This window comes from Trichosurus vulpecula, chromosome 1 (genome assembly GCF_011100635.1).
Source record: "Trichosurus vulpecula isolate mTriVul1 chromosome 1, mTriVul1.pri, whole genome shotgun sequence".
NCBI lineage: Eukaryota > Metazoa > Chordata > Mammalia > Diprotodontia > Phalangeridae > Trichosurus > Trichosurus vulpecula.
Genome location: NC_050573.1, coordinates 84,124,256 through 84,195,125, shown reverse-complemented (window position 1 = coordinate 84,195,125; position 70,870 = coordinate 84,124,256). Strand labels below are relative to the sequence as shown.

Sequence of the window (70,870 nt, the reverse complement as noted above, 5' to 3'; positions counted from 1 at the left end):
TATTAACTACAGGTAAAGGTAGAAATACCTGGTTTACTAAATGGCAGTTATAAAATACTATAAGACAGGGTTTGCAAGGCTGATAAAGTAACATCACTAGTTTTACACAATTTTCCATCTTTTAGTTTTATCAAAATTCAGTTCTGGCTCACAATGGTCACTCAAGTTTTACAATGTAGGAAAATTTTAGTGGAATTTAGAAATACAATAATAACACAAGCAGAAAATTTTACATGACATTAATTGCATTTCCAAATCATTCCATATAAAAGATTGGGCTTACCAAGTGCAGTGGCTGCAAACACTTAGTCACACGTAAGGGTTCTGCAGCCTTAAGTCGGCAGCCCCAGGCCTTGCACAGACCGGTCCAGTAGGCCCATTCTTTTGCTACAGGGGAATAAGGGAGCTCCTCCCAATCAGGAATATCCAGTTTGCCTGCCTTACGGGCCGCTTTCTTCAGGAATGGCATATGACAGAGCGAATCCTGTTCTTAAGGCCAATTTTGTGCAATTAAGCTTAGTTAGGTTCGGATTCACACCTGTAATTAGACACACTCCCAATGGAATAGTGCTTTTAGGCAGGCAGGACCTATTTCCTAGGGCCATCTTATATAACAGCCCTCTGCTCCTGAGTCCCCCTGAGCATCCTGACCCCCTCCCTCTGGAGAGAAGCAGGGGAAAAGAAGGAAGGAGATGGGGGAGGGGGCGCATCAAGCAAAGAATGAGGATCTAGGGTAAAAGGAAGGAGGCTCTAACACTGGTCATTGTCACCTTAAGAAAGGCAAAAGGAAAATGAATGGATTCTTTCCTTACCTCCTGAAGATTCCTGATGTCCTGAAGATTAGGAGACTGAGGAAGAGGGAGGTCTTTAGATCTGGGGCTTCTGACAGAAAGATTACGGATCTGGAGGAGGAAGGTGACCTAGAGCTGTGGTTCAGCTGGGAGGGATGATGGCCTTCATACCTTTGCATCAGAGCTTCCCCATAACTGGAATATGTTCCCTTCTCACCTCTCCCTTATGGCCTCTGGGATAAAATAAACTTCGCAGTCCACCTTTCCAGACTTATTTCAATTAGTCAGGCAAGTGGCATTTATTAAGGATTTATTATGTTCCAGGCACTGTGCTAAGGGCTAGAGATTAAAAGAAAGGCCAAAAAAAAGTCTCTACTCTGAGGGAAATCACCATGGGACAGTATGCAAATGAACATGAATGAAGTATACATGAATGAAATATAAATTGAAGGTAAGCTCAGATGGACATACTGTGGAGGGGAACAGGGAGAATAAGGGAGGGTGGAAAAGGTAGATGGTGGGATGTGAGCTGAGTCTTGAAGCAGGCCAGTGAAGCCTGGAGGCAGAAGTAAGGAGGGAGAACATTTCAGAATTTTGGGACAGACAGCGAAAAGGGACAGACTTGGGAGATGGAATGTTGTGTTGGAGGAAAATCAAACACATTATCTCCCATTAATCCACTTCATATACTCTGCATCCCAGCCAAACTGAATTCTTGGCTCTTCTTAGAATTCACCGTTCTATCTTTTAACTCCCTTGATTCCCACAAGCCACCCCTCCCCCCATGCCTTCAAAGCAGTCTTCCTCAATTCTACCTTCATACAATTAGTATTTTCCTTTAGGTTCAGCTCATGGGCCACCTCCTCCATGAAGACTTCCTTCCCTCGTGCCATCAGGGGTGTTAGTGCTCTCACCCAAAGCCATTAAGCAGCAGAGGGTAAGTGGATCTGGGTCCCAGAGTCCCAGCATCTGGAGTGAGCTTCTTCTTGGATGGGGAACACTTCTTTTATATGACAGCTACCTTCCCCTCTCCTCATTTCAAGGTCAAAGACACCTACTACCTGGTTCCAGTAGTAGTACACCCTCCTCTGGGCCACCAGGCCTTCCCTTTCCCTCCAAACCTTTTTAGAGGCAAAGGCAGAGCTGCCACCTCTATTGACCCAATAATGCTCAAGGTCTGACTGTCCTCTGTGCAGCTCTCCCCACAATAGCCCCTGAAAGCACTGCCCAACCCTGCTAACTGTCTTTGCCCCAGGTGAAAGAATTCTTCAGGACATAGTTGTTTCTTCCCTCCTCAAATTACCTAATTATGTTCCTGTTCTGTCTCAGCCAGGAAAATACAAAATTCCTTGAGGGTAGAAGATGTTTAAATTTTGCTTTTGTATCTCCAGTACTTAGTGTAATGCCATGCTCTTGATTTGTGTCCAACTCTTCATGACCTCATTTGGGATTTTCTTGGCAAAGATACTGGAGTGGTTTGACATTTACTTCTCCACTTCATTTTATAGATGAAGGATTAGAGGAAGACAAGGTTAAGTGACTTGCCCAGGGTCACAGGGCTAGTAACTGTCTGAGGTGGGATTTGAGCTCAGGTCTTTCTGACTCCAGACTTGGATCTCTATTCACTTAGTTATCCCAGTGCCTTGTTCACAGTAAGCTTAATCCCAAGCCCTATTCGATTTCCAGGATGGTTGGGAGGCTGAATGGAGAAAAAGTCTGAAAAGTATTTTGAAATTATAAATCCATAGATACATTAATAAGTTGTGATTGCCTGCTATTTTTTGCTCCATGAAAAAACCCATTATGGACTCCCTATGCAGTCTCTTTATTTTCATCACCTCATATTCAACACAGAATTTGTCATGAGCACATGGGAGAATGCCATTCATCTAGCCCAACCTGTCATTTCAATTTTCACTCCCACCAAATCTTTGACCAGAGCTGAGAACAGGGCAGCTAATATTCCTTAGGAACTCACACATTTTTGAAGGGCTATGGATGGGGTGATATTTGCCGGGGGGTTGGGGAAGGGACAGGAGAAGGAAGGAGGAGATGGAAAGGGATGTTATTAAGGAAATACGAAAGTTTTCTTGGCAAAGATACTGGAGAGGTGTGCCATGTCCTTCTTCAGCTCATTTGACAGATAAGGTAACTGAAGAAAACAGGGTTAAGTGACTTGCCCAGGGTCATAAAGCCAATAAGTGTCTGAGGCCAGATTTGAACTCAGGAAGATAAGTTTTAGAGATCACTTAAATTTCCAGAACCCATCTGGAGTATTGTGTTCAGTTCCGGAGCCACAGTTCAAAGACACTGGCACATGGAGGCTCTGTGATGAATTATCTGTCTTTTTTTTTTCTCCCCCAAAGACCAGCCTAGATCAGTGGCAGAGTAAACAGAACTCTGACCTTGGGAGACCTGAGTTTAAATCCTGTCTCAGATACTCACTAGCTCTGTGTGGCCCTGGGCAATTCACTACACCTCTGTTTGCCTCAGTGTTCTCATCTCTAAAATGGGAATTGTTACAGCTCACTTCCCAGGGTTGTTGCTGGCATCAAGTGGGATAGTATTGGTAAGAGTGCTTTGCAAGCCTTTAAGTGCTAGATAATAATTTAGCTATTGTAGCAAAATTCAGAGAAGTCATCACCATGATGATGACCTTTTGGGCCACAGCAACACTTACCTATCAAAAGGGGATATTAATAGCACCTACTTCCAAGGCTATTTGTGTGGAATAAAGGAGATGATATTTATAAAATACAACAGGATGATTTCAGAAAAAAACTTGAAAGACTTTAATAAACAGCTACTTGTAAATGGAAATTTTTAAAGACATCAGCAGGCTGGAGTATGCTGGTCAGACAGGAGGCTAGACCTTATGCTCTTTGAGGACCCTCCAGTCACAAGAATTTTGCCACTCTCCATGACTTGGGGACCCCCATTCTGCCTTCCAGCTGCCTCTGACATTCTCATTTTCCCAAGAGGTAATCCCAGATCTCTTCCTGGTGCTGAGGTGGTACTGACTGAATAAGAAGATCCAGGGCCCCACCCTCAGTTTATAATGAGTGATCAGATATTCTGATGTGTCTAGGAGGTGAGACCAACCAATCCAAAGGTCTTCAGATGGATCAGAGTGACTCAGGAAGAGTTCTAATAAGCTGAAGAAACTCGATCACATCCTAAGGGTCATTTACAAAATATCGACATAGTGGAGAACAGAAGTTATTTGATAGATTTGGGAGCCAGAGCAATGCAAATAAGGAGAGAGCATTCCCTGAGAGCCAAGGACATAGCTCTGCAAAAAGCCTAGCTAAGAAGCTACCCCAGGCCCAGAGGATACTTCATAAGTGCCTCAGCAAGGGGAGAAAAGAATATCCACAACCAGGAACTGAGAGTTCCTCCTTTGGCATGTGTGCTCCCTAAGCTTGAGCCCCTTCCTCCTGGCTTCTGTCTGTACTCATGGAAGAGTGTATCACAGACTTTTGGGATGATATTGGGTACCAACTACTCTGACCTTACTAAATCCCCTTTTCTAAAAGCCATCTGAGTCTGGCTGACTGAATAGTTGTCAACTGATGATCCTGAAAGGAAACAGAGTACAGGGGACTCCTGAGCGCTGGCATTAGAAATACCACCCCACACATCCCCAACCTCTCTCCCTCTAAAGCCCCAAGAAGACACAGTAGCTGAGTTCTGGAGCCCAATTGCTCAGGGTGAGGGGAGGCTGGGAAAGTACCTCAGAGCCTGTGTCTACACTTTGCTCCCTTTGCTTCCTGCCTGTATTTCCATGTAACTGTTGGCAGGTAACAACTGCACCGGGAGGCTTCCTCTTTGTGCTCCCTTACTGCTAGAAGCAAATTCCAAGGTGGCAGCCAGCTAGCTATTAATAAAAGGCAACTGAGCAAGATGAGAGAAGAACACTGAGAAGCTGCTACACATCTGGACCATTGTTTAAAAATTCCAGCTGGCTGCAAAAGGGAGTTTCCAAAGATGTCATCATGATGACCTATTCTGGACAGTAAAGGCTTGGATAAGAAATGTGATGGAAATAACAGCGAGTCAGAAAAAGAACAGAATTGCAACATGTCAGCTAAAAAGGAAGTTAATCTTCTCAACAACATAACAGGCAAGTGATCATCAGCGTTTGCATAAAGACCTCCAGGGAGGAGCAGCCCACCCCCTCCTAAAGCAGCCTCTCCTAATGCCACCCAAGATCACATGGGCTTTTTTGTTGTTGCTTCCACATCCTGCTGTTGGGGTACACTGAGCTTTCAGTCCACTAAAATCCCAAGATCTTTTTCAAGTGAACTGACTTCTAGCCTCAGCTTCCCCATCAAGTACTTGTCAAATTGATTTTTGGAATTCAAGGGCAATATTTTACATTTGTCCCTCTTCTATGTCATCATTTTAGATTGCGTCAATCAGCATTTATTGTTGTTGTTTTTGAGGGGGGAGGACGGCAGGGCAGTTGGAGTTGAGTGACTTGCCCAAGGTTACACAGCTAGTAAGTGTCAAGAAGGGAAGAGTGGGGGGGGACAACACTGGATTATGACTTAGAGCACCTGGCTTCATATCAGACTGTACTTTTTAACCACTTGTGCCACCTGGGGGAGGTCAGCACAGCTCTCTGGGTGTCAGCTTCCTCATCTGTAACATGAGGTGACTGGACCAGATGAATGCCAAGAACCTTCCACTAGAACCTATGATCCTGTGAGTTAAGTGACTCCCTGAGAAGTGAAGGAGTTGGAGAAGGGAAGATGGTCTAGGGATTGTAGTTCAGAAGGATGGCTGAGGTGCAGGGACCAGGGAACAGGGGCTTTAGTAGCCGGTGATTGCTGGGCTCTTTCAGACAGCTGGGCAGTGAACTGAGTCAGGATCCAATTAATGAAATAAGTCAAGACTTGCAATTATGTAGGGGAAAAGAACTGAGTAATGTCTGATTAGAGCAATTTGTGCCAAGAGAAACTCCCTGGACCTATTCACCAAGTAGGGTTTTCTTTAAATACTAATATTCATTTTATTCTTAATATTTACCTTTGGTTATTAAAATTTACAGATCAGCTAGGTGGTTACAGTGGTTTGAGTGTCCAGCCTAGAGTCAGGAAGACTCATCTTCCTGAATTCCAATTCAGGCTTACACACTTACCAGCTGGGTGACCCTGGGCAGGTCTCTTAACCCTGTTTGCCTCAATTTCCTCATCTATAAAATGAGCTGGAGAAGAAAATGGCAAATCAATCCAGTATCTTTGCCAAGAAAACCCCAAATGGGATAACAGAGACAGACATGACTGAAATGACTGAACAACAATTAAATTCTACAGTTCACATACAAATAATACAACAAGAATTTTTACATATGCATAAAAATATTTTTCAGGAACACGATCCTCACCATTTATGAAAAATACAAATTGCAAAAAAAAAAAAGCCAACCAAATGAAAAACCCTTCTAAAACCTAGTAAATGTGGGAAGGGGAAGAGAGAACCATTGAAAACAAACTCTTCCCACTTAATTCTTCCCAAATCTCTAACATATCACATGATCCATGGTTTTCACAACACTTGTTAAACTCCAAAATTCAGAATTTTTTTCACTGATTTATAATAATTCCACTAAGTCAATATTGGTGAACTACAAATACACCAAGTAAGTTTCTAACAAGTCCCTGTGGGCGATTGTCTGCCTAAGCCTTATAGAACTTCCGTCTTTGGGAGGTTTCCAGCTCTGCTTCTATAATATCCTTAACTTATTTCCCTAAGAGTCTTCTTTGTCACAAGGCAAAAGGACATTGTCCAGGCTGATCGGACTCTCTTGATCCTGGGGACATTCCCCCAGTACCCACATAGTCTCAGGAACCTTTTTCAATTTATCCCTTATCAAAGAGTCTTAAATCACAGAATTTCAATGCAGGAGGTGACCTCAGAAGTTATCTGGTCCAAATTATTAATCTGATTATATTACATTGCAACTTTATCAGTTGCTTTCTTTTTAAAACTTGTTTTTTCAATTGGTAAGCATTCATTCTTTGTCCCACTCATCGCCTCATACTTGCAAAAGAAAAAGAACAGAAAGAAGGAAGAAAAGAGAAAAGGAAAGGAAGGAAGAAGGGAAGGAGAAAGAAGGAAAGAAAGAGGAAAAAAAGGAGTGAAGGAAGTGGGAAAGAAACTAAGAAATCCCATACCGCATAAGAACAATCAAACAAAATAAACGTCTACATTGGCCGCAACCAAAAATGCATTCTCATCGGGCACATTAGTCCATCACTCTTCATCATGAGCTAGGCAATGTTCTTCTTTAGCAGTCTTCTGGGATCATGGTTAAGCATTTAGTTGATGGAGTTCTTCAGTCTTTCAGTTTTTATAATATTGATGTTATCGCATAAATTGTTCTTCTGGTTCTGCTCACTTCACTCTGTATCTGTTGATACAAGCTTTCCCGTCTCTTTAAAATGGTCCTTTCCTTGTTACCTGCAGTACAATAGTATTCCATCACATTTAAACACTCACATACCACAGTTTCTTCAACCATTCCCTAATTGATTTAACTAAGAGAGTTATCTTAACAAAGAAATAAAAAAGTCTGTTCTGCCTGGTGTAAAGGGAAAGATCCTAGCTTGGGAAAGTTGGGCTTGTCCCAGCCCGGGCTCCAAGGGGCTGTGTGACCCCCCCACACAAACACACACCCCCAGGTAAGACATTTCACTTCAATGATCCTCAGTTTCCTCACTTAGGAAATGCAGATAACGATGGCACCTACTTCTCAGGGATGTTTTGAGGCTCAAATACGATCATTTTGTGAAGCTCTCTGCAGACCTTAGAGCCCTGTATACATGTTAACTATTTCTGGTGCTGGGATATGATCCAGAGAAGGATCTTTTGGCCGGGGACCTTCCTCATCCAATGCAAACCAGCTCATCAACTTAGAGTCTTAGAACCCTGCTTGGGACACTGAGAGGGTAAGTGATTTCCCCAGGGTCACACAGCCAGTATTATTCATCTTCACTGGTCCCCAGGTCTTCCTGCTGAGGCTGGCTGTCCAACTACTATACCTGGCAGCCTCTCATTATTGGTGGTGGTGGTATTAATTATTATTATTTCTTGATAGTAATAATAATAATGAAAGGGATGATAATACTTGGACTACCAGCCTCACAGGACTGTTGGCAGCAAAGTATTTGGTAAACCCTGGGAACTACTGTTTCTTTGCTTTTCTTTTTACAACAACAAGTTAGATTCTAACATAATACCCCCTCAGAGCAATTTCATCACAGAGTAGCTGCTCCCCTCGGCTCTAGGGGTTACCTGTATGTCTATATCCCTTAAGTTATAGGCTATTCTCCCTCCCCTCCAGCTGAGCCTTAAGAGTCAGCCAATAGACAAAATTAGCTCAAAGCAAAGGAATTAAGATAACATAATAAAAGCAGTAGCTACAAGCCCCATATACACACCATAAACCCATGGCACACTTTCCTACAAGGCACAGTGACAGTGGGAGGAGTGGGCAGGAATTTCCAGTACAATAATAGTAAGGCATAGATGTAGGAAACACATATAACCATTCATAAAAATAACAGCACCTATTTATAATAGAGCACTGTGAGATTTGCAAATCGCTTTACAAAAAGTTTGATTTCTTTTCATCCTCAAAACGTCCATGGGAGGTGGGTCTTATTACCATCACCATTTTACAGATGGGAAAATGTTGGCAGACAGAGGTTAGGGGGTTTGCCCAGGATCACACAGCTAATCAGTATCTGAGGCTGGATTTGAATTTAGGTCTTTCCGACTCATTCTTTCCCAGGAATGACCTACATCCCCTTTCTGATTTCTTCAGGTGAACACGATGCTTCCTACCATTCCTGTTTCTTCTTTTTCTTAAATGGGGGCCTTTGGATATATGAATTATCTGTGTCTGAGCCCTTTAATGCTATCCTTTGTCTTAAGCTTACTCACATCTAATTCAATTAAGCAAACATTTATTCAGCAACTGCTGTGTGCAGAATAATGTACTCAGTGGTTGAAGAGATACAAAAATGAAGTAAGAATTACCTACTTAGGGACAGCTAGGTGGCGCCATGAGTAGAGCACTGGCCCTGGAGTCAGGAGGACCTGAGTTCAAATCCATCCTCAGACACTGGACACACTTCCTAGCTGTGTGACCTTGGGCAAGTCACTTAACCCCAATTGCCCTGAGTTCCTCCCCTCAAAAAAGAAAAAGAATTAGCTACTTAATTAGTGATTAATAATGAAACGAGAAAAGCTCCTCGTGGAACTTAATCGTCTGGTGACACACAAATACCATGATTGACAAAACTTGATTAGTTTAAGTAAAAGGATCCATGAGAAGAGCCATACATGGATTCTCTCTACTGACACAGAGCACAGAACCTTCACTACCTAGTAAACAGTTTCATGAGTTGTTGGGGCCCCCAAAATTCTTCAACTGTTACCAAAGTGATTAGGATGCTCTCTGAACTTAGCTAGGCTTGTTCTTGGGCAAAAGGCACCAATTGGTCACCAGGCCTGTACCCCAAGCTTATTCAACCTGGTAGGGAAAATTAGACCTCATTCTCTGCTGGCTAAGCCTCAGATGCCTGCTCCTCTAACCCAGCCGGGTGGCACAGTAGATAGAGAGATGGACTTGGAGTCAGGAAGACCTGAGTTCAGACCTTGCCTCAGATACTCTTGGGTGACCTTTGGCAAGTCATTTATCCTTTCTCCGACCCAGTTTCCTCATTTATAAAATGGAAAGACAAGAATAGCACCATTTCACAGGATGATTGTGCGGAATAGATGAGATAATATTTGTAAAGCACTTTGCAAAACTTTAGGTGCTAGCTATCAGTATCATTACAATGAGATCTCAGAAAATGACGGTGGAGAATACGTGACTAATAGCACTTAAATCTCCACTGATTCAGGTATCATATTTTGTTCCTTGTTCTCTGTTTCTATTACTTTCCTCAATTATTTATAATTCCTTCTTCTTTAACAACACTACAGAGGCTTGTGAGAAGAATAGATATGGGCTTCTTTCTCACCTCTTGAAACTTCCCTGGTTTTCCTGTCCCTTCTTCTGGGAAATGATTGAGAACCTGTAGCTTTGTTTAATTTTCCTTTGTTTTTAAAGGGGATGGAGACCAGTCCCTTACTTAGGGTCTCCTGTGGACTAAGGAGGAGGGATGGAGATAAAATCATATCACTACGTTTCCAAATCACTCTCCTTGTCCAGCAGTTTTGTCATTCTTAGGGAGCCATTCAAACCCTTTGGCTCCTCATTCAGTGACTGGAACCTCTGTATTCTTGTCCTACCAAAGCTAACTCAGCAATAACTGGACTTGTGAGTGCTTGACCTATTAATTTGCCATCATTGGTCAGTCCTTTCATTTGTTCAGTGACACAAAAAGTGACATGTCAAAATGACTCCGTTTGTTCTTGGCAAAATCTAACCTTGTGAAGACTGACATCTTCCAAACAGATGCTCAATTGCTTAGCATTATCAAAAAGCAACTGTTCGACTACATTTTTTTCTGGTGAAATGCCTTCCTTTTCTACTGAGTTATCTTGATTTCCACATTAGATTTCCACCCATGGTTCACTCTTCCATGCATAGGATCTAGAAATTTATTTCTTCCTTTGATAGGATGATGCAAATGAGAGTCCTGGACACATAATCCAAGGACCTCGGGTTAAGCCCTAGCTCTTCCACTGTGTGCCATCTTTTCTTCTCTGGGCCTCAGTTTCCTCTTTTGTTAAATGAAGAAGTTGGACTAGATGATCTTGCTGTTCCTTACCAATTTTAATGATTTATATTTAATCTTTGTCATAAGACTTTCTCACAACATGAAGGATCCAGTAATTGTTGAGATATTCTGTCATTCTCTTGACTTATGGCTCCCACCCAGGAAATATATGCATGGTAACCCCTAAAGATACTAAGCCTGACATAACCCATTGAAATCAGGCCATCCACATTACCATAGAATAAAATCTTATTTAAAAGAGATTTTAAAAATCATTGTGTAATACCCTTTGTGGATTACTTTGCCATCTCATCTGAGAGTTGGTTGGGTCCCCGTTGGGTGGCTGCTACCTCAGGCTCTAGGATTAACCTTGTGGGACTAAACTACAGACTCTGAAGCTCACAAGCCCCCACTGGTGTGCTTCCCACTTGTGATAAGCCAGTAAACTCAGTTGTCTTATAGCAGAGGTACTAACTCAAATGGCATGGCAAGAACAGTAGGTACAAAACATTCCCCAAATAAACCTTGAATACAATCTCCCACAAATATACAAAGTGTCCATGACAAGAGTGGGCCCCGACTTAAGCACAATGATAGCAAAGCACATTAAGAATACACAAAACGAGGGGCAGCTAGGTGGTACAGTGAGTAGGGCACCAGCCCAGGAGTCAGGAGGACCTGAGTTCAAATATGACCTCAGACACTTGACACATGTACTAGCTGTGTGATCTCAGGCAAGTCACTTAATCCCAATTGCCCTTCCAAAAAAAAGAATACACAAAACTCCAGATACTGTAGGGCCCATAAGACATTTTTTATTCCATAGCATCTTCATACAAACCTCTTGGATGTGGCATTTCTGTTGGATAGGTTGCTGAGCTGAGTTCTTAGGGTCTGCTCCTCTCCAAAATCTGACTCTCCTCTCTGCTGCCAACAGCCACGCTCCTTGAAGGTGCTTCCTCCTTTGGGTGGCGGTCTCTTTATATCCATGTTGATCTGAAGTGTTCTAGTAGCTCCTATTCAATGCTAGATGACTTAGAGGGGAGGAGAAGAAACACCTTTTTCACACCTGCAGGGGAGTCCTCCATAGACAGCTTCCTATTTACAAAAGTCTCCAACTCAAACTGCTAAAATCTTCCAAAACTTAGTTACTTAAAGCCCAAAGATATAGTTTGTTCCCAACCTGACTCAATCAGAGATCTGTTTGCACTTTAAAGGGAGCAGAGTGTAAAGAGACATCTTTTACCATTAGTTTAACATCTCATTAATGTGAGTGATTGTTCTGGGCCTTCTGTGACAAAATCTATTTAGTTGTGGTGGTATGAAACTACATTCCGGCCTCCAAATTCAGAGATGTGTATGCATTCCCAGAGCCTCAGTTTGGAATAGGTAGCCTCCTCTGAGGTCCCACAAATCCTGTCTTGGTCCTGCTACTTGAGAGGTGACCTCTCTCTCCCTGTCTCTCCCTCTCTCTCCCTCTGTCTTCCTCTCCCTCTCTCTCTCCCTCTCTCTTTGTGTATCTCTCTGTCTCTCTGTCTGTCTCTCACTCTGTCTCTCCCCCTCCCCCCTCTCTCTATCTCTCTCTCTCTCCCTCCCCGTCTCTCCCTCTCTTTCCCTCTCCCTCTCTCTCTTTGTGTGTCTCTCTGTCTCTCTCTCTCTCTCTCTGTCTCTCTCTCTCTCCCCCCCCTTCTCTTCCCCCTCCCACTCTGACTCTCCTGCTTTGACCATAAGTCAGTTGACCAGGAATCCTTTGTTCAATCACCCTTTTGGTAACCTGGTCCCCTAATTTCAAAGTTTTCCATCCAAGCCAAAACAAGTCTCTAGAATTTTTCAATCTCTGGCTGCTTGGCTCTGTAGTATAAAAGTAAGGAAAAAAATCCCCAAGGGTTCACCTCCTCTGGTTTATACCACTGTCTCACTAAAGGCCCTTCCCCATCTTTGCTCTCTTCAGACTCCCATTAACCAGCTCTACATATCACCACGGATTTTCCTTAGGGACGATCTTTTTATTTTTCCCAGGGGCTCAAAGAGGGGAAAGGAAGAGGAAGGGAAAATACCCCCACACTGTCTATAAATGTATCCATGAGTCTCCTCCTCCCTTTTCACTTACTGAGTGGGGAGGTAGAACAAAACCCCACCAGGGTTTGCCCTGGAGCTCAGGGTCTCTCCCATATGTACTGATGCCAGTTTTCAGGGCAGGGCAAGCCTGGCTGCTAGACCAAGGGGCTGGTTTGGGCATGAAGGTGTCACTCTCACCATTCAGCTTCCTCTTTATCTCTCCTCCACAGTTGGAACAGAGTTTGTACACTGGGGAACCCCCACAGAAGGTGGAAGGCAAGATAGACGACATCCTAAGAAAGCTGCAAGACCAGAAAGGAAAACTTGTTAAGGAACTAGCAGGGCCATTCCTCTATCTACTTGGAGCTCTAAATGGTAAGAAGGATTGCAGGAACAGAGAGTGGGTGGGGGTGGCAGGTAAAGTAGGCCCTGGGACATGAACACTCAGAAAACAATACCCTTTCAGCTCCTATATAAGAAGTGCTCCGGATTTTAGATTAGGTTTTTCTTAAAAAAAAAAAAACTTTTCAAGTCTGTTTATTTTTAACCTCATATTATCCCTATAAGGAGAAAGCAAACAGGTAACAACTTCCCTTTTTGTTGATAGAGAAACAAAGGCCCAGAAGGGGAAGTGACCTTCCCAAAGCCATACACCTACACTGCATTGGCAGAGCCCATTCCTGTGACTCCCAGCCAGCCATCTCTCCTTCATGTGGCGCTGACTCCCCTAGGAAAGCCCATCATCAGTGAGAAGAAAGTTGCTCTCTCCTCTTAAACCCTTCCTTCCTGTACTCCCCAGGGACAGGAAACATTAGTACCCTGTTCTGATTAGGGATGGGCCACAGTATTCCCCAATAGTTCTCAGCTCTTCCTCATTGATTCTTCGTGGTTCTTCAGTCAGTTAACACCTCTATGAAGATAACTATCAGATCTGTATATCTAGTCCTAATCTCTCCCCTGAGCTCCCATCGCCCATCACCAACTTCCTATTGGACGTCTTGAGCTGGATATGCCCTAGATACCGAAAACTCAATACGTCAAAATCTGAACTCTGCTTTCACCCTAAAACCCATCTCTTCTTCCTAATTTCCCTATTTCTCTCAAGGGCACCACTATCTTCTAGCCATCTAGGTTTGTAGCCTTGGTGTCACCCTTGAGTCTTTCCTCTCCTTCCCCCATATTAAATCTGGCATTATGTGTAGTAGATTCTTCCTCCACAATATATTGCATCTGTCCCCTGCTCACAACATCTCACAACCACTCCTTTCTTAGCACTGAGTCACTATCTTAGTTCAAGTCTCCATCACATCTCACCTGAACCATCTGAATAGAAATCTAATTGCCATCCCTGCCTCAGATGGCTTACCTTCCATTCCATCCTACACACAGCTTCCAAAGTGATCTTCCTAAAGTAAAGGTCTGATGTTATTCCTTACTCATGTTATTCCTTACTCAATAAATTCCATTGGCTTCCTATAGCTTCTACAATCAGATATAATGTCCTGTGTTTGACATTAAAAGGTCTTGACAGCCTGGCTGCGCCTTACCTTTCAAGCTGTATTACACATTACTCTCCTTTACAAACTACAATCCAGCCAAACTGGCCTTCTTACTGTTCTTCATACATATCACTCTGTCTCTCAACTCTTGTTTTCACGTTAGTTCTTCCCCACGCTTGGAAGTCACCCCCTCCACACCTTCACTTCTAAGAATCCTTTTTGTCCTCCAAGACCAAGTTCAAGGACCATCTTCTATATGAAACCTTTCTTGATCCTCACAGCTGGTAGAGTCTACCCCAAAAACATGACCATGTATTCTCATCCCAGTCCTTTCCATTCCTTATAGCTTGTACATACCTACAGATGTGCATGTTATCTTCCCACCCTCCACCAACCCCATCAGGGTGCAAATTCCTTTAGGGCAAGTATTGTTTTGTTTTTGTCTTCATATCCTTAGCACCTGGCAGAGTTCCTGGCACAGTCATTCATTAATTCCTGATTATTGATTGATACTCTGTCCTCTCCCCTACCACTGTCTTTTACTGCCTGGTTTGAGGTATTCTATAGGATTTCATGCAGCAGTCACATACCTAGGGTGACAGGATCCACTAAAAATTTATATTATTTAATCTCAAATGAGAGATAGCTAGGTGGCTCAGTGGATAGAGTGCTGGGCCTCAAGTCAAGAAGATCTGACTTCAAATCCAGTCTCAGACCTTCACTGGCTGTGTGATCCCAAGCAAGTCACTTAGTCTCTGTTTGCCTTAATCCACTGGAGAACAAAATGTCAAACCACTCCAATCTCTTTGCCCATGTGGTGCCATGAAGAGTTGGAGATGATTAAACAACAAAAATCTTAAATGGGTCCTCACTGCTGCAAGGCAATCTTTTTATTCTTCCATAACTGGCTCTTTCATTTCCCACAGTGTTTATTCCAAACCATCTCTTTTCTCTTCTAGCCTTCCATGCTACCTTCTACCACCTCTGTCTCTGCATTGAATATTTCTTTATGCTTCACTAAGGAGTTAGAAACAATTTTCCATTTTTCTCTTCTCCTCTATCCTACATCTCAAGACCACTTGTTATCATTTGCCATTTTCCCCTACTTTGCTCTTTTCTCTGATGAAAAACAAGCCCTTCTCCTCCACAGGGCCATCCCCTATACTTGTGGATGGTATCCTTTACTGTCTTCGGTAAAATGCATCCATAATCATCCCCTCTATCCTTCTAATTTTCAATCTCTCTTTATCTATCCAGATTCCTTCCCTTCTGCCCACAAGCACACTCAGATCTTCCCCATATCTTGAAATCCCCTTCATCCCCATCCAGCTATAGGCTTTCAAGCTATATAGCTTGAAAAAGCTGTCTCCATACATTGCCTTCATTTTCTCAATCCCATGCACTCTGGCTTCCACTCTCATCACTCACCTGAAAGCGTTCTGCCCAAAGTTATCAATACTCTCTTAATTGCCCAGTCCAATGACATTTTCTCAGATCTTATCCTTCTAGACCTCTGTACCATTATAACAATAATGACCACCATCTTCTCCTACATACACTATCCTCTCTGAGTTTTCATAAAATTGCTCTGTCTTGTTTCTTCCTATGCATATCTAGCCACTCTTCAGTCTCTTTTACTAGATCGTCATCATGTGCCAAACCTTATCCATGGACATACTCCACAGCTCTGTCTTTGGCACTCTTCTCTCTATATACTCACACTCAGTGATCTCATCACCTCCTATGGGTTCATCTCCATTCTGATGACTCCCATATCCCTATAGCCAACCCTGGCCTGGAATTTCCCACTGGATAGTCAAATAGTATATAAGTGCTTACTCTGTGTCAGTTAGCGTGCTAAGCCTGGAGGACACAAAAAGAGGCAAGAAACAGTCCCTGCCCTCCATGAGCTCGCAATCTAATCCAGAAGACGAGAAGCAAACAAATATGTACAAACATGGTATACTTAACAAAGAGAAAGCATTCTAATTTAGAAGGGTTTAAAAAGGTATATTATAGAAGATGGAGATTTTAGTTCAAAATTCAAGTAAGCCAAGGAAGGCAGTAGGTAGGAAGGAGGCCATTCCAAGTATGAAAAAAAAACAGAGAAAACACCCAGAGCCAAGAGATGGAGTCTTGTTTGTGAAGCAAGGAAGCCAATGTCAATGACCAAAGAGTACTAAGAGGCAGGAAATAGGGTGTAAGAAGACTGGAAAGCCAGGGGAGAAGACTGGTTATGAAGGGCTTTAAATGCCAAAAAGGATTTTATATTTGATCTTGGTGGTGATAGGAAGCCACTGGAGTTTGTTGAGCAGTGAGATTACAGCCGAATGGAGTTCACTGCTGGATGGGGGCTGGATGAGACTGGGGAGACATATGAGGCAGGCAGACCCACCAGCAACTATTGCAGGAGTGCAAGAGTGAGGGCATGAGGGTCTGTATGAGAGTGCTGGCAGTATCAGAGGAGAGGACAGCAGATATTTGACAGGTATTGTAAAGGTGATATCGTGTGTATACCAGAAATTCTTGATAACCCAAACATAGAATTCAAGGTCTTTCTCTCCAAACCCATCCCTCTTCCTGACTGCTATTTTTTTCAGGGATACCACCAATGTTCTAGAATCCAGGTTCAAACCCTGAAAACCATCCTCTTCTCTTCCCTCACCCTCATCTACCTTATCTAAGCAGTTGTCAAGTCTTGTTAATTCTCCCTCCCTACTGTCCATCCCCTTCTCACTGCTCCCAAAGCTACCACCCTTGTGCAGGCCCAGATCATGATGACAGTATCCTAACTGTTTTTGCTACATCAAGTCTCTCCCCTAATACATCCTCCCCATGAATGACAAAGGAATTTTCTTAAAAAGCAGATCTATGTCATTCCCCTGCAAAAAAAAAAGTTCCATGGCTCCATTCTCACCATCATCATCATCATCATCATTGTCATCTTCATCATCATCATCATCATTATTTGTATAGCATTTATATAGAGCTTACTATGTGCCAGGCACTTTACAAATATTATCTCATTTGATCCTCACAATAATCCTAGGAGGATGCTGCTTCTCCTTTGATTTCAAAGAAGACCACGACATCAGAAAGGTGATATCATGACTTGCAGTGAATTGGATTTAAGTGAGGCAGAGCTATACAAAGTCACCAGCCTCATTATCTCCTCCAGAGCCATCTGGTCCAGTGGCAACATACAGCTCAGGTCACTGGAGATGACCCTGGACGTAATGGGACACTTTTGGCCTTATTAAGCTAAGGTCTTTTCCAGGTCTCAGTTTGACTGAGGCAATGACCACTCAGTGATTAAGGCTAGGTAAGAAATGAGGCAAAAATGGCTTCTATTACCTTGTGAAAAAAAATAAATCTGGGAGGGAAAGAAACTCAGGGTTTCTGGCCTAAACAGAAACAATTACTATTTACACTCACTCTAAGCCATCAGGCCCCAAGCAAGGACCACAGAAGGCTTTGACTGGCACCTATTGTTGGCCAATCAATGAGAGCCGGAGTGATATGGGTTTAAGAAATGTTCCTTAAGAAAAAATCTAGCCTGCAAACCCCAAGACATCTTTCAAGGTTTCAGCAATCAATATTTACAGTTCTTTGGGCAGAGCACCTGCAGGTAAGTATATGGTATGCTATGTAGACGTTGGCAGAGGGAGGGAGAGAGGGAAAGAAAGAGGGAAGGAAAAAGAAGAAAAGAAGAAACTCTGGGAGGTAGGTGCTATTGCTATCCACATTTTGCAATTAAGGAAACTAAGGCCAAAAAGGCAAGTGATTTACACAAGGCCACATGGTTAGTAAGTGCCTGAGGCTGGATTTGAACTCAGTTCTTCCTGATTCTAGGCCTAGTGTTCTATGCACTGCACCCCCTAGTGCCCTTTAAACTCTTCCTTTAAGCATTTTGAAGCCCTTTGACACCTGCCTTCAGTTGACCTTTCCAGGCTCATTATACATTATTGCTCTCATTTTCACACTCTACATTCTTGCTCTTCCTTATATACAGCATTTCTTTTCCTGTTTCAATTCCTTGGCAAAGCCTAGAAAGCGCCTACCTCCTCACCTCCTCTTCTTAGAATCCCTGGCTTCCTTCAGAGCTGCACTCCAGTGCCACCTCCTACATGAGGCCTTCCCTGTTTCCCCACACCTGTTTGTCTTCCTGCAAATGGCTTTGTATTTACTTCCTGTGTCCTCTGTGCATAGACTAACTTGCGTATGTGCTCTCAAGTACAGACTCACAAAATATAAGCTACTTGAGAGCAGAGACCATTCCCTTTTTGTCTGTCTCCAGCACCTGGCAGAGTCTAGCCCTTAGTGAGGCATTTAAGAAAGACTTGACTGATTGATTGATTTGTCCCCAGCCCTGAGTGATGTCCAACGTCAGCTCCTGATCCAGTTGCTAGAGAAAAGGGAAGAGATCCTGTCCCAGGAGGTAAAACTGGTAAGAAAAGCTCCTTCCTTCCCAGAAGTAAGCTGGGCAGCCCCAACTTCCCAGAAGCCTTGGAATGGGCAGTCTAGGGGATGAATAAGAAATGAGAGAGAGGGACCAATCTAGAAGGGGATGGCTTCAGTTCTGTGGATGACCTGCCCCTTCCTCTGCCCTGCTGCCCAGAACTCAGTGGGATGACTTCTGACCTCATTGGGTTTCTTGCCTGTTATGCAGCTGTTTCAAGGGTACAGTCTAGCAGTTCTCTCAGGAGCCTGGTTTCTCAGGGGCTTTCTCAGAACAACTAGAAAGTATCCCATGCTCTTCTCCAGAGACCCTGGGTTCAGTCTGATCTTATTTCCCATAGGTGGAGGAAATTCTGAAGGAGAACTTCAATCAGACCGAGGAAAGGCCTTTCTCCCTTCCTTCAAAGCTGCTGTCCTTTGTCCAGGGCCAGGATGAGAACTTGACCCTCACACGTGGCCTGTTGGAACAGTGTGGACTGTGGCTCTCAAGAGATGAACCCCAATTTACCTGGAACCCCAGTGCTCTGCAGTCACTTTGTGCATAGTATGGGAGTCTGGTGATACTGCAGGCTCTCACTGAAGCCTGCTGACCTAGCCCCCACTTTCCTCACCTATTTCATACCTCGTCACCCTATATCAGCCCCAGTCCTGGTGAATTAGGGGACAGATCTATTTCACATCATAGGATCACGACATTTGTGCATTGGGCCTTCCCCTGTTGCCGCACTAAAAAGGAATCCTCACTGTGATGTACTAAACAAGTGCTCATCCAGCCTCTACTTTAAGACTCCATTGCAGGGAAACCCACCACCTCTCAAGGCAACTCATTCCCCTTTTGGACAGCTTTCATTATTAGGAATTTTTTCCGAACATTAAGCCTTAGTGTGCCTGTTTTCAGCCTCTGTCCACTGCTCTTAGTTCTGCCCTCTGAGGTCAACAGAACCAGTCCATCCCCTTCTCTGCAGCCCTTTAAATACTTGTACACAGCTGGCAGGTCATTCCTGTGTCTTTTCACATCACAGTTCCTTCAACTGGTCCTCATGTGACATGGACTCACGGCCCTTTACCCTCATGGTTGCTCTCCTCTGGACGTTGTCCAGTTTACCAGTGCTCTTTAACTGTGGTGCTCAGACCAGATGAAATGTGATGAGGGCAGAGGTGGAGCTATGACCTGCCTCTTCCTGGAAGCCACACCTCTCTAGACCCAACCCAAGATGGCCTCAGCTTTTGAGATGTCTCCTCACAGTACTGACTCATTGAGCTTGTGGTCCATTCAAACCTCCAGGTCAGTTTTTTATACACAATGTTGTATAACCTTGTCTTAATATCTCATGAAGTCATATGGCCATGTCTAATTTTCAGGTTGTTTTCTTCAATATAGTTTTGAACCTCTTTTTGCATCTTTCTTTCCCTCACTTTTGCTTCTTTTCCCATTTTTCTTCTATTGCTCGTATTTCACTTTTAAAATTATCTTGTGGCTCTTTAAAAAAACTCTTTTAGAAATGCTTCTAAGACCTGTGTTGAAGTTGTATTTTTCTTTGAGGCTTTCTTGTAGATATTTTCAAGTTATTCTTTTCTGCATTTGTGTAGAGCTTCCATGTCTTCATGATAGTTCTTTATGGTAGGATTTGTTTTCCATTGGATTATAAGATTCTTGAGGACATGGCCTGTCTCTTTTTCAATCCCCGTTGCTTTGCACAGTGCTGTCACATAGCAGGTGCTTAATAAATGTTGATTACTTAATAAATGCCAGATGATTTGACTTGACTAGTAACTCCTACTTCTTTTAATTCCAAAATTAGCTTGTATCAGCTTTGCATCAATAATAATATGTGCATATTGTCTATCTTCTGAGAATGCAAACTCCAAGGGCAGGAATGGTTTCACTTCTATCTCTGTATCCCAATGCTTTGCACAGGGCCTGGAACATAGTAAGTACATAATAAATGTTGTCGATTGACCTCCCTGGGCCTCAGTTTCCTCATCTGTAAAATGAAGGCATGGACTAGATGACTTCTAGGTTTCCTCCCAGCTCCATATCTAGGCGTCTCACATTTCAATGGACATAATTTTGATTTTTCTTAGCAGCCTAGAGGACTTGGAGGAAATACTATCCAGACAGAGGAGCAGTAAGTAGTTCTGGTTTGTTTTTCAAATATGGAGGGATGAGTTAGACCAGAGAATTCTGCATTTTGTAGAATGCTATGTCATCACTGAGGACATGCATGATGCAAAAGGAGGGAGGCACATCACATATAGCAAGGTGGCAGCCTATGAAAAGAGCCAAAGAAAAAGAACCTTTATCACCTGGAATGGGTCCACTAGAGAAGATTAACAAAAGTACATGAACAAGAAATCTAGTGGGTAAAGGATACATATTCCCCAGATTATAAATCACTTAGTCTGTGTGTGTATGTGTTGACCAGACCTACAATTTCATTAGCATAAGGAGATCATGCTCATGAACTCTCTCCCAATGCAGATCAGCACCTCAGAGAGTTTGCAGGGACACTGAGGGGTGATATGACTTGCCTAGGGTCACATAGTGTAATGGTAATGTAAATGGGAAAATCTTTCCCATTCATTGATAGGCCTGCTTATGTGACCTGCTTATGTCACAGGAAGCCTAAGTCACATGTGGTAGGAGGAGCTTGCTGAATGAGTGGAACAGGAAGGGTGGAACAGGAAATACTCAGAGAAGTTAGAACGGTGGGAGAGAGACGACCAGGAAAGGAGTCAGCTAGGAATTGTGAGTGTTGGTTTATGGGAAGGCCCGAGCCAGGGAAAGGCTTTGGGATGGAGTAGCACCCTGCCATGATAATGTGTGCTAACTTCTTAGTTGCTATGATGGATCGGACTTACTGGTTTTGGTATTTGGTCTTCTGGTAACTGAATAACTGTTTTGCTTCTGCCTTCTGTGTGGAGAGTCTGTTAATATTTTGTGATTCAGAACCATGTCATAGTCACCGTAGGTGTTGTGAATATTGCCTTGGCAATATGCATAGCAAATACATGGGAGAGGCTGGCAATTCTTCCTGGCTTCAAGGACTGCTATGTATTCACTACGCCATGATGCATGCATATGAAAAAGTGTGTGTGTGTCTGTGTCTGTGTGTGTGTACATATATAAGTGTGTATGTACATATATACATACACATAAATATATGTATGTATACTTTCATATTAATTAAATATGTATTTTTGCATATGTATGTATATGCACCCATATAGGCATGTGTTTATGTGGATTAGCTGGTTGTTGTACTTTGTTCTTGAAGAGAACCAAAATGACATAATATAAGGCTAATCTGTAAGTGAAAGATCTTTCCTGCCCATTGAATAGGCCTCAGGTGGGACCAACAAAAGGAGGCCTGATTAGAGGCAGGCCCACACCCTTTCACTAACTGGATGTGAGGCCCCAGACCAGATACCTTTTTGCTAAATAGGCTCTGAGCCCCCAGGGACCTGAATATGGTATATAAGATCTGAGGTTGGCATTTTATTTTGGGACTCTCACTCACTGAAAGAGTGTCTTGTGATTTGACCAGACAAGACTCTGGGTAGCCGCCAGGAGCCCCCCAGCTTTGAAAAGCCAGATGTTGTTGCTTCTCTGTCTGGTAACTGTTTATGTATTGCTATGGACAGATAGAAGCCTGTCTGCTGATTTGTGTTATTTTGCTCTATTTATATAGTTTCTGTTTGTATTTGCTCTGAAGTTCAGGGTGCTGGCTTTTCCCCCTGAACTAAGTGAACGATATATGTATGTTTGATTAAAGTGAGATTGTAAGCCCCTTAAAGTTGCTTTCCTTAGAAAAGCAGATCAAAGAATCTGCGCTGGCAGCCCTCCTGTGTGCTGGTGTTGTTGGTCTTACAATTCCACAGTAGCCGCTAGCAACATTGTTGTTACACATCACTATGTTAGAGTCAAGGTACAATGTGTCTAACTGTGACTTATCAGACCAAAACAAGCTCAGAAGGATCTATCACAGGTCAGGCAAAATTATCTATGTGAATATTTGGGGTAGATTCTCTAAATCTGCACATCTCACAGTTATTTTGAGCTGCTTCAATTCTGCTTTGCTCACAGAGCACAGCACCTTCTTTGAAGCAAGCACACCATACTGGACAGTCCTGTGTGTCTCCTATGACACACAATTAGTTCCAGAGTTCTACAGTGAAACTTTGAGACTGTCCTTATATAGGTTTTTTTAACCACCATGTGAGTACTGGTCTTGTGTGAGTTCTCAGTAAAATAGTCTTTTAGACAAATGTACGTTTGGCATTTGAACAACATGGCCAGTCCACTGGAGTTGTGCTCTCTCTGGTAGAGTTTGAAAGTTTGGCAGTTTAGCTTGAGAAAGTATCTTGGTGTCTGGTATCTTACCTGCCAGGTGATCTTCAGAATCTTCCTAAGACAATTCAAATGGAAGTGATTCAGTTTCCTGGCATGGCACTGGTAGACTGTCCAGGTTTCTCAGGCATACAACAACGAGGTCACCACCACAGCTCTGTAGACCTTCAGTTTGGTAGGCAGTATAATACCTCTTCTTTCCCATGCTGTCCTTCAGAGCCTCCCAAATGCTGAGGTAGCTCTGGAAATGCATGCATCAAATGTGTACATCCCTGGAAAGTATACTGCCAAGTTAAGTGAATTTATCCCCATCATTCAAAACTTGTCCATTTGCTGTAACTGATGGTTCCAAGTATGGATGGTGCAGCACTGGCTGGTGGAGCACGTGTGTTTTCTTGGTGTTAATTGTTAGGCCAAAATTAGCACAAGCAGCAGGGAATCAATCCATTCTTTATTGCATCTCAAGCTTCACAGGCCATACTGAGTGCACGATCATCTGCAAACAAAACATCATGCACCAACTTTCCCTCCAATGTGTTTATGCATAGTGTGCATATACACATAAGTATCAAACAAGCCCTTTCAATAGACATTAAGCTGGGATGAATGATGGGATGAAAAATAGCTATTGTTTGGATTTCAACCTGCATTTAGATAGATAGCATTTCGTATAGTCCACTAGTATATAAATCTAGGCTACATATTTCGGATGGACCATGAATTGACTCTAGAGTTAAAGAGGATGAGGAGAGAGAATGCTTCTCTTAAATGCTCCTTTGGTAACCACAAAGTTCCCAGAAAAACAAAGGCTTGTCTTTTCAAGGCTAAATTTCTACTAGTATTACTAAGTGGCAGTGAGACATAGAATGCAATTGCCTCCAAAGAATTAAAAATTAGTACCACGCAGAAGGCAACAATGAAGAAGCACATGTGGGTGTAAGCAGCCTGCAATATATAAGGAACTTTCAAGAACAGGGGGAAAGGATGTTAGCAAAGAACTGTATAATAGGAAGAGAATCTGGGCTGGTCATGTGGAAAGAGCAAGGAATGCCATGTTGGACAATCTCTATTCCCTTTGCAGTGGAATAAGAAATGGAGAAAGGCCTCCAGCACTTAGGGTGGATCCTTGGGGAGGGCAGAAACATATCACACAGGATAGGCCAGTGTCCACAGATTCCAACTGCCTCCTTTGGGACAATTCCTAAATTGATGAGATCATAGATCTATAAAGTTGCAGCAATCTGTAGAACAACCCAACAGCCAAGCCTCCCAAAGGTCTACCTACCTCTTCTGCTCCTTATACTGTAGTGCCAGAGCAAAGAGAAGACTTAGGAGAAGGTTTCTAAAAATCGATCACGAGGAGGAAGAAGTGTGAAGTGCATGGTAACTGCATTTACTTAGACCCTCCCAGATAGACATCATCTGTGTCCAGATGTGGTAGTCTTTGAACCTTTGGCATTCATTTCCTTCCAAAGGCTTTTAAGCAAACTATTTACCCTTGGGATAGGGAAGTTCTTTGCCCATCTGTAAGCCAATAAACTCAATTTAACACCTACTGTATAAACTTATTTCTCTAGCCCCTACTGTGTTAAATACAGTATAAAGAGGGCTGAGGACTGATCCTTGAGGAAGAACATCGTGATGGGACTGGGAAAAGGATGAATAGCCTAGACACTAGAAACAAGACACTGGAGAAGTGTTTCAGAGTCAAAGTAAAGAAGAGGAGATTCTGCCCCCTGCTGGGTAGAGAACTGAAGCTTCTGATCCGAACTCTATTTTTGAACAGCCTGGAGTCAGGAAGGGGGTGATGAAACGGTGTGGCTCCCCCATAGCAAGACTGACATGGAGGGAACCAAGAACAGCTCTCTTCTCATAACAACTTCCAGCTGTTTTAGTTCAGAGGGATGGCTGATCCTTTATCTGAGCAGTTAATAGCTTCTTGGGGCATCCTAATAGTATGTCTTTTCTTTCCCGGTGATAGATGTTTAACTATACTGTGAGTGTTTCTTGGTAGGTCCCAGGGACTGGAGAAGAAGCTGAGAATCCTAATAGGAAATGAGACAGGAAGGCTACCTAAGCAATAAGGGGAGATTTTGATGAAGCAAATTTCAGGTGGGGGAGGAAAAAGTATTGTTAGAGCACCTACTATGTGTCAGGCACTATGCTAAGTGATTTATAAATAACTCTTTTGATCTTCACAATAATAACACTTTTTACTTGTGGAGGGTTCCTAGACACTCTCCCTACCTGACAGGCCCAATGCACTCTTTACCTCTCTCCCTACTTTCATACACAGCATCAAAACCTTCATTTAATCTGTAACTGAAAAGTAATTGTGCCTGATTTCCTGAATTTTACAGTCTCTTCACAGAATCAACCATTTCCCTTTAGTGCACCCACTTAGATCTTTACTGCGCTGGACGAATGAAGGAATGAACAAAAGAATGAATGAATGAATGAAGTATTTATTAAGCAGGATGTTTAGGCACTGGGGATACAAATGCAAAAATGAGACAGGCTGGGCCCTCCAGGAGTTTATATTTTATGTGTGGGAAGGCACAAGGTTGGTAAAGGGAACAGTAGGGCAGTCAATGGACACCCTTTTCAAAAGCAGTAGCTACAGATCTGACCACAGGTTCCCAGAGGAATAGGATCCACCAAGAGGTGGAAAGTTGGGGGAGAGAGGGCAGGGGAGTTGGGGAGAGGGCTTGGGGGAGTTCCTTGCCAGAGAGCAGGGTAGGAAATGGTCCTAGTGAAAAGGCACATTCAGGTCTAGGGGTTGCTCTCGATTTGGGAGAAACAGCCCCTTTCCTGTCTGACACTGACTGGCCCTGAACCCCTGGTATCCTGCTCACTTTATGTACTTACTCCTCTAGTCTTCATTCATCCAACAGACATCTATTCATCATCCAATAATAATAAAAGCTGCAACTCCCATTGCTCCCACCTTTAGGATCTACAGAGCACTTTGCTCACAACAACCCCATGGGATAGGGAATGCAAGAATTCTTCTCATTTTCCAGAGAACGGGGAACACGCTTAGTGCTGGAGGGGAGGGGTAGGGGCAAAAAGGAATGAGATGGAGCCCCTACCCTCCAAAAGCTTACAGCTCACTAGGTAAGGCACATCAAGCAGAGAAATCAAACACATCTAAATACTGTCAATCAGTGCATCAGAAGGGTCTGTCTATAAAGTGCTAGGAGATCAGACAGAAGGAAATCTAGCTTGCCCTCATGTTTGTGCCCCCGAGATTGGCTCATTCGGGGAGCCCTCTGTGGCCCAGGTCATCTGGGCTCTGCCTGATGCCCCAGCCTGAGGAGGACTAATGCTGATGAAGCATGGGAGCTCTCACTTTTTCTACAACCCCCTGTCTAAGAGGTAGGGGTTCCTGTCTCCATTCTACAAAAGAGGTGTCAGAGAGGGTAAGTGACAAAGATCATGCTGCTGGTTATGGCAGAGCTGGGATTAGAACCCAGGGCTGTCTCCTTCTTCTTAGTCTTTCTGCCATGTCCTACAGGCCACTTTGGAAGGGAGTAGGACAGAGGACAAGGATTGGGGTACCGGAGGTATTGAGCGGTTGGGACACGAGGTAGCATGTTGGCTTCTATGGTCTCTCCCTGTCCCTGCCTCTAGCCTTCTCTTCACTAAGGAGAGAGGAGATACCCTCAAGTCTCCTTTTTGGGACCCCCACCTCTTGGGGCCAAGTAGGAATCCCTCCATCAGTCAAAAAGACACATGTAGAAGAAAACTCTGCATTTGGGAAAGGGGTGAGGTAGGGAGAGGGAATACCCACTTCCTCTGGAGAGAGTTTGACACATACAGCCTGGGCCACAGGTTAGATGGATTAAGGCATGATGGGTTCCTGGCTTACATGATCTTGTGGGGCCAGGAAGTATCAATGAGAAAGTCTTAGACACGTCCCTAAGATGCCTGTGACCATCCTAAAGACATCACATCAAATAGACAAGTGTCCAGGGGCTCCACCCTTCCCCCAGGAACAGGCTCCCAGGCAGATATACCTGGGAAGCTTCCCCCCATGAAGGGTTTAAGGAATCCATCTCCATGCACAGGCTGTGAATACCTAGGTGAGGTCTGGGCAAGGGCAAGGGACCTTGCTTACTTGGCTAAACAATGGTCTTTAAACCGAGCTAGGAGACAGCTCAGGATGGCCCCCCACACCCCCATAGGCCAGCCCGGCTCCTAGGCTTGAAGGGGCTGTCCTCATAGACTGGTCTCTCCCGATCTTGGCGGTGGCCCCAGCAACAGAACAGCTGCCAAGGGGAGAAGCTGCCATGTCCATGGGAGTCCTGGTCCCGACACACTAGCCGCACTTGGTGCATGGTGATGTGGGAAACATCTCGAATGCAAGGCTCGGCATCCCACTGCATTTCTCCAAGGTCTGTAGTGGGAAAGTGGCAGGGAAGGTGGCATGTTAGATCCCTGGAAGGTCCTGGTCCTCAGCTTTCCTCCCTCCCCATCAGTCTCCCTGCCACTCTAAGCTGACCTGCTTTCTCCACACCTTCCTTCTTTAGAATCTAGTTCAGAAATCACCTCTTCATGAAGATTTCCTTATGTAGCTGCACCTTACCCCAAGCCTCTCAGCCATCCTTTCTACTCCCAGAATCCACCTCCATCTAGGACGTGTGTGTCCCATCTCCCCCTAACTGGGGACATGACCAATCAGAGAAGATCCTCTCAGGAACCAGTGCCTACACTGTCACACATGCTCCATAGCAAAAGCAGGCCATCCTGCTCCTCACTCTGTCCTTTCACACCCACAAGTCACCCTGACACATATCCTCCTTGCCTTAGCAATAAACCCCCCACTCCAAGAGCCCCAAGTACTCAACATCTCTAGCGTCCCTTGCCTACCATGTAGCAGTGAGTCCACCAGACCAGGGTTAACACAGTCAGGGTCCATGTGATGGATCAGAAACCCTGAAACCAAAGAGTTTGGATCATCAGGCCCCCCTCACCTCTGAATGTGACCAATGTCTGACGAAGGTCTCTGGGGCTAAGCCTTTTACCAAGAAGGAAGAGAAACTGCCACAAATGAAACACAATCCCACTGGAGAAGAAGGAGGGCTGTCTATACTCAGTAACCTTGCTGACAAACACAACTTAAAAAGAATCCCACCAAACGAGAAGGTTTGCAGGAATGGTGCAAGAAGGGTGGACCTGATGACAGTTTGGATTGCCTAGAGTATGTGCAGAAGATGGGAGAGAAGGCAGATCATCAAGGATGAGTACACAGAGATGGCAGGATTGGTGCCAGGGAAGATAAAGCTGGTGAAAAGTGCCAAGGACGTCAAAGGGGCTTTTTAAATCCAGGTTAGGAGCAAAAGACAGATGAAAGAAGGGACAGATCAAGTGCTCAAATGGACCAATGATAACAGGCAGTGAGAGAGGGAAGAACCACCCAACTCTCATTCTGCTTCAGAATTCTCCACCCAGGAAATGATTGGCAGACCAGGAAGGGCTAAAGAAAAAAAGTGAATTGGGAATTGAAACCTAAATGAAGAGATAGAGAACACCTGGCTGCCTTTGATGATGTCAGATCTCCAGGCCTGAGTAAATTCTACTGGCCCCAAAGAAGAGTGTGAGAAGATAACTCCATTCTTTTGCAAAAATGAGGGCCCAAGTGGAGTGGGATACTTCATATGACTTCAGATTTTTTTAACATGTTCTTTAGTTTTGTGGACCCTTTTTCCCTTTTTTTTGTTATACTTATGCCATCCCATAAGTGATGGTGCACTCTGGGAGGGGAGGAAGAACAAGGAATAGAATGGGAAAAAAAAAAAACTTTAAAGAAAAAAATCCTGTGGGTTAGCTTGAGAACAGAAGGCTCTGCTGAAATAGATTCTTAATAAGTTCCCAATCAAGCCCCAGCTACAGGAAACAGAACTGAGTCAGGACCCCTGGAGCTGGCCACCTGGAAGGATGACTATGACAAGCTACAGCTTACCTATGAACATGGCTGAAACTCGGCGAATGGGAACCTGGGGACTCCTCAGGTAGCCCTGGGCCTGGCTCAAGAAGTCAGAGGCTCTGCCAGGGTACCACTGCACCTGAGGACAAAGGGAGGTAAGGTCTGCATTGGGAGAAATGCCTCAGTGCAACATGAGGAAAGCCCATGGGCCCCACTGAGGGAATCGCCTGAGAAGTCCAGGACTTTCTTCATTCCAGGCAAATCTTGCCCTGTGAACAACATGAGTGACCACGGGAGAGGTCTGCTTCCTCCTTGTGGTTTTTAAGGGTCAGCAGCTCTACTGAAAGAGGCTATTCAACTGAGACACTAAATTTTCCCTCTGTGGGTAATCTAAGGACAATGCAATATATTTGCTGAAAGAGACTCCCCAGCAGGGGCTAGGGATTGTGAGCCTTGGATTTCATTGGTGTAGGGAACCTCCTGGCTGAAAGAAATCCCTCTACCCATGCAAGTCTGTACCTTCTCTGCCAAGGTTAAGTGACTTGCTCATGCTCACAGTCAGCATATGCTAGAGATCAGACTTCAGCCAAGGTCTTCTCAACTCTGAGACTGGCACTTTATCCACTATGCCATAATGGCTCCATCTCTGTGAGTCCCTAAGGATGGTCAGCTGGAAGGAGAGGGATAGTCACTGGCATAAAGGATTGCAAATTTCACCTACCCAGGGATCCAAAGGGGGGACATCAGATGACTTACTTGTTGTTTCTTCTAGTTTGCATCTGAAGCTGAGGAAGAAGGTAAGTACAAGTGTGGAGGTGATAAGGGAGGGAGGTAGAAGCTAGCTTTAGGGAGAAGCCCTTCAGGCAAGGCTCTGGTTTTCTAACATAGCCTCCACTGACCAGTCGTCTGCAAGTGCGGCTTAGAGCCTCCGGGCTATCATAGTGAACCATGGCTGAGATTTCCTCCAAGAGACTCCAGCGAAGGAATCGGTCACAACGAGCTAATGTCCACTCTGCACTCTGGGGGGAAAGGAACAAATGAGGGGTTAGGGTATAGTCGGGCCAGGGGACATACACTTCCTTCTCCATTACTGAGAGGACGTGAGAGAAGATCAGAAAGGGAAGGGTCAGGAGAGCCAAACCCAGGGTCCCAACCATTGGCAGGCAGGACCTGTTTCCCAGGGCCATCTTATATAACAGCACTCTGCTCCTGAATCCCCCAGAACATCCTGACCCCCTCCCTCTGGAGAGAGCCAAGTGAAAGAAAAAAGATGAGGGGGTTCAGGCTCTCTCCCTCTTGAAATCACTTGACAGTATTTAGTTAAAATGTAAATATTCCTTGGGCAAGTCACAACCCCAATTGCCCTGCCTTCCCCCTTCAAAAAAAAGGAAATGATAATAATAGAGTATAAATATTCTGTATTTGTGTATCTGCGTAATGGTGGGCTCTCCCAAGTAATTCAATTCAAATCAAATCAATGTATTAAGCACCTGCCCTGGGCAGTAAAAAGTGATCTCCCAAAGAGCTGGCACTGGTTTGTTTTGGTTTTTGTATTCCCCGGAGGAGGGGTGGGGAACCTAAGACCTTCTAGGAGCTTGGGTGGGGCCTTTTGACGGAGTCCAAGTTTTACAGAACAAATCCATTTATTAAGGGACTTTGTTCTGTGAAGTTTGAATTCAGCCAAAGGGCTGCACTTAGAGAGCCACATGAGGCCTCGAGGCCACAGGTTCCCCACACCTGCGCCAGACCGTAACAGACTAGGGATATTATGAACTCTGAAGAATAGGGGGAGGGTGTATGGATTTGGGGCACCCCAAAGATGGATGGGAAAACTTGGGGCTCACGTGGAATAAGGGGGTCCTGGATGGAGGGATCCCGGATAGGGAAGCAGAGGAATTAAAGGGGTTAGGGGGATCTGGACTTCAGAAGGTTCAGGCAGGGGGAGAGAAGGACTGGGTGACAGGGATTGGGGCACCCCGAACCTCAGCGGCATCCAGGCTCGGGTCTTGCAGGCGCAGCAACAGGGTCACTAGGCTGCCCAGCACCAGCTCGCGTACCGCCCTTGCGCGCCGCGGGGAGCAACGACCCACTAAGGTACCGAGGAGCCCGATAGCCGAGGCACGCACAGAATCCTGGTCCTGGAAGCAGGGAGAAGAGTGATCTGGAGGGAGGGCGGGGGTCTGCGGAAGGGGCGGGCATGGGGGGCGGGGCTTAAAGTTGTAGAGGGCGGTGCTCGTGGTTGTGTGGGCGGTGCTTAAGGGTAAGCGGGGGCAGAGGAGAGGAGTGGAAAAAGAAACCCCGGCACTGAGGGGGGAGGAGGCGTTACCGTCCACTGATCCCTCCCCGTTCCCTCCATTCGCTCACGTGGTCCAGCAGCGGCCTCAAGCGCGAGCCCAGGCTGGTGCATTGCGCGCTCACGCGCGCCCGGGCCACAGGCCTCAGCAGGAGCCTCCGGAGCGCGCCCAGGGCAGCCCCCACCAGCCGCGTGTCCGCCTCGCCGAGCGCGCACAGCAGAGCCCGGAGCAGCGTCCCCACGTACCGCGCCTGCGCGAAGCCAGGCCCGTCAGGGATGTCGCCTCGCCTCTGCCCCCCACCCCATTCCTCTTCTCGCCCCCCCTTCTCCACCCCCGTCCCAACCAAGCCCCGTGATGGCTTCTGCTTATAGCTCCCTCTCAATTCTGCGGCCATCGGAAAAGCCCGCATGGCTGCCCCCCCAGAGGTAACAGAGACCCGAACCCAAACTGCGGGTAATTCAAGCACTGCCTGTCTATTTGATGCTCCTGCCCTTGTATCTGAGCCCCTGCGCCCTTTGGCCCGGGTTGGTATTAAGATGGGAGGAGGTTCTGGCCTCCGACAAACCCCGAGGTAGGCTTGTCTTCCCAAAATTGAGAGTTCACTGGTCCATTGCTCCCGCCCCAGGACCAGGAATTCCCTGGGAGCCGGACCTAGTCTCTTTCCCCCGCTTAGCCCCTCCCACCCGGAGCCAGCCCCTCCCCAGAGCACCCAAAGTGCGGGCCAGCCCCACGGGCCAGCACCTCTTCAGAGCGCCCCGCGTGCGGGCCAGCCCCCCTAGGGAAGGGCACCCCAAGGGCGGGCCAGCCGCCCTGGCTCCCCACAAACGGGCCAGCACCTCTTCAGAGCGCCGCTCGTGCGGGACAGCCCCCCTAGGGAAGGGCACCCCAAGGGCGGGCCAGCCGCCCTGGCTCCCCACAAACGGGCCAGCACCTCTTCAGAGCACCCCGCGTGTGAGACAGCAACCCCCCAGGGAGGGGCACCCCAAGGGCAGGCCCCCCCGACTCCCCACAAACAGGCCCCAGAGCACCCCGCGTGCAAGTCAGCAACCCCCCCCCCACCCGGGGAGGGGCCCCCAAGGGCAGGCCAAGCCTCACCTTTCTGCGGTTCAGGGCCAGGTGACCCAGGCCCAGAAGGCCGAGCCAGCGCACAGTGGGCTCAGGGTCCACCTGCCAGGTGGTCAGACGTTGCACGATGGCTTCGTCTCTCAACAGCCTTGTCGTGGGCTGACTCTGAAGAAGCTGAGGGGTTGGGGTAGGGTGACTCAGGAAATGGGCACCTCTGGGTGGGAAGGCAGACCCTAGGGCTGAGGAGGGCCTTGCTTCCCCTCCCCCCCTCACTGTCGGCCTGGGGTCAGGAATGGCAAAGACCTTCCTCACCACCATTCTCACTAACTACATCTGCATTCCAGGGAGGATCCCAGCAGCCTGAGACTATTATCATCACTATTTTACTAAAAGGAAACTGAGGCCCTGAGAAGAAAAGTAATTTGCTCAAGGAACCAGAGCCAGGGCTAGAATTCAGCTCTTCTGCCATCCAAACCAGCACTCTGTCCGTGACCCAGTCCTGGAGGAACAGGGCAGGGGGGCACATGAGAGGCCTCCAGCTTTCTGTGGCCTTTACTCTTAACGCAGGAGCACTCACCCCAGTGAAGAATGCCATGGCAGTCAGGCGTCGGGCTTTATCTGTGCTTTGTAGCCGTGGAAGTAGGTCTGCAAAGAGCCCACGCAGGTGGTGGTCAGCATGAGCCACCAGGGCACTTAGGGGACACAGGAAGGGGAGAGGATAAGGAAGAGCTGAGGAAGGAACCCTGACCACATGTTCCCTATCTTCCTTCTGCCCCAGGACGTTACCCCCGATCCACTACAGTTTCCTCTTCCATCAACCAGGCCCCCAGTCAGTATTTAGTCCTGGTCAGCCTGGAGAACTAGAAAGATTTTGAGACCATCCTCCTGGGATCCCATCCCTTCATCTCTGTTTCCTCATGTTCCCCCCCCCAGGACCCCCGTAATGTCCAGCATTCCTGTGTATCCTTCCCCCAGAGCCTCTGTCCCCATGCTCAGACCTGGCCAGCAGGAGGACACCCTCCAGATGGGTCCCAGATCCTATGAGTCGCCTCCAGCCCCCACTCTGCTCCATGCAGGTCACCACCATTCGACCTCCATCCCCATTGAGAAGGGCCTTCAAAGCTTCCACAGCACAGCTGGAAGTAGAGGAAATGAGGACCAGGAGTGAAGTGGGGTCACCAATTGCCCCCCCTTTACTCCTACTGCCCCTTCCCCCACCTCCCATATCAGTCTCACCTAGCATGGTTGGGGGGAGGACCGAGGACCTTCACTTGAACCTGGGGGGAGTGGGCACACCAGGCCAGCTGGTGCAGCTGTGTAACCAGCGCAATGAGCACTTGTGGGTAGAAGCCCCTTGTGGCAGCCACACATCCTGACACTGCCAACATCTCTCCTAGTGCTCTTGTGGCCTGCAGAGACACACAAGACATTCCTAGATCTGCACTCCTCAAACATAACTGTGACATTCCTGGGACATGCTTTGATCCCATGGTAAGACACTTCTGACATGTGTGAGATATACCACAAACAACACTCTTCAGATGGGTCTGGGGCACACACATCACACATACTGAAGTACCCACACCCTTGAACCAGCCCTTGACCCCTTTCCCCAGGATTCTCCAGGAATCTGTTTTCCTTCCTTCCCACCAGACTCTTAGGTACCAGATCGTTATCCTCTGGACCTCACATGGGGATTCAGAACTCTGCCCCTTCTCCCTTCTCACCTCCATCTTGCCTTCCCTCCCTCGGCCACACTAGGACTTGACTCACAGCCAATGCCTGGGCTTTGGGCTTGACTGCCTGGGGACTCAGGCCTGGGCTGGAGCTGGGGCTGGGACCCTGGATCTGGGGTGGGCCCTTCACCTCCTGTAGCAGGTGCACCAGGACCAGCCCGTTCACCCTCTGGTTCCGGCTCAAGCCTCGCCACAACTCAGCTGCTGCACTGTGGACAAAGGAGGGAGGGGGAAAGTGGAAGGATCTGGGTGGATGGAGGTCCCAGGGTGAGGACTGGGGAGAGGAACCCAGAACCTCTGGGATGGGAGCTCTAGAGCTGAAGGAAAATCCAGACTATGGGAACTCCCATTGGAAGACATGTTGGTCCATGTGGGAAGCCATGGATCTGAAAAGAGATCCTGGGACTGAAGGAATCCTTGGATTTAGGGGATTCACCTTTCTTTGTGGACCTCTTTGTGCACCTCAGCACAGTACTACATAAGTGCTTAACAAATGCTTGTTGACTGACTGACCTTGAGTCCCTGGACTTGGGGGAGACCCCTAGAAGTAGGGGGATTTGGGGACTGAGATGAGAACCAGAGTGTGGGAGGTTCTAGAGGAGAAGTAGAGGAAACCTTGGACATGATAGAAGGTCATAGGACTGAGGTGGATCTTTGAATTTGGGGGAGACTGGGAATGGGGGAGCCCCTGGAATTAGGGAAGACTCCTGGAACAGAGGGGATCCAGGAATGAAAGAAAAGACTGGAACAGATGGGACATAGATCTTAGGGGAAAGACCCTCAGATTGAAGGGACTCAGTGATCGAGGGGGTACCAGGACTGTAGGAAGTCTAGGGGAGGCAAGAGGAAACCTTGGGAGTCAGGGGACCCAGGGACTGAGGATGGGGTGGAACATGGAGACTGAAGGGAAACTGGGGAATGAAAGGAGAACATAGCAACTGAGAGGCGACTCTCCCCTGACTCTCCCCTGACACCAGCCTTTCTCTGCCCAATCTGATAAACGGGTTCATGACCCAGGTATCTATGACCAAGCAGACAAGAAGCCCAGAGTCTTGGCCCCTAGCCCAGCCTGGCTTGTGGGTGTTGGAATGCAGAGCAGGTACTAATTAGGGTTGGGCACTAATTAGGAGCTGGGGAGTGGGTGCCAATTGGCATCACCAAAGCAGACACAACAGCCCTCAGGAGGAGGAAGGGGAGGGCAGCTAGGGATGCCAGGATACCTGGGTTCTTTCCTACCGAGGAGGCCCAGGGGGAGTGGGGATGCCCAATACCTGTCACAGGGCAGAGAGTGAGACAATAGGGTCTGGACCACTTCGTGTGTGTGTTCTGCAGCCAACGAGCAAAGTGCTCTCAGGGCCACCCTCCTTGCCCTGCCTTCCAAGAGCTGAGCCATCTGTCCATGCAGTCCCTGGACCACCTCCCGTACCTGGGAAAGGATGGGTGAGCTCACTCTCAGGGCTCCCTGAGATCCACTCCCTCCAGCCTCTCCCCGAGCACCCCCAGTGACAGTGAACTGCCCATTCCACTTTTGGAATGCTCATTGCTGTGCAGGTTTGGTTCATATGTGTTCAGATCTGTCTTCTTGTACTTCCCATTGCTCCTTGTTCTGACCTCCGAATGGAACAAAGTAGAACAAATGTAATTCCTCTTCCATGGGACAATTTTGGAGATATTTGAAGTGGTACGTGCCTTGCTTTTTGGCCTTACCTTTTAGAATTAGACTAGATGGCCCCTGTAAGCTGTGACATTCTGTTTTGGTATTCTAGTGTTCTGTGTTCTTGGATCCTGGGATTCTAAGAGTCATGTTCTGGGAGCCCAGGAGCTGAGTGAGGGCCATCCCAGGAGAGGATAAGGAAAATCAGGGGCACGGCTTTGAGAGGGGTCAGGGAAAAGGGAGCCAGGGGAGAGATGGGACTCAAGAAAAAGCTGTGTGAGGCTGAAGGGGCTGGGCTTACAAAGGGGTGCTGACCTTTTCTGGGAGCTGTCCACCCTGAGCCTCCAAGGCCGAGGAGAGACTGAAGGCCAAGGCCTGGGTCCCTGAGATACCAGCATCCTCAAGGCAGACCACAGTTTGAACAGCAAAATCTGCCAAGGAACCAGGGACCAGAGGGCTCTGAGGATGCTGGATGGGGGGAGGGGAAAACAGAGAGAAGTATAAGAACAAGAAGCCTTCATCCAAGAGCCTGTCCCTCCAATTTCTCCATCCTTTTTTCCTTAGCTTCATCTAAACTCTGGAGTCTTCAGTGTCTGTCCCTTAGCTGTCATCCCCCTCAATCTACCCCCATAGAGTTCTCCATTGCCTGCTCTTCTTCCCTCCCATCCCAACCTCCCTCTAACCCTACAGGGCCTCTAGCTTTCTTGAAGCCCCTTCTCAATACCACCAACCTCCCAAAGCCTCCAGCTTCTTCCACATACCTGCATCTCTCTCTCTCCTTCCAGCTGCTCACTGGCCCTGTGTGCCCTGGGCTCGAATCTGTCTATCCTCTTCCCCAGTTCACCCAGTACCTGTTCAGGCTCCCAGGGCTGGGGCTCAGGGTCCAAGCTAGAAGCCTTTGGAGAGCTCAGCACCCCAGTGGCAGTATCAGGTTCCAGACTCTCTGTCCTTGGTGCAATGACTAGTTCAGCGGGACTCTCAGACTCCTGGAGGGGCTGCCCTTGACTGGGTCTAGTGCCCTCTCGGCTGATCTGGATCCCCTCAGCCAATGCAGCCAGAGAAAGGGCTCCCAAGGGCTCTGAAGGACCCCTGTGGGCTCCCCCAGCCCATCCCTGCCTCCCTCTAGCCATCTCAAGCCCTGAGGCACCAGTCTTGGTGCACTGTCCTCCTTCCCCCCCAAGACAAGAACTGACAGGAACTCACAGGTGTGGCAAATCTGTCCACCCCAGGGCCTGCACCTGCTGAGATTCACCCTGACTCCTACCAAGGCAGGTGTGGCTGCAGGTGCAGGCGTGTCCAAGCGTGTGCTGGGGAGGAGTTAGCATACAGGCATGGATCGAGGAGCCTCCCTAGGTCCAGATAGGTAGTGATTTTCTCCCCTCCCTCTTAACTTCCAGGAGACAACATTAGTTGGGAATCCCTTACTTTTGACATGCCCATTGAGGGTCCCTTATCCAAGAGATTTAGGGATTACAGGAGCCTAAGATTTAGAATGAAGGGACCTTTGGGATCCACCCTCCTCATCTTATAGATGGGAAACCAAGGCCCTGATCCATGAAGGGAAGTCAGGAGGAGCAGTGGGAAATGTGGGACCCAATGTTACCTTTCCTATCACAGGGTCATTGGCCAAGAACTTAAGTCTGAGGTGAACAATGTGGCCCTCTCTGGGTTGCTTTTGAGCTGGGGGTGGACTCTTGAAGAGGAGCTAGTTCACTACCCTGGATGGAGCTGCTGAAAAGCAATCTAAGGTCTGCTTCTCGTTGGGCAACTGTTTAATTTCTGGCAGAACAAAGAAGTCTACAGGAGTTTAGTCAGAATCTGGGCAGTTTAGACAGAATTCAGGGCAATGATGCAGGGAGTCCCTCCCAGCACCATGTGTTCAGATCAGGAAGAGTGCTTGTTTGACCGTCCAGAGGCTAGCCCAGTCCTGGAAGCTAGCCTTGGAGGGAGGATGGGCAGGACAGTTTCCAAGGCTGCCTGAAGCCTGGTTGTTATTTATTGCTACTGTTATAGGCCAAAGGGGCTGGGTAGGATCTTTCTATTGGCTGGCCAGGCTGAATCCAGGGAACCTGGCATGCTTTTGAAACAGTTGTGTGGCACAAATGCAAATTTATTGGGTTACTGACCTTATTCCAAAGTTTTCTGTGAAGAAAACATTCAGTCATTTTCAGTCATGTTTGACTGAATTTGACCCCATTTGAGGTTTTCTTGGCAAAGACACTAGAATGGTTTACCATTTCCTTTTCCGGCTCATCTTACAGATGAGGAAACTGAAGCAAATAGGGTTAAGTGACTTGCCCAGGGTCACACAGCTAGTAAATGTCTGAAGCCAGATTTGAACTCAGATCTTCCTGACTCCATGCCCAGTGCTCTATCCACTATGTCCCATGGAAGTGAACAACAGGGCAAGTGGTTGCCATTGGGGGTGGGGCAGGGGTTGAGGCAATTGGGGTTAAGTGACTTGCCCAGCATCACACAGCTAATAAGTATTGAGTGTCTGAGGCCACATTTGAATTCAGGTCCTCCTGACTCTAGGGCTGATGCTCTATCCACTGCACTTCCTGGCTGCCCCTGCCATTTATTTTCCATTTCAGTACCTTCCTTCCTTCCCAGTTTCTCACCATCCCGCCAGGGCTGGGGCTCCAAGGAACTTTGCCAGGGAACAGCTGGAGTTCGGGAAGCAGCATTATAAAGATGTACCCTCTGGCTCTCAAAATGAGAGAGGCTGCTTTCTAAGGGAAGTATGACGTAGGACAAGAGGCTCTCCAAAAAAAGCATTGCTTTCAAAAAAAGGCAGAGATGGCTAGGACTTTGTCCAGGGTCACAGAGCCAGAGTCCAAAGCCGGGTCCTCTGACTCAAAATCCAGAGCCCTTCCTGGAATATGGCACCATGTGTATCCATGTACCTGTGTGGTATCTGTGGACCTTGCCCTGTGGGAATGGGGAGCTGAGGGCCCCTCCTGCTTAGTGTCACAGCGATACCCGCTACCCACTGGCTTTCCCTGGCGATAAATAAAATCACAGAATCTCAGAATAAGAAGGGACCTTAAAGAACTTCTAGTCCAGGGGTGGGGAACCTGCAGCTTTCAGGCCACAAGTGGCCTTCTAGATCCTTAAGTGCAGCCTTTTGACTGAACCCAAATTTTACAGGTTTGTTCTCTAAGATTTGGATTTAGTCAAAAGGCCACACTTACGGATCTAGAAGGCCACATGTGGCCTGAAGGCTTAAGGTTTCCCACCCCTCTTCTAGTCTTATCCATACCAAAACAGAAAGGAAAGGGAAAAGTGTGAAATACTCACTAGGTGCCAGACACTATGCTGAGCATATACAAACACAAGCAAGAAAGCTAACCCTGACCTCAGGGAGCTTACAGTCGAATAGGGGAAGACATCAGGAATCCCCTCTTCAGCATCCCTGCCAAACTCCCTTGGTCATCATCTAAAACCTCTGAGTGAAGACCTCCAGGGGTGGTAGAGCTCACTGCATTCCCAGAGCAGTTCTTCCTGCTTTGAGAGAGCTCGGATTGTTAGGGAACAGAAATCTGCCAGAAATCTGTTTCCTCCTAGTTCTTTCCCCGGGGACCAAGCAGAGCAAGTATATTCCTTCTTCGTAACAGTCCTTCAAATGCTTAAAGACAGATACCCTTTGTCCTCTTCCTCCTCCCACATACACACTCTGCAGTACTGTAAGTAGGGGAGATGGGGAGTTGGACCAGGCCTAGGAGTCTTAGGGATGTTTCCTCTGGACATCAGGTACTGGTCTCCCCCAAGTTAACACAGTGTCCTCACATTAGCCTTCACTCTGTCTCCCTCCCACCTTGGATGAGGATGTATGACGTGATATGGAGGTGAAGGGGCTAAGAGGATGATCCAGGAATAGCTACAGTCGTTTGTTGTTGTTCAGTCGTGTCTGACTCTCTGTGACCCCTTTTGGGGTTTTCTTGGCAGAGGCATCGGAGTGGTTTGCCATTTCCTTCTCCAGCTCATTTTACAGACAAGGAAACTGAGGCAAACAGGGTTATGTGACTTGCCCAGCTAGTAAGTGTTTGAGACCAGATTTGAACTCAGAAAGATGAGTCTTCCTGACTCCAGGCTCTATCCGCTTCACCACTATAGTGTCGTAGAAAGAGCCTGAGTCAACCAAAGGACCTGGGTTCTGATCCCACCACAGTTACTTACTACCTGTATGACCTTAGTTAAGTCCCTCAACCTTCTAGGACTATCTCTTCATCTATTAAAAAAAAAGACTAAGAATACTTGGGCTCCACACCTGGCCGGCTCGTTGTGAGGAAAGTAGTTTGTGAACCTTCAGAAGACACTGCATAAAGGTGAGCTGTCTGTGTTGTTTGGCTTTTAGGACCAAACAAGCTCTCATACCATGGAAACGGAGGCACAGGGAAGGGGCTGTGACAAACAGAAGATCTCAGGTGGGCCATGAATCTGGGAAGCCTGACACCGGGCCCTCTTAGAAGCCAGCAAGCTAGAAGCACGGAATGAAATAATCACAGGAGTGACCGTGGGAGAGAGACTTCCCCTCTCTGGGCCTCAGTGTCCTTCTCTGCAAAATGAGGGGGTTAGAGGAGATAATCTCTGTGGTTCCCTTCCAGCTCACCTAGGCTGGTTGGTCTAGGCTCTCATTTATGAGTAATCATCTGGAAGGAAGTAACGATCATAGGGGATGAAAAACAAGGAGTAGGAATGGGACAAAAATAGTCAACAAGAGTGACGATGGGGAGAGTAACAAAAAATTGGGAGAAATAGTAAGAAGAGGAATAATTTGAAGAATAAAAAATTGGGGGGGAGGGGAGCAGTAACAATGTCTGCCCCCAGAACCTGGGCTCTTTAAGGAATGCCTGCGCTTCATAGGAGGCTTCCCAGGATGTCTCAGGGCTTCCTAGCCTCAAGGCACCCTGGGGAGAGGCAGGGCAGTGGCAGCCCAGGCAGCATTTCCATCATGTGATTGTTTCATTTCCCGGTGCTTAACAGAGTGCCTGACATACTGACACTTAATAAATGCTTCTTGATTGATTGACCCAAACCCTCAGTTCCTTGACCAAGGATATTGAGGACAGTCTAAAATTAAATCGATAAGAAATTTATTCATTCCCTCCTATGTGCCCAGCCCTGAACTGAGGGTGGGAAGGGACAGTGGGGAAAGAATCCACCGCCCTTGATTGGAAGTCAGGACACCTAGCTTCTAGACCCACTTCTGCCTCAGACAAGTCTCTTTCCCTCTCTAGGCTCCAGCTTCAGCCTTTCTAAAAAGAAAGGTTTGGACTTGGTGATCAGACTCTGAGCTCCCTCTGCTCTGTCTCAGGTCCTCTGGGCTACAGAGCTAGAGGAAGGGCCCGGGGAAGGAGAGAAGGAAAAGATCAGGCCTGGGCAGGGATCAAGACCGTACTCTGTCTAGTAGAGCCAGTCCTACTGAATACTTAGGCTATGGGAAGCTGGAAGCACTCCCCGGAAGAGTCCCCCCCAGTCAACCCTGAGTCACCCAACCAGGCTGCCACACCCCCAGGCACTGAGTCACCTTGTGCCACTCATATCCACTTAGTTACCCAGACATTCACCAGTCAGGGACTGAACCAAGTTTGGGAATAATAATAGTGTTAATTTCTAACTTTAAAGTTTATTAAAGTTCTTTTTTAAAAAAACAGGCCTATGAGGGAAGTAGTAAATATACCATATCCATTTTACAGCTGAGAAGACTAAAGTCAAAAGGGCGGCAGTGTACTATAGTAATAAAGAATGCTGAATTTGCTGTTAGGAGAAAAATTCATTCAAATCTTCCCTCCAGCTCTCACTAGCTGTGTGACCTTGGATAAATCACTTAATCTCTGAACCTCTGTTGTCTCATCTATAAAATAAGGATATTAGTACCCATCTATACTATTTATCTCACTGGGCTTTAGTAAGGATCAAATGAGATAGTGTACGTAAACTTTGTGCTTTGTAACCTCAAAGCTCTATCTCTATCTGTTATTAATGTTGTCTGGGGCATGAATCTTCACAGGCTTCTCCAGGAACATTGCCCAGCTCCCCTCCCTTTTCTAGAGATTTCTGGAAAGAGCTCTGGGTCTATTTGCATATCTCAGCCTAGCTGCCCTGAAAGAAAATGAGAGTGGAAATATTAACAGAAAAGTAGCTAGACTGTTCCTGACCCCCCCACACCCCCATCCAACAGAACTCAGTGGGAGCTTCTGACCAATGTGAGCATCACATTGCCTGCGCACTGATGGAGAGATATGGAGGGAGATGGGGAGGAGATAAATGAGAGGGTGGTTCTCACACTGCCTGAAGCTATCTTTTGTTTGGGGGGGCGGGGCTATGAAAATACTAGGAGGAAATAATCCAGAGCTCTTCTGGCCCTGGACTTGAAAGAGATTCCTGCTAATTTTACTATTGCTCAGCTGTTGGAAAGATGGTACCATCTTCCAGGGAGAAAGTGCAACAGCAGGAGGACTTAAGTGAAGCTGAGGACAGAATGGGTCAGTGAGAACCATGAATGAGCTCTGCCAGGAGCAGAAGGTAAGCGATCAGAGCAAGACATAGCTGGGGTACTCTCTGAGAGATGAAGCTGATGCAGTTTGAGAGGGCCGGGACCCTTCAAGGACTGGAGTCATCTGGAATGAATTCACACACTCAAGCAATCTTTTAAGTCAAGTTGGCAAAAGTTTGTTGGGCAAAAGTTCTTAAGGAATCTATGAACTTCAAGGGGTACAGTTAAAGTTTATATAGGATAAACTATAGTAAAACATGTACCAAATATGCTAACTAGGTGATTCAGGGCAGGATTAGGGAGCGGTTAAGGAGTGGTCAGTTCTTAAAGCAACATGTACTTTTTGTATCTACTGCACAGGCATTTTACCCAGAGTTCACCAGGAGAAGCCCTAGGCGGTGCCACAAGAAGGTGTGGTTTTTAGGTCTGCTACAGCACTAAGTTAACAAGCAGTCAGGGCTGACTGAGGACTGCCCAGTCTGCCACCCATCAATGTCTTGCTTGACAAGAGAGATGTAGGGAGTATACATATGTCTGAAGTCTAGAATACACATAATGAGGAGTCCAGGATGTATATAATGAGGTAGGGAGTTGGTGTAGATAGTCCAGTGGGTACTGAATATCTTTATGAGCCACTACAAAGCCAGTTTAAGCTAATAATTCCTACAGGTGCGGTTTGTTACTAATACCAAGGAGAGACATAAATGTTTTGCTGGGGCCCACTCATGAGTAATTGCCAGGCATAGTGTCCTTGGGCTGGGAAGAAGACATTGGGGATAGTGTTTTGAGGCTAGGGAGAAATGTGATCTTGGAATTGGGGTCCAAGCACGGGGACCCAAGCACCCCATCAAAGCTACCATATTGAATAACTGGAAGTTCAAACCCTGGCTTTCCCCCTGAATTGGATGCCCACCAAGAGCAGTACTATGAGTTATGGGGACTGTACATGTCTCCTTGGGGCTAGGGGAAGGAGACTTACAAAGAAATGAGGGGGCAAGAAGAAGGGTGGCGCTTATTCTTACAGCTCAGATGCAAGTCCTTTCTGTGTCCTTTACTGTGTAAATGGCTTCAGCATCGATTGATGATGGCCATTGAGAACACTACGAAAGTGTTCAGCCCATCTCTCTAGGATCATGTCCTTATCAGTAATCAATGTGACTCCATCAACACTGAATAGTTGAGATACATGGTAGGTCTTGCTCTCATACTTTCCCAATGGAGTGAAACAAGACTCTGTGCTTGCTCCCATGCTTTTTAGCATGATGTTTTCAGCCATGTTGTCAAATACTTCCAATGAGGATGAACTAGGCATCAAGGTCAGCTACGGCACTGATGGTAAATTCTTTAACTTGAAAAGGATTCAAGCCAAGACCAAAGTGGAGGGCGTATTGGTGCATGATTTTTGTTCGCAGATGATTGTGCATTCAATACAGGCTCTGAAACTGAGGTGCAACAAAGTATGGATCAATTCTCTGCTGCTTGTGCTAATTTTGGGCTAACAATTAGCCAGCACCACACCATCCATACACGGAACCATCAGTTACAGCAAATGGAGAAGTTTTGAATGCTGTGGATAAGTTCACTTACCTTGGTAATGTGCTTTCCAGGGATGTACACACTGATAATGAAGTTGATGCATGCATTGCCAGAGCTAGCTCAATGTTTGGGAGGCTCCGAAGCAAAGCATGGGAGAGAAGAGGTATTATACTGCCTGCCAAACTGAAGGCCTAACAGAGCTGTTGTGCTGACCTCATTGTTGTATACCTGAGAAACCTGGGCAGTCTACCAGCACCATGCCAGGAAACTGAATCGCTTCCATTTGAATTGTCTTAGGAAGATTCTGAAGATCACCTGGCAGGATAAGGTACCAGACGATGAGGTCCTTACTCGAACTAAACTGCCAAGCATTCAAACTCTACTAGAGAGAGCACAACTCCAGTGGACTGGCCATATTGTTCAAATGCCAAACATACACTTGCCTAAATGGAGAACTCACACAGGGCAAGCATTCTCATGGTGGTCAGAAGAAGTGATACAAGGATACTCTCAAGGTTTCTCTTAAGAACTTTGGAATTGTTTGTGTGACATGGGAGACACTGGCACAGGACTGTCCACCATGGTGTGCCCTCATTAGAGGAGGTGCTGTGCTCTATGAGCAAAGTAAAATTGAAATAGCTCAAAAGAAACATGAGATGCACAAGTTTAGAGAATCTACCCCAAATGTTCACCTGGACTATTTGTGCCCCATCTGTGGGAGCATTCCAAGCTCATATGAGTCTGATTAGCCACAGTCTGATGCATTGTAACTTGCCTCTAACATAGTGATGTAATTTTGGTCCTCTTTAAGAATGAAGGAAAGCAACAAACCAAACAACTGTGTAAATAACACCTGTTCAGTGTTTGATGTCCAGTGAGCCTGAATGCGTGTAACAGCCATCAGAGGGATAGGGAACTTCACGCACTGAAGTTTCCAGGCTTCACATGGGTGGGGGCAAACAAGTCAGAAAAGTTTAGATGTTCCCAAAATATATCTGGGCCTTCTGTGTCATGAGGGAGCCTCTGACACGAATTATAGCATTATTATTTCTGGGCTTCAAAGGTAGTTCCATCTCCTCCATTCCTTTTGGCTAGGAAAGATGCAATGCCCTTTCTTTCCTGGTTGTTCCTCAAAAAACAAAAACCTTCCCACCCCAAAAGTTTCTAAAGTGCTTTTCCCTCTACAATCCACTTTTACCATACCATTGTGAATAGCCGAACTAGGTCTGAAGAAACAAAAGTCACAGCTCTTATATTAAACATCTCTGGACTGGAAACCATAACCAAAGCTTGGAAGATAGTTTCCAAACTGTTCTCCTTCCCTTCATCCCTTCCTTGGGTATCCATCTATACACTTATTCTTTTGGTGTTCCTTCTCTATAAAAAGGACATCATGATACTTGTGCTACCCACCTCATAAGGTTCTTGTGAAGATAATGCTTTAAAGGCAAAAATGAGAGCTGGTTAGTATATGTGAGCTATCATTCATTTTGATCGGTCATCACTCATGGTGTCTGTCCTTTATTCATTCTAGCCTTTACAATAGTAACCATTCATTGTTTCATTCATCAAATTCAGCAAGTTCAATAAGCATTTGTGAGATGCCAATTGTGGGGTTGTGGGGGGAGATACAAAGAAAGAAATAACCTGGCCCCTGTTCTCAAGAAATCCACAGTTTAATCATATGACATATATAGAGACAAGTATGATATAGAGTGTGATGGGGGCAAAGGAGAAATTGAAACAAAGTGTTCTAGGAAAATCAAGGGAAGGAGACATCAGTTTCAGTTGTCTAGGTCAACAAAAGCAATGATAAACACTTATTAAGTGCATACAATGTACAGATACAAAGTTGAGATAGACACAGTTCCAGTACTCAGGGAACTCAGTCTAGACAGAAATGAGAAACATACAGATAAAGCTAATACATGATATTATGTGATAAATGCATTAGATAGCGGCAGAAGGGAAGTGTTATCTAAAATCTGAGGGAGAAGGTCATTACTAACAGATACAAGAGATGAGAAGAGTCATCCTGGAGGAGGTAGCATTTGAATTGGTCTTTAAAGAAAGACCATATAGAAATTCAACTGGTAAATAATTATTTCAGAGGACATAACATGTTTTAGACTTGCAAAATGCTTTGTATACATGACTTGTTTGATCCTCACAAATGCTGTGAAGTATTAGAGGTATCATTATCCTCATTTTACAGATGAGGAAACTGAGGCAGATTGCCTCAAAATTTAAACCCAGGTCACTTCTCACTCCACATCCAGGACTCTTACCATCATACCACTCTGTCTTTCAAAAACAAAATAAAAAACCAAAGAGATGGAGAGGGTAGATGTTCAGGCTTCTAGGGAACATCAGTCACAGAGGTAATAGAGTATATGGTGTCTTCGGCAGAGTCGGAGGATAGTCCAGTTTGGTTAGAGTTCAGAATGTGTGGAGGGTAGTAATATTAAATGAGACTTGAAAGGTAGGCAGTGTCAGATTCTGATAGACTTTGAATGGCAGAAAGATTTTGAACTTGACTCAGAAGACAGTAGGAAGCCACTGAAGATGTTTTGAGCAGAGGAATGACCTAGATCGATGCATTAATCTGGGAGTGGTGTAAAGAATGGATTGGAAGGTGGAGGGTGGAGGTGGCCATACCTGTTAGGAGGTTATTACAATAATCCAGGCAAATGGTAATGAGGGTGCTTAATGGTGGTTGGTGGTTGGTGGTGGCAGTTGTTGGCCTTTATTCTCGAAGAGGACCAAAATGATATCACTATGCTGGAGTAAAGTTTCACTGTGTCTGACTGTGGCTCCGAATGCTCTACCACAGATTGGGCACAAATAGTCCATGTGAACATTTGGGGTGGATACTTTAAATTTGCGCATCCTGCATTTCCTTTGAGCTGTTTCAATTCTGCTTTGCTCATAGAGCACAGCACCCTCTCTGATGTGAGCTTGCCATGCTGAACGGTCCTGTGCCAGTGTCTCCCATGTCACATAATCAATTCCAAAGTTTTCAAGAGAGACCATGTGACATGGGGTAGTGAATGTTAGGGCAGTGAATGAATGAATTCATTAGATTGTGTGTGAGCTTCTTGAAGGCAGGGAATGGCTCTTGCCTCTTTTTATATCCCCAGTGCTTAGTGCTGTGCCTGGCACACAGTAGGGGCTTAATAAATGTTTATTGACTGATGAATGAATGAATGGAAAAAAAACATTTATTAAGCACAATATATGCATAGTGGCAATACAGATAAGATAGGGATGGATGGGACAGATGTATACATGGAACCTCTAGGATTTGGTAATTGATTAAGCATGAGAATGAGGGAGAAAAAAAGTTTTCAAAACCTAAAGGCACAGATGTGAGGAACTAATTAGTTGAAGTACAGAAAGAAAAAACGAAGTTAGGGGGCAGCTAGGTGGCGTAGTGAGTACAGCACCGGCCCTGGAGTCAGGAGGACCTGAGTTCAAATCCAGCCTCAGACACTTGACACATGTACTAGCTGTGTGACCTTGGGTAAGTCACTTAACCCTGATTGCCCTGCCAAAAAAAGAAAAAAAAAACAACAACAACGAAAAAACGAAGTTAGAAAAAGCAATAGGTTTAAAGGAAGAGATAATGAGCTTTTGTGGGGAGGACTATAATTTGAGTACAATTGTAGGAATACAGGACAAAGTTTGCCAGCTTCATTCTGCCCCCTCAAGACGTGCTAAGTAAAATTAGTGTCATCAGTATTACCCTAGTTTTAAGTGCCTAGAACATGATAGGAGTAGAAAGGAATTGATTCACCTAGGTGAGGGACTTGAGGCGATTAAATGAACGACATTGATTCTGGATCTAGCTTAGTTCCCTTTCTGGTCAATGATGGGTCTAGTCCAATTCTGTCTTGTGAGAAAATTTGTTCAGTTGTGGGAATTGTCAGAAAATTGTATTGCATTCTTTGAACCTAGCTCTGCATGGCCGGAAAGCTGGACCACCTCTACCTGCTACTTAGGGACCCTTAACAATGGATATAGCTTATGCTGACCTGTCAACAGCCAAAGATTCATGCAAGGATATTTCTCACGATTATACATCTCAAGCAACCTTTATGTTTTATCTCAAACCTGGTCCTGTACTGGTATATCAGTTACTTGTTTCCATGTTCATTTAACTGAATACAAACACTTACCAGGAGTGGGACACCTCCTTTTCCTGATTTTAGGAAATCTCACTTGTTTGCTCTTCCCCTCCCAACTTGGAAAGTCCCTGATCTTTCTTCCAATTAGAAATCAGATTACTTAAGTTTGTATTCTGGTTGTTTTAATTAATTGGTCTTATTTGTTTTTAATGCATAAGAATTCTATCTCCCCTTGTGTTTGGGGTCCAGTGCCAAGGCTGAGAGGGCTTGGTCCCAATTTGTTGGGCAATTGGCATGCATTGCTTAATAAATCGATATGCACAGAAGCTCAAGCCTTTGTTTCCTGAGTTATTTCATCTTTCGCCTGCCACATAGGTACCCTGGAGGGCTGAAAGAGAAGCAGGCATCTCAAAAGATCGATTGGACTTAAGGCATTTTTGCTGTGCTGACTAGGTACAGGTGTGGGTTGGCTTCAAAAAAAATAACCCAAACAAACCCTAATATAGTCCTGAGTCTATGGACTCTTCCTTCTCTCTCTGTTTCTCCCTCCCACCCCCATATCTCTGTCTCTCTGTCTCTCTCTCTGTCTCTCTGTCTCTCTCTCTCTCTCTCACACACACACACACACACACACACACACAGCTTTCAAATTAAAAGGACCAGCAGATGGCAGCAACCCCGAGAACACCACAACCCTGTGCAGCGTAGAAAGTACTCCAGTTAAGGGTATTTCTTTAAGAAAGCAGCAAGGAACAGAGAACTGTTCCAGTTGGCACACAGGAGTTGTTCATGTTATACATTTCTCACTAAGAGTCTGTACATCTATGGAGGAGTCTTTGTTGTGCATATGGGGGCTAATTTTCTGTGTCATTTTCTTTGCTGACAGACACAGCAAAGGACTGGCCTCAGAGCCAGGAAGAACTGAATTCTATACTAGCTTCTGACGCACACTGACATACCACATCCTAGGTAAATCATTTCAACTCTCAAAGCCCCCAGGCACCTTTCAAAGACTCTAGATTGCCGTGCTAATGGGTGTCTGAGGCCAGACTTGAACTCAAGTACTTCTGACTCTGGTCGAGCACTAAGCCACCAGTTGTACCTGAAAGGGTCTCGACAGGCTAGAATGTTGGTCCAAATCTATTAAAATGACTTAATCAGAATAAATGTAGAAGCCTATATTTGGGTAGAAAAATTGATTTCATAAATACAAGTTAGGGAAGGCATGACTATATAAACAGGTCATTTGAAAAAGGGCTAGGGATTTTATCAGGCTGTAAATCCATTATAAGTCAACAATGTGATATGGCAGCCAAGAAAATCAATGCAATCTTTTTTAAAGTAAATTTTATTTTATTTTCATGAAGATTCTCCTTCTCCTTTCCACTTCCTCCTCACACTGAGAAGCTGCAGAACATATTAAGAAAGGCACAGAATCCAAGACCACATCTATAGCAATAATGATATCTAACATTTATATGCTACTTTAATGTTTTGCAAAGTACTTTATATATCTCATTTTAAAAAGTAATTTTGGTTAATATTTTTGCTTTTACATCTCCTCCCAGAGAACTAACCCTTATAAGAAAGAAGGGAAAAAAAAGCTTATACAAGCAACTATTCCTGTTTCACTGTCCTGATGTAGGTCTGGGGATGCCCTAGTATGGGTCTAGGATCTTCTGTGCTAGTGTGTAGCTTCTCTCTGTGTGCTGGAGTCCTTTACTTGGGTTCAAAAAATCAACTTCACAAATGAAATGGAGAAGTCATTTCTTCTGAAGACAGTTTTTCAGAAAAAAAGATCTGTTGGTTTTAAGCTATAAGCTAAACATAAGTCAACGTGTGACAATAGTCATAGAAAGCTAGCACAGTTTTAAGCTGCACTAAGAGAAGCCCACAACATAAACCTAAGGAGGTGATAATCCTGGAGTGCTTTGTCCTAATCAGACCACATTTGGGGCAAGAAAGGACATGATAAGTATAGACCATCCAGAGGGCGTTACCAAGATGGTGAAGGCCCTTGAGATCAGGTCAAAAGAGGATTTGTTGAAGAATCTGGGGCTAAACACCCCGGAGAAGAGAAGACTCAAGGAGGGCATGATGAACGTCTGAGCATCTAAAGTACTGTCACCACAGAGGGATGACACTTGCTCTGTTTAGTCCTAAAGACCAGAACTAGGGACAACGAGTGGAAGTCAGGAGAGGCAGACTTAAGATTCCATGTACTTTCTGAGAGCTATGGAGAAGTACAATGGGCTGTCAGGAGGAAGTGGAGTCTTCTGCTGAGAACCATTGATGACTTGTCAGGAATGTAGAAGAGGGGATCCAGTTCAGGGTTTATCTTCTCAAACCCCTGGAAGATGGGCTGGGGGTAGAGAAGGAGGCAAGCTGTTTCACTTTTAGGTGGGGCAGTGAATAGAGTGCCAGGCCTGGAGTCAGGAAGACTCATTTTCCCGAGTTCATATCCAGCTTCAAATACTTACTAAGCTGTGTGACCCTGGGCAATTCAGTTAACCCTATTTGCCTTAAGTTTCCTTATCTGTAAAATGAGCTGGAGAAGGAAATAGCCAACTGCCTCAGTAGCTCTGCCAAGAAAACCCCAAGTGGGGTCATGAAGAGACATGACTGAAACACCGAACAATAATAATTATTCAAAAGTCTTGTCGTATGTTGAATTGAAACCTGCCTCTGCACTTCCAGGTTGCTCCAAGGGCCAAAGAGAACAGGCCTAATCCCCCCTTCAGGTGCTTGAATCGAGCTCTCACATGCACTCCCTCCAGCACCAGAAGTCTTTTCAGACCATATATGCTTCAGTTCCTTCAACCTCTAAGACACTAGTATCCATTTTCCCCCCCATCTTGGTCACCCTCCATTGGATATCCACAGCTTGTCACTGTTCTTTCTAAATGGTGGCACCTGGAGTACTCCAGCAGGAGGATACTATACCGCTGCAGTTACCACCACCACCCCCTTAGGCTTAGACAGTATTTTGTTGGTCCAGATCTGTGATTTCAGGGTGGAATTCCTAGCGGGGAGCCGTCCTCCACAGATACAATTTAGCAGTTCATCTGTAACCATCAGGACACCCTGCCTCCTGTAATGCAGCCTGAGATGGAACTGGGCTTTTTATAACTGTGGTATCATACTGCTGATTCAAAATGATTTGCAGTCCACTAAAAACCCAGGTCTGTTCCCCATCAGGTAGCTTTTCTCTATGTCTAGCCCTATCTGCTGCCTCCCTTCGGCAGCCCCCCCCATAATTATACTGCTGACTTTTTTAATCCAAGTGTAAGCTTTGTATTTTTCAACATTCAGTACACTGTAATCTTGGGCAAATGTCCAAACTGGCTGTCAAGTCTCAATTTCTCAACCTCCTTCTCCCCTCTCCCTTATTTCACGTAGGAAAGTAACCTTAGATTATCCCTTTATTCATTTTGTCTTGGAGTTCTCTTGAGAGTCATAGTCTATGGCTCTGCCTATTAATCCCAAGGACCCAGGTTCCCCTACCATTGCAATCCAGGATGTGAGGACATACAACCTGTCATCAAAGATGGGCCTGGGGGTGCTGGGGAAGAGCTGAGGAGGAAGTGGGTAGGTTTGCTAGACAATAAATGATGACATTCTAGGGTAGGGTCACATGGGGCCTTCTGAGAGCTGGCCTACTCCCAATCTTCAGGAGACAGCTCATGTCTTACCTCTCTTTCCCTGTTGGCTTCTTCCTTGATTTACTCCTCTCCAGGGAGACTTTTCTAACTTATTTCTTTCTGTGGATTCTCCCCCTCAGTGATGCAATCAGTATTAAGGAAGGGCACTAGAGGCCTCCAGGAGGTCCTCCAAGGGTGAGTGGCTTTTGCTCTCTGGGTCTCAGGTTCTTCTGGAAGGAAACTGAGCCCCAGAGGACTTTTCAAGGGGAAATGGCAAGATAACAAATAAACTGGCCCAAAACAAAGTGTTTTCAGGGAAGCAATCACCAGGACACCCAGAGGACCCATTTATCCCATGGGCAGGCTGGTAACTTCACTTACACAAAGACATTTTTTCTCCATGTCCCTTGTAATCAAAACTAACTGAGGCAAAGAGGACAGGAGAGTAAGGGTTAGGGTTATGAGCTGAAGAAGGAAATGGCAACTACTCCAGTATCTTTGCCAAGAAAACCCCAAATGGGGTCATAAAGAGTTAAACCCAATTGGAAATGTTTGAATACTTCCAAGCAACCACAAAGATGAATTGGGTTTGGACAGAGTGCTGAGTTACATCTCGTAGGGCTACACAATGAAGGGTGAGTCAAGATGTTACCAAATACTTAAGTCATACTCTGTTCCCTTTACTCTGCACCCCCAGGGCCATGATTACGGGAATAGATGGGAACAGTTTCCTCCTCCATAGGACTGGTTTGGACTGCAAGGAATCCCTTCCAGGTCTGATACTCTACTCCCACTGGTGATACTCAGGGGGCTGAAATGTGTGTACAGCTCCTTTAAAGATTAAAGATTTCCTGAATGCATGTTTGGCTTTCCTTGACTAAACTCAGAAGTTGCACAAGGGCAGGGTGACTGTGAAAGAGCCCTGGGGAGGTTTCATGTACTTCAAGTTCCCTGAATCAAAAGCTGGTTTGGCAGCCAAAAAAAAAAACCCCAATGTGATCTCAAGATGCATCAGGAGAAACGGAGCATCTAGAAGGAGGGACATGATGCCAGTCCCAAAGTCCCAGGCCCAGATCAGATGTCTAGGGTATTGTGTTTCATTCCAAGGGCCTCATTTTAGGAAAAACATTGACAAGTTGGAGAGAATTCACCATACCACTCTAGTGAAGGAACTGGGCGCCATGAGGGCTGGTCGTAGGAATGTTTAACAGGACAGCTGACTTCAAGCATCTGAAGGGCCATTGGAGACTCAGAATCTTAGAATCAGAAGGGCTGTTATGGAAATTATTAGACTTGTGCTTGGCTCCAGAGGGCCCAAGTAGGAGCCAAGGGGAGAGGCTGCAGAGAGACTAACTCCAGCTCAACGTAAAGGAAAGTTTCAGAAAGTAATGAGCTTCTCTATTAGCCACTCTCATTGCTAAAGGTCCTAGTATTGTCCCATGTCCTATGAATTAAGCACCCACTTCTGATATTCCATTGCAACTCTGGGCCCCTCAGGAGATACTGGCTTACTTGCTGCTTCTTGAATGACTCTCAATCTCCTAGCTACATGTATTATCTGTACTGTTTTCCCATGCCCAGAATGTTCTCCCTCCCTACCTCCAATTCCTGGCTTCCTTCAAGTCGCTATTAAAATCTCACCTTCTGCAAGAAGCCTTTCCTGTTTTGTTTTGGTTTTTTTGAGAACTTTTCCTGGCAGTGACCTGTCAGCCAGCCTCAAGTGTACAGGCAGCAATGTTGGCTGAAAAGACAGACAGGGCTGGGCTTGACTGTCAGGTGGGAGGTAAGGCTCCCTAGAGGCTGGCCCAGGAAAGGCTTATCTTCTCCCTCCCCTGACCCACGTGTCTGGATGTAAGATTTTCTCTTGGAAGAACTTATGTTAAATGTCCATGGTATGATGTCAGGGGAGACCAGACCCTGAAAACTTCTTAAAAATTTATTTCAAATTAAAAAATGAAAACTACCAAAAACAAAACAAACAAAAAAAGCTTTTCCTGGATCCCCTTCTCAATGCCTAGTGCCTTTCCTCTGAGACAATCTGTGATTTATCCTGTACATATCTTGTTTGCATATAATTGTTTGCCTTTGTCTTCTCCATTTTTATTGTTGTGGTTCAGTCATTTCAGTTGTATCTGAATCTTTGTGAACCCTTTTGGGGTTTTTGGGGGGATTGGTTTGCCATTTCCTTCTCCAGCTCATTTTACAGATGAAGAAACTGAGGCAAACAGGATTAAGTAACTTGCCCAGGGTAACACAGCTAGTAAGCATCTGAGGCTGGATTTGAACTCAGGAAGATGAGTTCCTGACTCTAGGCCTGCCACTCTATCCACTGTGCCAGCTACATGCCATCCTGCCACCTCCCCCACTAAACTGTGACTTTCTTAAGGGCAAAGACTATCTTTTGCCTTTGTTTGGAGGGCTTATCACAGTGCCTGGCACAAAGTAGGCACTTAAATGCTTGTTGACTTGGCTTGACAAGCTTACCCTAATTCATGACAAAGGACACATTAGAGGATCATGAATATAAAGCTGGAAGATACTTTGGAGGTCATTTAAACCAACTCCCTCTTTTTTTACAAATGAGAAAACTGAGGCCTAGATGAGTTGCCTTGCTTGAGATCACACGGGTAGTAAGTAAAGGCGCCAGGCTTTGAATCCAGATCCTCTGACATTAAATCCAGTGCCAACGTACTGAGTTCCCCTTACTCTATTCTATATGTCCTTCCAGTTTCCCAGACAAATGTCCCATACTCCCTAATATTCTTAATACGTCAGGTCCCCTTTTGCTCTCTATCCCCAGTGGATCCCCGTTGCCCACTGAATCAACTCTGAAGTCCTTATCCTGGCATTTAAGGCTGTCTACCATCTGGCCCCAACTCACGCCGCACCACAGGCAAACTCTTCACAATCTCTGGGAGAGTGCTGCCCCTCTCCATCACTGTGTTGCTCATGTCCTTTCTCACCGCCTGGCTCCTAGCTCAATACCTTTCTTTCCTCTTTTCTTGCCACCAATTTGTTTTCTCTTTTTATTTCTTGGTCTCTCCCTTCCTCTGCCTGTTTCTTCTTCCCTCTAAAATGCTAAGTTCTAAGGAGTTTCTCACCCCTGGCCCATCACCCAGAAGCTTTCCATGGTCAAGGCCCACACTGTCACAATAAAGCCAGGTAAATGGGTTCCTATTGATAAGGCATATCCCCTTGCCAGACCCACCCCATCCTGCCTTGAGGACGTTAGTCTGTGATGTCAGAACTGCTGCTAGTGAGGGTGGGGAGAGGTTCTACAGGAGGCTGGATGCCCCTTTTTTCAGGGAAATTGAAGAGCAGATATGGGCTTGGAGATTGTCCAGGGGTGGCGTGTTCCCAGGCAATTCTAAGGATCTCCCACAAGGCTCCTCCTCCTGTCTCCCCCATGGAATAGCAGATGAGAGCCCCACCACCCTGCCCTTCCCTTCTAGCAATGAACTTGAGGACCCATCCATCAAAGAGAACCAAAATTTTAGTGCAGCTTTGCCGAAGGGGTCGAACAGGGGATTTTCTCCTTTCCCTCCCCACCCCATTCCCTAGACTGGGGTCTTGGGACTCAGAGCAGACATGCAGAGCAATCAGGTTTCTTGGATGCAAGGCTCCCTTTCCAATGTCAGGGGCCCTCCTGGCTGCTCTGGGCCAGGCTCTCCAGCAGGGCATGCAACTTCTCAGAAAGTGCCACCTGGAAAGGGATGAGGAGATAAGTGGAGCTCAAGACCCCAGACCAAATGGGCCCAGGTAGGAGCAGGCCAGCCCCCTTCAGCCCCCCCACCCCCATACCTCCACCCTTCACTTGGTGAGATCTTCCCCAGAGGGGAAGATTTGGGATGGAGGTTGTCACACACCTGGTAGGGCTCAGGATTCTCCAGTCGCTTGTGTGATGAGCTGAGGTAGCTCAAGGACTCCTGTGCCAAGGCTCGGGACTCAGTCAGGGAAGGAATAGGTTCACACATCTGGGGATAGGAAGAAGGGAGGCTTCAGATCTTAGGGCAAGAGAATCCCCAACCTCCTGGTGACTACGTTGACCGCAGCCTGGGGCTTCTTGGAACCAGAGAAGGAGGTGACAAAGGGAAAATAAATTGCAAATGGGAAGAGAAAAGCAGAGAAGAAACCCCAGGAGCAAAGGCTGGAGGGATCTGGCAGTTGGAATGTCTGGCCCTAAGAGATAAGAACAGGAATGGAAGCCTGAAAGTGGAGGGCTAAAAAACAGTGCCCTAACCCCTGGACCTTTGACCCAGGGCCTGGTGAGGCAGGGCTGGGGCTCCTGTTTCAGGGGTCACCTGTCCCAGGTGGAAGTAGACTCTGAGCAGTGGCTCCAAGGAGGCCGGAGTGAGGGTCAGGCTTCTGCAGTCACCTCCTGATACATCCAGGGGCCACACCCTCAGCTCCTGCCCAGGCTGGGGTGGTGGCTCCTCCTGCAGCTGCAGCAGGTCCAGAACTGGGGCTCCTGAGAGACAACAGCAAAATGGGGAAACTGGCCAATATTTATTCTGCCTTCCCTGGCCATCACACAGAGGCAGAGGCAAAACTCAGGTATCGCTGGTCATAGGACTTTGAGTTACTTAGAAGGAAATTGAGAGATCCTCTAGTCTATTTCCCTCGTTAGGTATTTGAAGAATGGGGGACTGACTTGCTGTAACAAATGTTGCTAGCAGCTGCTGTGGAGGTGAAAGACCAACACAAGACGAACCATAAGAGCACACAGACGGCTGCTAGCACAGGTTCTCTGATCTGCTTTTCTAAGGAAAACAACTTTAAGGGGTTAACAATCTCAGTTTAATCAAACATACATATATCATTCAGCACCCTGAACTTCAGAGCAAATACAAACAGAAACTGCAAGCAGAAATTAAATAAACACAACAAAATAACTCAAATCGGCAGATGGGCTTCTATCTGTCCACAGCAATACATGCACAGTTACCAGAAAAGCACCAACATCTGGATTTTCAAAGGGCGCCCCCCACCCCCCAGCTCCAACAGCTACCCAGAATCTCATCTGGCCAAATCACCAACACTCTTCCAATGAGTGTGCCCCCAAAGGCGAATCACTAATCTCTGAGTATATATACACTTCTTCAGGGTCAAAGGGTGTCACAACCATGTGATTCAAACCCATGTGAACTAGGCCTTGCCTTGATGTAACGAGGTCATCAAAGATTCCCGATTCAATCAAAGTGCTGAGAAGCACTCCAAAACAAAGACAACAAAAAGGTCCCACTTTACCTGCCCCATTCAAACTTAAAGGCACTTGATGGCCTTAGCATTCCAAAAGAGAAAAACAGCAAGAGTCCCACCCTAATTACCATAACACTTGCCCAAAACCACCAGGGCAGTACACAGTCAAGCAAGAGGTTGGACCAGGTCTTCTGCCTTGCTACTTCATAGGACAGAGGAAGGATGTTCAGAAGTGGCGGAGAGGAAAGAAGAAGGAGGCAAGGCCAGGGGAACTCTCACCTTCTGGGTTGTAGAGCCGATAGGCTGCCTTGCTCCCAGGCAACGTCTGCTTCTCAGAGTCCTCCGTCAGCTTCCGACATGGCTGTCCTCTCACAGACACCAGCTGTGAGGATGAGGGGAACACTGATCCCTGTATCCCCATCTTCTTCAATCTGTGCTCCCCTCCATGACTTCCATTCCTGCCCCCCTCCCACACATTGCTCCCTCCTTCACTAACCTTGTAGACACAGCCCAGGGAAGGCTGAAGGGGACATGTGACCACACTGGTGCCAATGCCAATGAGATTCACCTCACTGTCCTGTAGGGGAAAGATGAGAGAGAATGGGAGACCTGGAGCCCCCCAAGACCTGAGGCAGCCACCCTCCCCCCAATCCCTCCTCCCTACCTGGATGTAGGCCCTATCCCACCTCTCGATGGCTCCTGTCCAGCCCTGGACTCTAGGCCACCACGACCCAGCCTCTACCCAACCCTGGGTCCCTACAGCCTTGTAACCCCCTCCACCTCCCACTACTCCCGTTCCCACCAGACCTTCTGAGCCAGCCGGGTCAACACTTCCTCATCTATGTTGTTGCTCACAGCGATGGACACAGTCTCCAGCCAGGGCACCTGGAAACTTTAGAGGAGGGGACACAAAACCATAAAGTCCTCCCACCTCTGTAGCACAGACCAGAGTAGTGCCCCTGAATTTCTGAGCCAAGGATCCCAGAGTGGAGCTCAGGCCCTTAGCCCTCTCTGTGTGGCCTTGGGTCAGTCCTTTTCTCTCAGGAGCTCCACTTCCTCATTTGTGAAATAAGGACCCTTGAATAGATGGTCTCTCAAATGTCTTCCAGCTCTTCTCCTCCAGCACAAATCAGGAGGCAGGCCCAGGCCCATCCTCTCACTATCACCCTACACCAGCCAGGCTCACTTCTCCCTAGCTAACTCCCTAGATCAAATATCAACACAGGGGACACAGTGTTAGGCCTAGAGTCAGGAAGACCTGAGTTCAAATGTGACTTTGGACACTTACTAGCTGTGTTACCCAGACAAGTCACTTAACCTCTTTGTCCAAGTTTCCTCAATTGTGAAAGGGAGATAATATTCATGACTACCATTGTTACTGAAAATGCTTCAGCCATCTATTCTATGGCTCCACTCTCCATCCCTATAATTTTTCAAACCAAAACAATCCTTCCTGGCAACCACCCCCCTATATATGTGTTATTTCTCCCACTAGAATGGTGGAAGAAAAAGAAGGAGCACCTATTGCTTAAGGCACCATGCTAAGTGCCTTAGAGATGTTATCTCACGGGATCCTCACAGATCCTCACAACAACCCAGAGAGTTACCACTATTCCGATTTGACAACTGAGGAAATTAAGGCGCACAGGTTAAATAACTTGCTGAGTCACACAACTAGGAAGTATCTGAGGATGGATTTGAACTCAGGTCTTCCCAACTCCAGGCCCAGCGCTCTATCCACTGTGCTACTTAGCTGCCTAGGTGTAATCCCCTTGAAGGCAGAGACGGTTTTGGAATTTGTAGATGTGTCCCCAACACTAACCACAGTGCTTGGCACATAGCAGGTGCTTAATTAAGGCTCATTAATGACAGAGTAAGCACTTAATAAATGCTTTTTTTTTTCATTTTCATTTCACTGACAGGCTGGTTGATGAAGGCTCCCACACTCAGGGGCCCCTTTATCATTCCTCTAGCCTACCCCTCCACATCCTGGGTCTGCTCCTCTTGGTCCCAATTCTCTTCCATCCCTGATACAGGTCTCCTCATATACCTTATTTGTTGCCTGGTTATGAAACTACAGAGACCTCTCACCTCTCTACAAGAATCATCTCCTTCCCTGTCCTCAGTCTTTCTTCTGCCTCCAATCTCCCCTGCCATGACACTCCCCAGAAGTCACCTCCCTCACCAACGCTACCATAAGAAGTTAGGTCACAGGGGTCATTTCTTTCCCCAACTCCCCTCCCCTCAATTGCACCAAAATCCCCCCCAAAACCAGGACTCACTGGGAGGCACAGTTCCGGAAAATGCTTCGGATTTCCTGGGCCTGTTGCAGGAGATCTCCGCTGTCTAGGCGCACACCCACTGCCCGGTAACCCAGCTCTGCCAGTGCCAAGGCCACAGCCAAGAAATTGGGAAGGCCACTCCTGAGGGGGATAGGGGAAGAGAGGAAGGGAAGAAGTTGTTCCCTGGGTGCTCTGTCTCCTCTTCCACCCAAGGCAAACCCCAGCCCCTGCTGCTAATGAAAGCCCCTTCCTCCTTCAGCTCCCAACCTGCATGGCTCACCGCATGACACTATAGGAGTCCAACAGTCCCTGGAAGGCTTGGGGGAAAGCCAGGGCGTAAGCCACAAAGGCAGCCCGTTCTCCAGGGTGTGTCTCATCTGCCCGAAGGCCTAGGCACTCACACACTTTGCCCAGCCAAGACTCAGCAAGGTTGGAAAGGTCCCTGAGAGGACCTTGTCCAGATGCTGGAGCCAGCATCTGAGGAGACAGACAGGGGAGATTAGAGGATCAGGAAATTGAGCTTCTGGGGAGATGGGGAATCCAGGGTGGTAAAGGAACCAAGTTTGGGCCTATATGTTGGGAGGCTGGGATTCTTCCTCTAACTCACTGTGTAACCTTGGACAAACCCGTCCTCTCTTTGGTCCTCAGATTCCTCTTTAGTACAAGGGGCTGGGGAAGGGCAGAGGAACTGGGATGAGGACAAGAGACGGGTATGGGGACTGGGAAAGGAGAGGTGGCTTCAGGGTAAGGACTTGGGAGGAGAGTAGGAATGAAGTAAAACTCCAAGGAAAAACAGGGATAAGGGGAAGAGCCTAGGGGCCCAAGGTTTAGGGGCTTTCCCCCCACCCCCACCTCCCGATGACTACACTGACCGGGATCTGGGGCGGCTCGGAGCCAGAGAAGGAGGTGATGAAGGAGTGAGCCAGGGTGCCAGCCACAGGCACCCCTCGCAGCTGCCCAGCCAACACGTTACTGCTGCTGTCAAAGCCTGGGCCGGGGCAGGGGCAGGAGAAAGGGTCAGGGAGTGCCAGGGAGTGAAGGATGGAGGTAAGGGAAGCAGATGCTAGAGAACGCATATTAGGGAGGGTTCTAGGGTAGATCACTACAGGGCCAGGGGCCTGCCCACTTAGTGGCTGATCACAGACCCAAAGCTGGAAGGCACTTTAGATATCTAGTCCAACTCCTTCATTTTACGGATGAGGAAACAGAAGCCTAATGAAACTAAATGACTTATCCAAGGTCACGCCTGTAATGTCTCAGAGGCAGGATTAGAACCCAGATCTTTTGACTCTAGAGCCAGAGTTCTTTCTACAGTACTGCACTGCTTCCCAGTACTAAGGGAGGTAGGTCTGGAGAGGGGGTTGAGGTGCAGTAAGAGGCTCCAGGGCTCTAGAGGAATTTCAGACTTCTCATTTGTAAAATAAGCAGGTTGGACTACGTTCACTCTAAGGTTCCTTCCAGCTCGGACCTTGTGTGCAGAGTTCTCAGGGCCTAGAGAGCAAAGGGGCAGAGGGAAGTGGGGTGGGAATACAGCGGGGGGCTCTAGGGCACTGCTGGGGGAGGCTGGGGTGATGGGTCCTCACCGCCCAGGTAGCTATAGGTGGAGGCTGTGAGACCCCCGTCAGGGCCCTGTGCTCGCCGCAGCCCCATCTCTAGCAGTCGCTTCTCCGGCCCCGCAATCAGGCGCAGTCGAGCTGCATTAGTGGCCACCAGGCTGGAGGAGGCAACAAAACCTGTGTGGGGAGGGTGCCCCCAACTCTCCCTCGGGCCCTCCTGCTCCCAAGGGTGGAGGGAGGGGGCTGTGTCTGTCTCCTCAGTCCCCACCTGGCATAGTTGATAAGGCAGAGCATGGGCGTCTCCAGGAGCTGCACTAGGAGGAGAGGCCCAGACACGCAGAGCAGTGGTACCTGGAGCATGAGCATGACAAGGCCCCATCAGAGCCTCCCTCGAGCTGGCACTGTGAGTCCCAATTCATCTTCTCCTCCCCTCCCCCGCACCCACACTCACACGGGCAAAGGCGAGGGAGCCCTCAGGCTGTGCTCGAATGGTCACCCCAGAGCAGTCCAGTCCCTGCAGGTATTCAAAGAATGCAGGGTCCGTGTCTGGCGGGAGCACAGAGGCCAAGTACTTTATATCTGTGGGGAGCAGAGGTAGCACACAGTGTGTGTGTGTGTGCGTGTGTGTGTGTGTGTGACTATGTGCATGGGTGTACAGGATGGAAACCTTTCCATGGCAAGGCCAAGAGCCTCTGGTCAAGGCCTAGTTCCTGCTCCTGCCTTCTCCCCTACGTTAGAATCTAAAAATGATGACAATAACAAACATTTATAGAGCTGCAAAGCACTTCCAATATTATCCCATTTTATGCTCACAACCCTGGGAGGCAGGGCCTGTTACTACTTCCATCTTACAAATGAAGAAACTGAGGCTGATTTGCCCAGGGTCACACAACTAGTCTGAGGCTGGATTTGAATTCAAATCTTCCTGACTTCAGGCCCAGCACTCTATCCACTGTGCTACCTAGCTTCCATCTCTACCAGTCTTTCCCTAGATCCCCAGTGAAGAACCTAGTCCTGGACCTTAAGTCTCACGGAGGACCTTGTGGCTTCCCAGAGGGCTCCTTTTAATTGGTCTCCCTGCCTTAAGTTTCTCCCCTCTCCAATCCATTCTCCACCAGCTGCCCAAAGGAATTGTCTTAAGCACAAGTTTGACCATGTTACTTCACTTCTCAGTCATCTCCAGGGGCTCCCTACTGCCTCTAGGAATAAAACATAAACTCCTTTGTTTGGCATTAAAGTCCTTCATGACCTGGCCCCGAATGACCAAAGGCAGCTAGGTGGTGAAATGGACAGAAAGCTGGGCCTGGAGTCAGGAAGACCGGATTTCAAATCTAGCCTACATATTTCCTAGCTTCGTGAACTTCATTTACCCTCTGTTTGCCTCAGTTTCCTCAACCGTAAAATAGGGATGACAACAGCCCCTACCTCCAGGGTAATATTATGAGGATCAAATGAGATGTTTGTAAAGTGTTCTGCACAGTGCCTGGCACATAGTGATTGCTAAATGCCAGCTATTATTATCTCTCCAGCTTCCTCATACATTATTCCCCAGCCTAAGCTGGTCTTTTGGTTCCTCCCATACAGAGCTCCATTTACTATTTTCCTGTGTCAAGTTCTGCCTGGAACATACTCCCTCCCTCCTCAATATGCCTGCTAGGTTCTTTTATTTCCTTCAAGACACAGCTCAAGCCTCACCTATAAGAATTCTTTCCTGATTCCCATTCCCATCCCTCCCACCCTGATTACACTGCATTTAACTACCTTGGGTTGATTCCCTTTTAGTCCACATATAGTGAATATGAGTAAGCACTTAATAAATGCTTGTTGATTGAGTGATCAAAGGGACCTTTACTCTTTGGTCAAGCACTCACCTTTTCACTACTTTCTTATTTTCCTTCAGCTCTAACCTGAGGACCTAAGGGCCTGAGATTGCTCCTTGGATTCAGAGACTGTATCCTCCACCTAAGCACTAATTGTGGTCCTCTCTCCCCACCTGCACCCCCCCATTAACGCTGGTACTTTGGTTCTAGCAATTACTTCCTTCGTAGGATAATAATAATTGCCTACAATCTTATTCTTAGGAAACTTTGAACTTATAATGTATTTTCCTTGCAACAGACTTCCAATTTCTCATTCCAACGTCCTACTGAGCATCTCAAACCGAATGTCCCAAAGACGTTTTCCATTCAACATGTCTGATGCTGACTTCATTATCTTCTCTTTAAACCCACCTGTCTTCCTCACTTATCTTCCCAGGCTCACAAAATAGGTGTCATCCTTTACTCCTTACTCTCTCTCACTGCCCCCCCACCCCCACCCCCACCCCATCCCACATCTGGTCTCTTGCCAAGCCCTGTGGATTCCACCTGTTGAACTTCGTAGGCCCTTCTGTCTTCTTACACAAGTATGACCTTACATACGGGGACTGCTGCACTAGCCTTTTGATTGGTCTCTCTCCATTCCAGTCCATACTCTACTCAGCTGACAAATTAACCTCAGGTCTGACCATCCACTTCTCCCCCTCACTTCTCCATTCAATAAAGTCCAGCGGCTCCCTATCTTCTCCAGGGTGAGATCAATACAAAATCCAGTTTGGCATCCAAAGCCTTTGGTAACCTGTTTCCCTCCTACCTTTGCAGTTCTCTTGTATCATACCTTTTGATCCAACTTGTCTCCTTCCTGTTCCTCCAAGAAGACAACCCAACCCTCAACTCCAGGAATTTTCACTTGCTGTCCCCCATGCCTGGAATTCCCTTCGATATTCATCTATCTCCATCTCCTAGCCCCGGTGGCCATCTAAGATCCCACCTTCTACCAGAAGTCTTTCCTGATCCCCCTAAATGTTAGTCCCTTCCCTCTGCTAATTCATTCCGTCTCTATCTTGTTTGTACCTAGTTGTTAGCATGTTGTCTTCCTCATTAGGCTGTGAGGTCCTTAAGGACAGGAACTGCTTTTTGTTTTTCTTGGTATCCCCAGCCCTGAACTCAGATGTCTAGCTTTCAATTTGGAATATCTGGGGCTTCACACCGCTGAGGCTCTTTGGACTCAGAGCTTAGGTCCCTTCTCATAACCCCGGACTCACCCCTAGCCCCAGGAAGCGAGTTGTGATTCCTCCTCCTCTCCCCTCCCACCTAGTCCCGCCCCATGCAGCCTTTCCCAATACTGATGCAACTCTCTGCTCCTCCTTCCACCTGAATGGGCTGCGACCCAGGACCTGCGGAGCACTTACGGAGATTTAGTCTTTAGAGACCTTAGTGATCATTAAGTTCAAGGCCCCCCACACACACACTTTTACAGAGCTGGAAATTGAGACCCCACAACAAAGCGGGAAGTATTTGAGTTTTCCTTCAGATACTCGAGAAATTTAGATCAGTTCAACCTTCCCACCCTCCCATGAGTAGGTCATCTCTCAAAGTTCGCCGCCAACGCACCGTTCCTAATTCCTTACACTCTGTCCTCTCCCTCAGCCCATCCACCCCATTCTGAGACGTCTAGGGGCAGGGGCTGCGCCTGTGGCAAGGGGAGGGGGCAGAGGTTTGGAACCAGGATCTGGGATCTAGGATCTAAGCTAGGCCTGAATCTGCCACTGGGGCGGGGCCTGAAGCTGGGACTGGGGTAGGGTCCGAATCTGGGACTGTGGCGCCAGCTAAACCTGGGACTGGGGCAGGGAAACATGCAGGGTCCGAATCTGCTGCTGGGGCGGGGTCTGAATCCCGGGGGACCCGGGGCAGGAGCGCACACAGTGTCTGAGGGGAATGGGGCAGGGACGCACCAAGGGTCTGAATTTGGGACTGGGGTGCACGCAGGGTAGGAGGTGGGGCGGGGCCGAGGCTGAATCGGGCAGACAATTAGGGTCAGGGTCAGGGCCAGAGTCCCGGTCCGGGTCGGGCTCCGAGTCAGGCCCGCGGCGGCGGCGGTACCTGCCGGTTGCAGGCGGAAGGTGCGCAAGAAGCGCATGCAGTCCCGCAGCCCCGCGGCCAGGGCGAAGGAGGACCCGAAGGGGCAGCGGCGGAAGAACAGCTCGAACTCCGCGGGCTCCTGGGCCCGGCCCGCCCGCCAGTAGGCCAGAGCCATGGTGAACTGGTAGAGGTCTGTGAGCAGTGCCCGGGCCGCTGCCTCCGCCTCCGGGTCCGAGTCCCGCTCCTGCTCCCGCTCCCGCTCCGGCTCCGGCTGCGCTCTCTCCATTCCCTAGCCCAGAATCCGCAATGTACGCGCTCCTAGGAACTCTAAAGAATAGTCGGGTCACGTGGAGACACGCCCCGACCAATGGCCGCGACACTCGGGAATCCGCGCCCCCAGCAACGCCGCAACGCCTCTCGGAAACTTCACGGACGGACATCGGGGCCTCGGGTTCGAGGCTGGCCCAGATCCAGCGTGGGCCGGGAAGACTCCAGGGCAGGGCCGCCCCGCTTGGCTGCCAAGTCTCTCAGCTTCCTGTCTGGGGCAGCTGAGCTCCTTTGGCCCACCAACGCGGAGCGCAGGGTCCAAGGCTGAGAGTCTGAACACTCGCTTCCCCACTCAGTGCATAACCGTGGGCAAGTCACTCCCGCTGTAGCAAGATGCTGAGAAGTCTTTCCACCTCCCCAGAGGAGCTCTTCCAAGTTTCCTCCAGCACTACCCCGAAACTCGCTCTCTTTGGAAGACCCAATTCCTAATTTATTTTTTAAAAAAAGCTTTATTGATGCCGTTAGTCATTTCTGGGTGTAGTTCCCTCCCTCCTCCACATTTAATCCCATTTTTGCACCGGCACACTTTGGGCTGTTTCCCCAGAGTCTGCCACTAACTGGCATCTAGTAATAATAGCTAAAACTTTAGTTATCACATTTGACCTCAACACCTTGGGAAGTAGGTGCCATCATTATCCCCATTTGACTTGCCCAGGCTCATACAGCCGTCTGAGGTTGAATTTGAACTCAAGTCTTCCTGACTCCAAGCCCATCGATATACCCACTTTGACACCTAGCTACCAAGTAGGCATTTAGTAAAGACTTGTTGCATAGAAGAAAAAACAAAGTTAGGTAAAACCCAATGACTCAGCCGGACCTTGCCAGCAATATTCTACACGGCAGACTCCTTTCCTCTCTACGTACTTTTCCATCTTTCAGCAGAGGTAGGCGCCCGTTTCATCATGTCCTGTTGCACCAAGATTGGTGTAACAGTCGCTCCGAGGCCTCGTGTCCAATTTTACTGAAAAAATAGGTTGTCATTCACGAGCTTCAATTCAATTGAGCTTTCATGAAGGGCCTATGTCTCAAAATCCCCCAAAATGTCCCGTTCTCTCCTTTGCTCCAATCTGTGACTCAGAGGTGACTCTTCTCCATGCTAAAGCAAACTCTTCTTATGCTCCCTCTCCTGGTTTGTCCCTTTAAAGGAACTTCCCCTCCTCCATCGCTCCCTCCCCACGCCTGTGTTCTTTAAAAATACTTTACTTTTAACTCTACCAATTGCCTTTTCTTCCTTTCACAGCCAAACTCTAGGAAAAAGTTGGCTATACCCACTGCTTCAACTTCCTCCTGCCACCCATTCACTTCTGATCTCTTCACTCAGCTGAAACTGCCCTCAGCAAGGTTACAGAACTTTCTTAATGGCTAAAATCTAGGTTTTTTGCTCATCCTCAACCTTGCAACGTCTGACCCTGCTACTACTACTGCCTCCTTCTGCATAATCTCTCCTCTCAGGGCTCTTGAACATTGCTCTCTTACTTCACCTCTTACCTGCTCCTACTCAATTTCTTACTAGGCTATCTGTCTCTTGCAATACAAACTGGGGGAGGGGTGGTGGTGGTGTTTTCCCCCCGAGGTTGTCTTGGGCTTCTATTTCTTTCCATTCTTTTCACATGATCAAATCAAGACCTATGAGGCTCAAGATCATTTCTATGAAAAGGCCTAACAACGTACGGCTCATCTCTTCTGAGTTCCAGCCCCACATCTCCACTGGACGTTCCACAGGCATGCCAAGCTTATCATGTCCAAAACTAAACTCATCTTCCCACGCTCTTTCAAAGCCCATCCTTCCTTTTTGTTGAAGGAACCGCCTCCTTCCGGTAAGCCCGATTGAAAAGCTCAGTCCATCCTCCCCTATTACCCTAATCTCTCTCACATTTGTCCCTTCTCTTCACTCACATGGCACCACCCTTGTTCACTTCATTTGGCCTGTTAGAACAATCTTCTAATTGGTTTCTGAGCTTCCAGTATGTCTCTCATCCATCCTAGATATAGCTGCCAAAATGATTCTCCTAAAACACTCGTCTGACCTTTTCACATTTGGCTTCTTGCCCCTAAGACAGAGGTCTTAACCTTTTGGGGATTACAGATGCCTTTGCAAGTCATGTGAACCCTCTGGATTCCTCAGAATCATGTTTTTAAATGCATAAAATACATATGATTATGAAGGAAAACAATTATGTTGAAAGTTATCAAAAGGCTTTTCAAAAATTGACAGACCCCAGATGAGGAATCTCTATTTTAAGAGATGATGCAAACCCCTTGGCTTGGCATTGAAAGCCCCTCACAATCTGACTCCAGGCTTCTTCCTTTGCACACTCAGTGTTGCCATCACAACAAATGTCTACTTTATGTTCCTCCAATTCAGTGCTCCATTTCCTACCTGTGTCCCCCTCCCTTCGTCAGTGGCCTCTCACTTCTGGCTCTTAGAATGTGTTTCCCTTTACTTCAGCCACCACTGGCTCTACCGGGGCCTTGCTCCTATAGGACAGTGTGTGGTGTGCCGGAAATAGGCTGGAGCCCTGTGGTCACCTGGGGGTATGAGGTGGTAAACTGGCTCATCTGTTGGCCTCTTGTTTCCTTCCCTGTAAACTGAGACAGTTACACAAGATGATCTCCAAGGTTCAAAATCCCCTGAGAATCCCTCTCCTCCTTGCTTTAGAGGGCTGAGTTGTGGGAAGTATTCCTAAGGTTGGTTACTCCTCCAATAGGGTAAGGTCCTGGAGATTACAAGATTCCTGGATGTTAACTGGGTCTTGGACTCATTTTTCTCAAAACAATCTCCCTTCAAGAAGAAAAATGCCCATGAGGACTCAATGGCACCCTTCCACCAACCCTCCCCCAACAGCTCCAAGAGTGCTATGGAGAAAGGGGAAGTTACACGTTTTTGGTTTTGTTCCTGCCCTGTGATTTTATTCCTGTAAGGAACTCCTGGTGTACAAATTCTCTCAACAATGAAGATTAGTAACTCCTGTCAGACTTAGTTTTAGAAGTTGCCTGTGGGGAGCAGGAGGTGACAGGATTTGTTCAAGATTGTTTGGCTAGTTTATGTCAGAGGCAGATCTTGAACCTAACCAGGTCTTCCTGGTCCTAAGGCTGATCCTCTAATATCATACTGTGGTTATATTAATAATGAATAACTATTCACATATTAACATTAATAACTTTGCAATTAAATTCAACCAACATTTATTAAATGTCTTCTAAATGTTCAAGGCTCTTAGGGATAAAAAAAAAAACCCAAAACCAAACCCCCAAATAGTCTGTGGGATAGCGTGATTTGCTTCAGAGGTGATAGGGATCGACTTTAGATGATCAGAAATAACCCTCTCCTTTTACAGATGCCCAGATAGAGAGTCTTGCCCCAGGTCATACAGATAGTAAGTGGCTGGCAATGAAGGGGGGATTAGACTCCAGGTCTCCTGACTTAAGAATTACAGTGTGTTCATGGCTGGAAGGGACCCCAGAATTCCGGTTTCAAGAAGAAAGGGATTTCACTTCTGATTTAAGTGCCATTAAAAATATCCTTTCCATGAGTACAGCACCAGCCCTGGAGTCAGGAGGACCTGAGTTCAAATCCGGCCTCAGACACTAGCTGTGTCTGTACTGGCTGTGTGACCTTGTGCAAGTCATTTAACCCCAATTGTCCTGCCAAAAAGCAAAAAAAAAAAAAAAAAAAAAAAAGCATCCTTTCCTAGTACTGTGCCTCCCTCATGCCAAAGACCTGGTGGAAAGGGCTAGCAGAAGGACTACCCTGAAAGGCAATCCTTTCCTTCAGTGGGGGCCAGACTTGACATAGCAGGAAGGGATGGATACCACCCCTGCATACACACCCAGGTACAGGCTGAAGGAATAGGGAGCTGCTGGAGGTTGAACTCTTCAAATAACAGATGAGCCCTTTCCTCAAAGCCTGCGAGGGAAGGGAGCTTAGGAGGCTGGCTCAGAGTGAGTTCTAGACTCTGACATATGGAATGGCCCTTTGCTGCCCCCTTCAGGTTGTGGTGGGAGTGGACCCCTAAGCTTCCTGTTTCCAGAGGCTCCTAGGTGTACACAGTGGATGGAATTCTGGACCTGCAGTCAGGAAGACCTGAGTTCTGATCCACCCCAATACTTATAAGCTATGTGTATCTGTACAAGCCTCAGTTTCCTCATTAATTAAAAAAAATTAGGGTAATGAGCATAAAATGAGATATCTGTAGAATGCTTTACAAACCTTAAAATACTATGTAAATGCACTACTTTGAGAGTAGGACTAAACTCTGGTACTCGATTTCTGCCAGCCCTTGGTTTTCTTCTTTCCCTGATCCCAATATACTTTTCACTCCTCAGGGGAAAACCTGAGGGTTTTCTCCTTGGTGAAGCAGGGAGCAACAGAGACAGAATCCAGCGTCTCCTCTGAGAGGAAGATGACTCTGACTTCAGTTCTGCTCCACAGAGAGATCAAAGCTCGACACTTGTACCTCATCTCTTCTCTGTGTCCCACCTCCACCCAATCTACTGCAAGAGAGAAGGTGTGTGTAGGGAGGGAATAAAGCAGAAAATGGTGAAGAGCTAGGAGATCAGGCCAAGCCCCGCTGAACACCTAGGAGGGCTGCTTCCACATCTGTTCTTCCTACTCTACACCCCATTGAAAAAAGCAGAAAACTCACAGGTCATCATGTGCCCTTACAGGGTTCCAAAGCAGGGCTACTGTAACAGTCCAGGTGGGAGGTGGGTGAGGAGGGCCTGCACCAGGGGGGTGGCAGTGCCAGAGGAGAGGAGGCATATTCAAGAGATGTTGCAAAGGTAAAATGAACAGGCCATGGCAACAGATTGGATTATGGGGGCACAGGGGTCCAGGCGGACTCTTAGGTTGTGAGTCTGGGGGACTGAAAGAATGCTGATGCCCTTGACAGTAATAGGGAAAGTGGAAGGTCCAGGGCTGGGGGTGGAGAGGGTAAAAGAAAGATAATTCTGTTTCGGACACATGGAGTTTAAGATGTCTGCTGGACATCAGTCTGAGATGCCCGAAAGGCAGCTGCAGATGTGGGACTGGAGGTCAGCAGGGGAACTGGGGCAGGAAATATAGATTTGAGAATCATTAGCACAGAGATATCAATTAAATCCATGGCTGCTGATGAGATCACTAAGCCAAAAAGTATAGAAGATGAAGAAATGAGGGCTCAAGACAGAACCCTGCAGGACACCTATGGTTAAAGGAGGTAGATGAGAGTCCAGCCAAGGAGCAGTCTGATAGGTGTGTGGCAGGCAAGTGCTAAACGATCTCACAAACATCCCATTTGAGTCTCACAAAAAGCCTGCAAGGCAGGTGCTAGTATTCTCCCCATTGTACAGCTGGAAAAACTGAGGCAGAGATCACGTGACTTGCTGAGGGTCACACAGCTAGTAAGTTTCAGAGAAGAGGAAGCAGAGGTACCTATGGTAGATACCTCTTCAAGGAATTTAGCCACAAAGGGCAGAAGACAGGATAACAGCTGGGGGGATGGAAAGACTAAGTGAGGGAAACATGGGTAGGCAGGAGGGAAAGTCAGCAGGCAGAGACTGAAAATAAGGGACAGAATGTGGATGACAGAATGCTGGAAGAGAAAGGACAGAGCTCAGGAGTTTAGCCTGGGGCAAGCCTCTTCACCTCTCTGGTCTTGGTCACCTGATTTTAAAAAAGAGACTGGACTCAGTTATGTCTAAGATCCCTCCCAACCGTAAACCTATGAACCATCGATCCTACGTGTGAAAGGTCTGGTTCCCAAAGCAGCCTGGGAACTAGGGCAGGCAGCCACAACTAAGGCTATCTTAAGACAGAACTAGCGTGGAGAACAAGAAAAGGGATGTGTTTTGCATGACTACACATGTATACTTTATATCAAATTGCTTGTCTTCCTCCACGAGGGAGGAGGGAAGGGAGAGAATTTGGAACTCAAAGTTTTCAACAACGAATGTTAAAAACTTTTTACGTGTAATGGGAAAAATACTAAAATTAAAAAAAAATACTAAATTTTAAAAAAGATATCAATCAATAAAAACATTTAAAAATTAAAAAAAGAGAAGGGATGACCTTGCTGTTCTCTGCCCTAGTCAGCCTTCCGTCAAGATACTCAACAGTGGAAATGAGTGTACAGGAAGAGAAGAAAGCGAAGGGAACCTTTTAACTCAGACTCTTGTTACTCCCCTAGACCAGGGGATCTTCTTTGGGCATGGACCCCTCTGATGATCCGGTGAAGCCCATGGGCCCGCC

The 70,870-nt window shown here is 46.8% G+C and overlaps 2 protein-coding genes across 2 annotated transcripts; both read right to left on the bottom strand.

The window, feature by feature from the left end:
* Positions 1 to 26,865: 26,865 nt before the first annotated feature.
* MROH6 (maestro heat like repeat family member 6) lies at positions 26,866 to 36,705 on the bottom strand. The gene is made up of 14 exons (XM_036741756.1): positions 36,427 to 36,705; positions 35,891 to 36,043; positions 35,193 to 35,347; positions 33,959 to 34,130; positions 33,422 to 33,594; positions 33,184 to 33,321; positions 32,763 to 32,877; positions 32,216 to 32,359; positions 31,191 to 31,370; positions 30,809 to 30,964; positions 29,726 to 29,845; positions 28,863 to 28,965; positions 27,770 to 27,835; positions 26,866 to 27,296 (listed from the first exon to the last, which is right to left on the bottom strand). Exons 1-14 carry the CDS (start codon positions 36,703 to 36,705, stop codon positions 27,058 to 27,060), a joined length of 2,193 nt encoding a protein of 730 aa, XP_036597651.1. The 3' UTR covers positions 26,866 to 27,057.
* An 18,148-nt stretch (positions 36,706 to 54,853) lies between these two features.
* Positions 54,854 to 64,641, bottom strand: NAPRT (nicotinate phosphoribosyltransferase). Its single transcript, XM_036754033.1, has 13 exons — positions 64,336 to 64,641; positions 60,867 to 60,994; positions 60,684 to 60,766; positions 60,443 to 60,573; positions 59,732 to 59,847; positions 59,140 to 59,336; positions 58,860 to 59,000; positions 57,385 to 57,469; positions 57,074 to 57,154; positions 56,857 to 56,959; positions 55,680 to 55,846; positions 55,245 to 55,352; positions 54,854 to 55,081 (listed from the first exon to the last, which is right to left on the bottom strand). The coding sequence occupies exons 1-13, from the start codon at positions 64,598 to 64,600 to the stop codon at positions 55,013 to 55,015; spliced, it is 1,674 nt and encodes a 557-aa protein (XP_036609928.1). The 5' UTR covers positions 64,601 to 64,641; the 3' UTR covers positions 54,854 to 55,012.
* Between the last annotated feature and the right edge of the window lie 6,229 nt (positions 64,642 to 70,870).

Coding starts and splice junctions, on each gene's coding strand:
- MROH6 (XM_036741756.1), bottom strand. CDS start 36,705: ATGGCTAGAGGGAGGCAGGGATGGGCTGGGGGAGCCCACAGGGGTCCT. Junction 35,348..35,890: donor GTGGACAGCTCCCAGAAAAG/GTCAGCACCCCT, acceptor ATCCTTTCCCAG/GTACGGGAGGTGGTCCAGGG. Junction 27,836..28,862: donor AGTTTCAGCCATGTTCATAG/GTAAGCTGTAGC, acceptor CTTTGGTTTCAG/GGTTTCTGATCCATCACATG.
- NAPRT (XM_036754033.1), bottom strand. CDS start 64,600: ATGGAGAGAGCGCAGCCGGAGCCGGAGCGGGAGCGGGAGCAGGAGCGG. Junction 59,848..60,442: donor CACCTATAGCTACCTGGGCG/GTGAGGACCCAT, acceptor GCCCCGGCCCAG/GCTTTGACAGCAGCAGTAAC. Junction 56,960..57,073: donor CCCTGGGCTGTGTCTACAAG/GTTAGTGAAGGA, acceptor TCATCCTCACAG/CTGGTGTCTGTGAGAGGACA.